Genomic DNA, 72,089 nt, shown 5'->3' with positions numbered 1-72,089 from the left:
AACTGCTCATCGGCGAAGAAGTTACGGACTCTGTACAATAATCCAAGTTTCTTTGAGGAGGTTTTAGCAAGTGATCTGACATGAGAGGTCCAGCAGAGGGCACTGTTAAGTGAGACACCAAGAATTTCAATACTTTTGGAGATGGAAATATTAGTTAATGTACGAATCTGGCAATATCTGTCTATTAGTAAACTGTATATATTTAGTTTTACTAGCATTAAAAGAGACAAGGTTGTTTTGTCCCCATTCATTGATTGTAGATAGATCTTGATTTATGGAGATGGCTGTACTGAGTTGAGAGGTAGAGATATTAGACTTTGTGAATGGATGTCTGAGTGTGAATGAACTATGTAATGTTGAGTCATCTGCATATGAGTGAATGGGATTGTGAGTGACAGATAAGAGATCATTAATATGAACCAGAAATAGGGTTGGGGCCAGAACTGATCCCTGCGGCACGCCAGCGTTGAGTGGAAATTCGAATATACATCATCTACTTTTACTCTTATTTTCCTGCCACTAAGATAAGAAGAAATCAAAGGAACAAAAGACGTTAGTCCATAGCAAGGGAGTTTGGACAGCAGGGAACGGTGCCATACTCTGTCGAAAGCTTTAGAGATATCAAGAGCTACTGCATGAGTTTCTCCAAAAAGATCAATTGATTGATGGATGGTATGAGTTAAGAGATTGAGTATGTCAATGGTGGATCTTTCGTGGCGAAAACCGTATTGTCTATCACTAATTAAGTTGTTGGATTCAAGATGTTTAACAATATGCTTATTAATTAAAGTTTCAAATACCTTACCAAGAGAAGATGTGACAGCTATTGGTCTGTAATTGGAGGGGTCAGACGAACTTCCTTTCTTCGGAACTGGGTGGATATTGGCTTCTTTCCATGAATTTGGGAATAAAGAAGTACGTATGCATAGTCTGAATAATTTAGCTAGGACAGAGGCAAGTTCAGGGGAACACTTTTTCAAAACAATTGGCGGAGTTCCATCAGGGCCTGGAGCTTTGTTGGTAGGTAAATTGTCTAGGATGGATTTTACGTATCTTGTCTGTATTTTAAGGGGGGCAATTTCGGGAGAATCAAGTTCCAGTACAGAGACATTCTGGCTAGTAACATCTATGGTAGAGTTTCTGGCAAAGGTACTAGCAAAGATATCTGGTTTCCCACATGGGTCATTTGTAATATTGCCATCTGAAGATTTTAGTGGGGGAATGGAAGACGACTTGTTAAAGTTATTATTGAAAGAATTAAGAGTTGACCAGAATATTCTATTGTCATTAGGGTTGTTAAGTAGTTTTGATGCTTGCTTTTGAAGAAAGTTTGATTAAGATAGATTTAATAAAGCTTTTGCATGATTTCTAGCAATTTTAAATTGGGAGAGTGATTCAGATGTTTTTTATTTTAAGTAAGAGTTATATGCTAATGACTTTTGGGCTGTTGCTCTGGCACAATTGCCATCAAACCATTTTGGAGAGTTTGATCTTTTAGTGAATTGTTGACTTGGTATGAATAAATCCATAAGTCGTACATATGGGACTGGGTAGAACTGGAATCACTAGAGAAGAAAGACTGCCATGGAACATCAGCAAGATAATTTCTAAATCCATCCCAGTCTGCCCTGTCAAAGTGCCATCGGGTCACCCTGACAGGTTCAGAGTGGGGAGGTGTGGGAGGGTTAATTAATGAGGCTTTGATGAGATTGTGGTCAGAGGATCCAAGTGGTGACAGTACCTCTATCCTGTATTGATCTGGATTATTTGTCAAGAATAAATCCAAGAGATGGGCATTATGGTCAGGATTATCAGGTATTCTGGTTGGTTGCTTTACCAACTAGGTGAGATTAAACGATTCCGCAAACAGCTCGCATTCTAGACCAGTGTCGTCAGTCCAGGCAGAATGCAATAACCATTCAACATTGTGTATGTTAAAATCACCCAAAATGGTAATTTCATTGCCAAGGGCAAGGTCAAGGTTACTCAACTGAGTGGATATGGAATCAAATACACTGGGTTCTGAAGAAGCACTGGGGGAACGATAAACTACACAGATATATTTGGTAATGTTTTGGCAATTTAATTTATATAATGAGTAATCAAAACTGGATGAAGTGAAGTTTAAAACAGTGTCAACTGCATATTGGGATTTGATATAACAACAGGTGCCGCCCTTGTTACGAAAGTTTGTAAGGAGATGATAACCGGGAAAACAAAATGGAGATATATCGGTGGAGGGTGAGATTTGTGGTTCTGTGAGGAAAAGGGCCAAAGGGGATATGGACTGAAGGAAAAAATGAACTGAGTTTGAATTTGTGGTAAGGCCGCGGATGTTGGTAAAGAATAAGGCCGCACCGTCACTTCTTCGCCGAAGAGCATTCCCGGAAATAGCAACAGTCGCTGCCGGCACAGTCACTTGATGGCGACCAGGAGGACCCTGTGCCTCCAGCCCTACCCTGCCGGTGGTGGCAATCCGAGGTACCACCTCATTTGACAGTAAGATTGCAACGGCCATTACTAAAGATGTGAATAGAAGGTGTGATATGTTATGCGCATATAGTGTGGAGTAGACAGTTGAAGGTAGAGGTATTATGAGAGCATGCTGGCCTACTCTCTGTGTAAATGAGTGCACTGAAAATGTTCAGAAAAGGGAGATGGTCAGGATCAAGTCCTGAGGGCTGGTGAAACGGTCATAGGTTGGCGATCTTTTTGTTTTTTTTTCAACATTTCGCAAAGCTGGGCTTCAACCTCCTATATGGCGCTACAACCATACAAAATATGAGAAAATCCAACAAATGGTTTCTGAGATACAGCGTGCAACGGAAGAACGAACGTACGAACTAATGGACGTACGGACGGACAAACATGAGCTTACCTAAGATTCCACTTCGTGAGAAACGATGTTGAATAAAAAGGGAGGAAAAAGGAGGGAGGGAAGAAGGGAGGACAGAAAATGAAGGAAAGAGGGGCAATTAAACACGATAGTGAGGAGAGAAAGGGTAGATGAGAGAGGAAAAAAAAAAGGATGAGGAAGAAGGAACTTATGATAATCAGAGGAAAAGAGGGGACAACAGAAAGAGAGAGAGAGAGAGAGAGAGAGAGAGAGAGAGAGAGAGAGAGAGAGAGAGAGAGAGAGAGAGAAGTGGGGAAAATATAATACAGGCACAACACAAAGCCCCACATCCCAACCATTGCCACAAAAACACAGATCAGCCTTAATACCCAAGGCCTGCAAATTAAAGTACGTAAATTTAAAAGCAGAGCCCATGATTACCCAACCCACCGCTGCCGTGACGAATACGAACACTGGAAAATTGAACCGATATATGAAGTTAAATACGAGGTCATGAGTGCATATTTTTCTCTAGTTTGTATCCATTTACCTCCTTCAGTCAGAGAACGTATTATAATTCGTATTCGTACCATTTCCAGGCGGATTTATTCAGCTTTGGATAGGGATGTGGAGTTGCCGGCTTTATTGTACACGTTATTCACCCTTTTCATTTCAGGGGATTTTCCGAAGGTGAAAAAAAAATCGTCTGGAGGGAACAAATATTAAGCATCAAGACACGTCAAACCGACTGAAGGAGTTAAAACTGTTCACCTTCTTCACATACATTCAGTTACCTTTAGACTACGAGAAGACGATTTTGTTTGGCTGAGTGATATTATAGTGGAGATTTGAAAAGTATCTCAAGCATTTTTCTTTTTGGACTTTCTAGAAATTTCTCCACCTCAGTTAAATATCCTGTATTAAGCCTGAATTCAATGCTCAACCGCGGCCCCTGGCAGAGGAAGGGTTAATTTTGTAGGCAAATGCTGTTTCTTTACCTAAAATATTCAACAGTAATATGGGTTTCAGAGGATGGAGAGCGAATGACTGACGAGGAGAGTGTATGTGAATGAGGTGGAGGGGGGGGGAGGGGGAGGCCAAGGATGAGATGGAGTGGAGAGGTATATGAGAGAGGGGAGTGTGAGCTGGTAGAAGGGCAGTGAAATGGAGAGGGACAGAGCGACATGGAGACAATTTGTTTGTAGCCATCCCTTAAGGGATTAAGGCGTCTGGCAACAGATAGATAGAGAGCTAGAATTGGGGTTTAACAATGGAATATATTGCTAATTAGAAAGAATTTCTATGAAAAGGTTGTAGAGCCGTTGATCGTACTCTGTCACTGACGTACCGGAGGAAGCTGTGGAGAGAAAAAAGAAAAAAACGAAAATTTCAGGGATAAGGGTGATGAAATGCAGATAACATTATGGACAGAATTTTCTTACTAGATTATGGTACGAACGAATATTTCTCATCGGAATACTCGGGTGAATACTCCTCACACAGCAATATTAACAAATACTCCTCAGTCACTAATGATATGGGCATTAGAAAAGCAGTTTTATTTAACAGCTCTTCTAACCTTAAGTTTTGTATAATATTGCTTGTATTACTCTTGGTAGTGGTAGGTGGGGGACACTCATTATCCACGTACTCGATGTAGGCTGCTGTCGGGTGCCTGCCCTTTCCTCTCTTCCTTCTTTCCTTCCTTCCTTACTCTTCTGTTTTTCTTTCCCTCATTTTTTCCTCTTCCCTCTGTCTACGGGTGACTCTACACCGAGTGACAAGTCAAATGGCTTCCTGGACTCCAGGAAACCATTTACTATGCTGGGTGGTAACCATATAACGAAATTATGCCGCCTGGTGGTTTAGTGGGCTTTGAAGGCACCCCAATCGGATTGAGCCGGTGCAGGTTTACATCCAAGGGATGGTTGGGGGTTATTGCTCACGAAATGCCACTCAGGGATGAGTCTGGTCACTCTCATCTCAACTGTCAGGACCAACTTGCCTGGCCCTGGGCTCCTACGCTCCCCATGAAGCAACACTGGATTAGATGATGAATGAATGAATGATACGCTTGTCCTCACTCATACAGCTAATAAATACTGCATGTTTTTATTACAGGGAATATTAAATACCTAGGTTGTACCACTGCATTAATATGTGAATGACAGTAATTTCACTTTATATCTGATATTCTCTGCTCATTTATGTTTGTCCCTCAGTATTACAATTCCCCAGAGTTGGGGTTTGTATTGAATAGTAAAATAATAATAACAATAACAATAATAACTAGAGGAGCACTCACTGAAATGCATCTCTCCGACAAGGACATCATAGTTTCAAAACCACCCTTCACAGTGGGCTAGGCTATCTCATCACTGATTAGGATTTCATAAAATTTTTTTTCCTGATTCAGAATCTGTAATACGATCCGGACCGGTCCCAAAGACTATTCGATTGTTCCCTGAGATATGGGCAATCTACCCACCAAATTTGGTCCAAATCTCTCTTTTAGTTATTGAGTAATCTTGCAAACAGACAAATAAACTAGCGAACAGGCAAAGAAACAGGGGTTGAAACATATTCTTCTTGCCGGAGAGAATAATAATAGCCATAATAATAATAATAATAATAATAATTATAGAGGCACCGTTCGCGAGCAAATCTTTGACGCTTCCCGAAGGTTGTTTCTTGAAGGTAAATACTGTATATGTTACACATCGAATCACAAAATAAATAAGCTAGAGGGCACGTTCAAATCGACTGCACCCCTCACTGTAGCGGAGTGTGAAGCCGAAGAGAGCATGTGAATTCACTGGAATGATTGCTCTGGTGTCTGGTAGTTCTGTGGCCTTTTTTATTTATTTAATTATTGTGTGTGTGTGTGTGTGTGTGTGTGTGTGTGTGTGTGTGTGTGTGTGTGTGTGTGTGTGTGTGTGTGTGTGTGTGTGTGTGTGTGTGTGTGTGTGTGTGTGCACTTTTTTGTTTGCTTTGCAATTGGGCTATAAAATCAGTTAAAAGGACTTACACGAAAATATGCTAACAGGAGTATGGAGATACCAGGACCAAGTATGTTTACACAAATCATTATTGTTCCACTTCAAATCTGAGCAAATCTGGAGCATGAGTTTAACATTCTGAAAAGTGTGCTTGGCTCCAGGGATCCCACCACTGGGTTATGAAAGTCACTGTTCACTCTCCTTATGTATCATTGTGATGTAGGTCAACAATAATCCTCTGTCACTGTACATGTATAATGTTTCAGGCTAGTCGACCCAGAAATAAACTCAAGAGGCCGTGGTAAGGAGGGAATACCAAAGAGAAACAGAAATAGAAAAAATCCGCCTGGGAAACGTAAAAATGAGAGGAATGCAACACTGGCAAGGGGAGCGAGAGTGGAGAGAATCATATAGATGAGTGAAACTGATGAGATGAAAGACTTTAGACATCACTGTAGATAGAAATGCAGTATGATGAGTTCCCCTCCTGTCTGTCTGTCTGTCTGTCTGTCTGTCTGTCTGTCTCTCTCTCTCTCTCTCTCTCTCTCTCTCTCTCTCTCTCTCTCTCACACACACACACACACACACACACACACACACATGAAAGTCGTACTCCACACAGACGGAAACAGTGGAGGGGATTGGATGAAAGTGATTACACACACAGGAGAGAGGGGGAAAATAATCAGAATAAAGGAGAGTAATAAAACGAAGATTGGACTAAAATGAGCACACAAAATGGAAGGAGATGAAAATGAGCACACAAAATGGAAGGAGATGAAGAAACAGAATGGATGAATACACGGAGAGTAGATGATGATGAATACACAGTGAATGGATGGTAATGAATACACAAAGAATGGATAAAGATGATTACACAGAATGGATGAAGATGAAGACACAATGAATGGATGATAAATACACAGAGAATGGATGATGATGAATGCACTGAGAATGGATGATGATGAATATACAATGAATGGATATTGATGAATTCACCGAACTAATGAAGAAGACGACACAATGAATGGATGATAAGTACACACAATGGATGATGATGAATACACAAAGAATGGATGATGAATATACGCAGAATGGACGACGATAAAATTACACAACTGATGGATGATGAATACACAAAGAATGGATGAAGATTAGTATATTTCAAATGGATTCAGAGAAATGGATGTGAATGACATGGATGTGATGGATGAAGACGAACACATAGCAAGATGGATGAAGGTGACTGTAATTAGAAAATGATAATGGATATATACATAATGAATAAAGACGAAAAGCAGAATGGATGACGAATACAAACTGAATGAATGATAATAAACAGAAGCAGTGGATGAGGGTGAATAGAAGTAGGATGGATGAGGGTAAATACATGAAGGGTGGATGATAATGAAAAAAAAATCAGTGAAAGAAAAATTATACATGGAGATAAAAAATAAATATGACCCGCATGTGCTTTAAGTGTTGCTGTATAGGAGTGAAATATGGGCAGTAAAATGAGAAAGAAGCCGACAGAATACATTTTTCCTTTACTGAAATGAGGAATGGAGAGATAAATTATTAACACAGACAATCCAGTAATGTGCTTCTGTTTTCTTCTTGCTACCTGCGGACCAATACATTTTGTCTGGAGATTATTCAGGCAGGAGGGGTTAGATATAAGTCGGTATTCCCGTCGGTTAAGGAGATTCCCTAACACCATTTCCTATGCGATTTATTTTGTTGTTACACCTTACTGCCCTCTTCCGTGTTCTACAAATACTTCTATCACCATACCCTGCATGAATAACGGACAAAAGGATATTTACCAGCCACATGCAAAGCTAAACCAATAAGGAATTTTAGAGGTGTTACGGAGCTTCCTTATCTGATGAGAATATGACCCACTGCCTAAATAAACTATTTCAATACGTCACACTTCTCCAGAAATGAAATAAATAAAATAGTTTAAGTGCATCAGGAACCAATGACAAATACAGCTACTCGTACTGAAGGGGCTAAAGTCACACTGAGGGATCGGAAAAGGTTAAGCGTCATCGTGCTGAATGGTTAAAGGAGAGCAAGCAGCATGGAAAACAGCCATCAGGGGAACAAGGCTGCCCCATGCAAATCTAAAACACTGACTCTGAAATGCATGTACACGGAGCAGATGAAGATGAAGGCAAACAGTATAGGGCAATGTAAAAAAAATATATATATATATATATATGCAGCCTTTACTTAAGACGGTGATGGTGATGGTGATGATAATGATGATGATGATGATGATGATACAGTGATGGTAATGATGTTGATGATGATGAAAATGAAGTTGATGGTGGTAATGATAATGATGATGAAATAAATAAATGGATGGGAAAGAACCAAAATGAACTAGAACTCTGTATTTGTCCTGTGGACAGTCACTAGTCTCCACCACCTGTTTCTTACAATGACCTTGACCCCATTGGGGAGATTTGGATTTTTTTCTATTAGCAATGGCCCATACCAGGACACATAACCTAGGCCATTCAGATTCCTTGTGAAAGTCGTACTGAAATCTCCAGTAGATACGAGCAGCTTATCTCGTTCACATCATACTGATATGACTCTTTTTGACATGCCCATTCCATTGTTTTGTTTTTTTCTATCAGCAATGACCCATGCCAGGACACATATAATAGGCCCTTCAGATTCCTCACAGTCTCTGGTTCTCCTGGAATCGTTGCAAGACTCTGAGGCGGGAATGATAATAACACCAGATAAAGCAATAGTCTTCATCCATGTAATAGGTGAAAACTAACAAGAAAAGCTCAGAGTGCAAGAACCACGTACGACAATCAGTTTAAGGCCGAATATTTAACCTTTCCTTGTATCCTTGACCTTTGACTAATTGCTATAGAAACTAACTTTCGGCATCCTTACCCGACTCTCAACCTATCCACCAAGTTTAGTTCAAATCGGATCAAAAGAGCGTAATTTGGCCTAACCTTCTGACCTTGACCTTTTATCTTATCCTGTAAATAGAATAATTGTAATTTTATCATTTAGTAACCTTATACCCTTTCATCATTTATTACCTAAAGCAAATGAAGACTATTTGACTTAAAGGGCCACCTCTTTGACTTTGTCCCGTGACCTTTACTCCTGAGCGACTGATCTGAAAACTGAATTACTTATCGTTTTCTGTTAGGTCGAAATGGGGTCAAGCCTGTTGTGAGTTGTCCTCGCCCTTGACCTATGACCTTCTTCGTCAAAAAAATAAGTTACATGTTCCTCTGACGCTCCTAGGTTTTTTTTAGCCAAATCTGGTGCAGTTTCATCCAATACATCCCCCATAATCCTGATAGCAGATTGACGAACAGACAGAGGCCCGTATTTTCGTCCGGCAAGGTCTCCTAACACCTTTTCCTTAACGATTTTTTTCCATCCTCGCCATTTGATTCATGTACCTTTTCAATGTCGAGATACATTGCATGAATAACACAAGAATATAGTAAGGGAGCAGAATTAAAACTAAACCAGGACGGAAGAGGTGTTAGTAGGCTTCCTAACCGCACGAGACCTCCCAGAATGACAAACAGGTAAACAGAACGAGCCAAACACACAACCCCCACGAGCTTTCGCAAGTGGGTATAATAAAGGAGAGTCCAAAGGGAACGAAGAAAGTACAAGTGAATGTAAACAGAATGGGTAAAGGTGGCTGCAAACAAAATGTGCGACTCTAGCCGGCTCTAGGTCAAAGTCAATGCCACTCATTTGTAACATCCCTCCTCCTCCTCCCACACCTACCTACACCTCCTTTCATAACCCCTCCTCGGATCGTCCCCTCACCCATCTTCCATCCCCACCCCTACCCCACCATACCCAACCCCTCGCCTTTCCCCCCCATCACTCCTCCCCTTTCCTTCCACATTTAACCCCCTTCACCCCTCTCCCTCAATCTCCCAATCTTTACTTTCACAGGGCTGATCCCGTGTGTGCTGAATATAAGATCAAGCGAATGTAAAATGTAAACTACAATTTACTTATAGGCACGGGAGAGTTAACTGGGTGCTGGGGGTAGAAGCTGAGAGAGGGGGAAGGAGTGAAGAATGGGAGGAGAAGGGAAGAGAGGAAGCGGAGAAAAGAATAGGAGATGGGAGGAAGGGGAGAAGAAAATGAAAGAGGAAGAGGAGTGATCGGGAAGAAGGGAAACGAGTTTGAATGGAAAAGGAAAAGACGAATGTTAGGTGAGGGAAGGGGGAGAGAGGAAGGGGAAAGAAAATGAGAGAGGGGAGGAAGGGGAGGGAAGAATGAAGGAGAAGGGGGAGAAGGGGATGAAGGGCAGAAGAGGAGAGGAATATGAAAAGAGCGGAGAGGGAAAAAAAAGAATGGAGGGGGTGATATGGGTAGAACTAGAGGAATAAGGAAAGGGGAGTGGAGAGAAAGGGAATGGGAAGGAAGGGAGGGAGGGTAGTAAGGAGGGAAGGAAGGGAGGGAGGGTAGTAAGGAGGAAAGGAATGGGGAGGAGGAAAGGGAGGAGGCATGGTATAAGAGTGAGAAGGAAAAAGAGATAGGGAAGAGGAGGGTGAGAAGTAAGAAAAGCGGTGGGTATCCATGGAAGGGGGTGAGAAAGAAAGAGGCATTGAAAGGGAGGAGAGGAGGATGGAGGATGAGTTGGGGGGGGAAAGTAGGGAAAAGGAAAGGTAAGAAGAGAGAGGAAGGAGGAGGAAGGGTGGAGAAAGGAGGGAAGAGGAAGGGTAGGGAGAGAAAGGAGGAAGGAGGAAAGGTCAGGGGAGCTAGGAAGGAGAAGAAAGGAAAGATAGCCAAGTCTGTGTGTTGGTATTAATGTGAGGGGGAAGGAGGTGCAAATGGAAGGGGGAGGGTGGACGAGAGGGGAGGGGAGACGAGAGTATGGGGAGGGTAGGTAAGAATAAAGGGGAGGGGAGACAAGAGTAAGAGGGAGTGGAGACAAGCTTAAAAGGGAGGGGAGACCAGAGTAAGGGGGAGGAAAGACGAAAGTAAGGGAGAGAGGAAGAAAGAAGTGAGAAAGAGAAAAGAGTAGGGAGAAAAAAAGGAGGGATAACGGAGGAAGAGGAGGAGGGGGATGGGAGAGAGAAGAAGTGAAAGGAGGGAGGGAGAAGGCAGGAGGAGGGTGAGTGGAAGGGGAAGGAAGACAAAAAGGACAGAGAAGGAAAGGGATAGAGAACGTAAGGGGTTAACTGAAGGAGAAGTGTGCATTAGGAAGGACGAACAGTAAGTAAACACCGTCACACTAACTTGCTTAACATTTTGAAAAACAGGAGGGGGAACTCCGAAATAATGTGTGGCAAGCCCTGTGTCAAAAATCTTAGTTCGATCTGACGGTGGAGCAGAAAATGGCTTGAACATTGGAGTTTCCTTTTAAATAATTATAATTTATTGAATTATGTTAAAACATACTTCACCTATTTCCCACACGACTCACCGACATATAAAAAACACCTCGGCTAATACCATCACACCTGTTCTGAATGAGACACCCCTGGCATGGACATGTCAAGGTGTGTGGCACGTTGTAGGATTTCTAGGCCTCAAGGAACGGACTGTCAAATATATACCTAGAGATGGATAGTCAAAAAAAAAAAAAAAGTCCAGTTCCAGCTAATATATGGGTAATGGTAATTGCTGGTGAATAAAATTTTCTCTACTGGAAGGATGAGAGTAAAGTATTTTATGTTTAACCACTCCGATCACGTAGTTCATCTTTTAATTCTAACAGCTTCCAAAAGACTGCACTCAGCTTACGAAAGACTGCAATCTGGAAAGGGTAAAGTCTTTATTGCGCCTCCGCCCGCCTATGGTGGAGGAGGCATTAAGTGATTGCTCTGTCTCTCCGTCCGTGCGTCCTTAACACTCTTGCGGGACCGATATCTCCCGAACCCATCGACGGATTTCCACCAGACTTTTGTCAGTGGTGCAGTATGAGGAGGTAACGGACTAATTAAGTCAGCTAGGTCAAGGGGTTAAGGGTCAAGTTCATACGTGATGCACTTAGTTTATCCTTGTGTCCACGATATCTCCTGAACCCCTTAACGATTTTCAACAAAACTTTCAAGTATACGGTATGGAGAGACGAGGAACTAAGTTGGTCAGCAAGGTCAAGGGGTGAAAAGTCAAGGTCATTCTACTTAGTTTGTTCATGTGGGCGCGATATCTTCTGAACCTCTAGACGGATTTCGACCAAACTTCAGTCAGTGATACAGTATGAAGTGATGAACTGATTAAAGTCAGCAAGGTCAAGGGGTCAGGGGTCAAGAGGCCAAAAGTCAAGGTAATATGGGGTCAACTTCATTTATCTTTAGTCTCATTTCAACCCACAATGAACCCTGTCATGAAAATTGTATGGCAAGTCCGTGCACAAGGTTTGGCAGAGGCATATCGAGCGACGTTTTGCGTTGACAGCTCGAGGCCCGAGTTCTTGGCGTTTCATTAACTTATTCTTTTGCCTGGTAGGGTAGTGTCTGAAGCTGAAAAATTATCGTCTAGATCTTTTGTCTGGTAGAGTCTCGGTTGAAGATGATCAATTAACCTCTAAATATAGTAAGAATAATATATATATAATAAATCGTCTGACTGAAGGTGCTTGTACTGGGGAGAGGAAGGGGTGAAGAAAGGTGAAAAAGTCGATGTTTAAGGTGAAATTAAACGTGTGTTGCAAGGAATGAGTCGTGTTTAATTCATTTATTTATTTATTCATTCATTTATTCATTTACTCATTTATTTACTCATTCTTTTTTTTTTTTTTTTTTGCAAAGTCTATTAGGTTTAGTATTATTGTGTTAAGAATTAGCATACATATTAATCGAAGTTCCCTGGCAGCAATGATATCAGCATATAAAAAAACTGTTATTGACTTCTTTGGGTTCTGTACAGAGCTTAAATTAAATATCCATCCAAGCATCTCTCCATTCATCAATCCATCTATCCTTCCATTCATCCATCTATCCATCCATCCATCCATACAACCACCTGTTCATCTATTCATCCATCGATCCATCCACTATCCATTCATCCAACCACCTATCTACCCATTCATCCATCCAACTGCCTATCCAATATCCATCATCCAACCCTGTGTTGCCCCAGGAGTGTAAGAACACATGGATAGGCTACTCACACCAGGTATGTAGGGCAAGAGGATCATTCACTGGCCTTTGAGTGCTATTAGCCTATGTGAGCAATAAACTGCAACTACCGCTTAACCCAATGCACCATCAGGCCTCCAGCCGTTGCATATACGGTTGCAACATGCGTTGTAAATACTTTCCTGATGTAGGAAATCATTTGGATTCTCACAAAGAACAGAGTCACTTGAGGGTATCAATAACGTCGAATGGTGGTGGTAGAAGGGGGTGCTCATTATCCATTAACTCAATGTAGTGCTGCCTTTATGTGATTCTACACTGAGTGACTGGCCTAATGATTTTCTGTAACCCAGGAAACCATTTACAACGGTGGGTGGTAGCCTCACAACCAGAAAAAAAGTGTGATGTGGAGCCTACTATAATGCCCCAGTTAACTGGGTAGACATGCAAATGCGGTGTCCAACCAGGAACCAAACTTTCACACTTTTCCCCGCGTCTGTTCTTTGATGCACAACATGGGATGGCCCTGTAGGAGCGGTAGCTTGGCCTTGGATGTTGGGTCTGCACAGCCAAACAGACCGGGCCTGATGCACAACAGCAACGGACATCCCGTATACTTAGCCGTCATCTGCATCTCACCTCAGTAACCTTTTAAGGAACTGGCTATTCTGTGAAATCAAACTGACCTAAATCTCTAAGGTTTCCAAGTTAGGTCAGGTTTTCCAGCGCTGTAACACGGTGTGACGGCGCTCTCTCTCCTCCCCTCTTTCCTTCTTCCCTTCCCTTTCCCTTCCCTCCTTTTTCATTCCCTCCTGCCTTCTCTCCCACCCCTTTCCTCCACTCCTTGGCCCCTCCTCCTACACCATCACCACCCCCTCACCCTCAAAAAAAAAAAAAAAAAAAAGAGAGAGAGAGAGAGAGAGAGAGAGAGAGTGAGGGACTACAAATAGAAGTGTCGACTGCAAGCTGTTTAGAGAATCTTTTGCAAATTTAACCTGTGTGTGTGTGTGTGTGTGTGTGTGTGTGTGTGTGTGTGTGTGTGTGTGTGTGAGAGAGAGAGAGAGAGAGAGAGGTGCGGGGCAGAGACTGTAAGGGAAGAAGTGTTCTTTTTAAGGAGGGATGAGCAGTGTAGGTGTATTTAATGTAGAGGGGAGCTAGGGGGCTGCGTGTGAGGTGTCGAGGGTGTGTAGAAGGGGGGAGGGGAGGTCAGAGGCTAAGGCAGTGGTATTCATTGTGTACCCTGTGAGCTGCAGGCGGTTCTGGAAGGTGTAATTTGCCGTTCTCAGGTGCAAGAAATATACAGATGTCTTTTTTATGCAAGAATACCAGAAGCAGTGGTATAATGGTTTTCATGTTTCTCGTTACACCGCTAGGCATAACTTCATATATATTATGATTTACACGCTCTTTCCATGCTAAGGGGATATACAAGCAGACAGACAAATATCTCCCTAATGGGTGATGAACATATAGCGGAAAAGTAGAACCTTCTGAAACAAGCAGTAAGGAATAAAGGGTTTTCACCAAATATTGCCAGTTGTAAATTTCCTTCAGACAGAACTGGGAAAATATTCGTGTCTGTCTTTTCAACTGTTTCGTCGCAAAAATGGCCAAAAATCTCTTCGGAGGACACAGTCCTGATCTCTCTCTCTCTCTCTCTCTCACACACACACACACACACACACACACACACACACACACACACACACACAAAACGCCTAGTAAATCTAAATGAAGCTGCCACTGGAACGCGAAAGTGGTCTGCACATTCCTTCAGAGGCCATCGATCAGGACAAAATCGAAACATCAACCATTAGATCCCAAAGACAGACTTAAAAGTTAGGTTAAGAAGCTTTGCCCGAGTTCGAAATTTTGTTGTAAATATACACAGATGAAGATTCGGCGTCAGGACCATAATTGATCTACATTAAGTTTCATTTATTTCACTCCTCTTCACTGGATACACTTAGCTATCAAACTGGGCTTTTTAATGAAGGTGAAAAAAAATAATGTAGTTAAGGTTCATTAGATTCTGTATCTCGATCAATGTATTCTGTTGAAGTGGTTTCCTTGAAATTATTACGATAGTTATGTACCCGGGTTAAGGGTGGGTGTACGAGTATAAATGGGGAGGGTGGGGGTGAAAGAAGCAGAGTCAAGAGATGAGAGCGTAGTGTGGGGTTGGATGTATCAAATGTGGAGGCAAAAACTGAGAGGCGAGTGCTATATAAGGAGATTAGAGGCTAAGGGTGTGTAGGCCTGTAATTAATGACGGCTAGGCTAAGGTTGGGTGTATTATACAGTATACAGAGGGCAGACGGTGAGTGATGAATTATATAAAGGGGCAAAGACAAAGGGACGTATGTTTTACCAAGGGTGCTGAGGCTAAGTAAATAAAGGGAGGAGTGAGGCTGGGGGTGAAAAATGTAATGTAGGGTGGGCAGAAGCAAAGAGGTAAGTGTCTTGAGGCTAAACAGGAAACGGTATCTCTCAAACTAAGAAAAATCGTTGGGCATCAGCCTGAATAAACAAACTGGTATACCCTTCTAACAAGAGAAAATAATGGGTACTTGGAATAAGTTTTTGATGCCTTACACAGATAAAACACCTCCCAGTTAAACAAAATCTCCTACTAAGAGCCTAAATAAAATCCACAAAAGCACCATCCACTGCGAAATTATTTAAGGAAGGGATGAGGGAGAAGGTTTAAATAGGACAGGGGAAGGTACGAGGAAGGGTGATGTGATGAGAGGTATATTAAAAAGGGGAGAGGGGAGGAGAGAGAATAAGGGGTGAGGGGGAGAGGTGCATAAACTAAGGGGCGAGGGGGAGAGGTGCAGACAATAAGGGGTGCGTGTGTGGGGTGTGGGGTTGGTGGGGAGGCTATAATAAATGAGAGGACATAAAGGTGGGCGGAGCACTCTGTTGTTAATGGATATAGTTGAGCTGGCCGGCACATTATTCTCCATTTTTATTAGTACTGCGAGTCTGATTTGTCGAGTGAACTGCTATTGACAGGGAGAGCGGGTCGAGGCTAACTCACACGAGCTTATGGCAGGGAGAGAGAGAAAGTGGAGGAGGGAGTGGGAGAGAGTGTGGGGGAGGGGTGGTGGATGCAAAGGGAGAAGGAAAATATGGAGGGAGAGCACTAGGAGAGGGAGAAGAGAGGAGAGGTGGAAGGGATATTTGGAGCAGAGAAGTGGAAGAAGGAGGAAAGCTGGGAGAAAGAGGAGTTGTAGAATTGAGGAGAGATAAAGGAGAGGGAGTGATTCGAGGGAAGGAGAGGAAAAGGGAGAAGAAGGAGAGAAAAGAGGAAGAGACGAAAAATGAAAGGTAGACACGGAGATAGTGTGGAGGAGAGGGGAAGACAAGAGGAGCGGGGGAGGCAAGGAAGAGGTGTAAGAGACTAATGAGAGATAACAGGAGAAACGGCAGAATGTAGGGAGAAACGCATTAGAGGTGAGAGAAAAGTGGGGATGGAGGAAACAGTGTAAGACGTGGGAACAAGAAGAGAGAGAGAGAGAGAGAGAGAGAGATGATACAGTACGTACGCTCGTGCTAGTGAGCTTTTGTGTGTGTGTGTGTGTGTGTGTGTGTGTGTGTGTGTGTGTGTGTGTGTGTGTGTGTGTGTGTGTGTGTGTGTGTGTGTGTGTGTGTGTGTGTGTGTGTGTGAGAGAGAGAGAGAGAGCTTACGTGTGTGCGTGTTCGTGCTATTGAATTCGTGTGTGTGTGTGTTATATCTAGATGAGGGCTGGGGTCCCGAATTCCTACCCCTGTTTATTGGCGGTTAGCTGGCCAGGTATCGTCTACACCTTTCCTTTCTCAGTTTCACGAATAGTACCTTTTCCTCACAGGGTTTACCTATACCTGCGCGTCTCACTGAGGTTTAACTGTTGGGCCTTAGTCGCCTGGGGTTTAGTTACACTTATTTAACTTCCATGTGTTTAACTTAAGAGCTTAGCTAACTGGGATCTACTTTACGCTGATTCTATGCTTTTACTTTTCCCTGGCTTTCTGTAATCCTTGGTTAATCCCCGTGAGGATTTCTTTAAGCTAGGTTAATCTCAGGCTGTCTTACTGAAATCCTTATCGTTCTGGAGGGTAAAAATAGTAAAGGTTTAACTTACCGAAGCACTTAATCAAAAACACTTTTACTCATTACATCTTTTAATCCAGCTTGGCCACAAAATTCAGTACTCAACTCTCCAAAGTGAATAAGGAATTTTGTTCTTCACGCCATGAAAAGTTAAATCAGTTAGATTAAATATATAAGGCTTTATCTACTACACATTTCTCAGTAAAATGAGATTCGTCGAGAATATTAAACTGACCCAAATCTTTTAACGATACTTAGCATAATATTACTAAGGAACTTAACTCCTTCTGTTGGCGTGGTTACCCCTATAAAGTTTTCACAGATACGATTAACATGGAATATAATTTAAATCAACTTATTATAATATAATAATAACTCCTTCTGAAGACTTATAAACTCACTCCTTCGCTGGTGGTTTTGCACATAATGGATAACATAATCTAGAGGCAGCCAGTGGAAAATACCGTAGAAGATCTCACAGAAAAGGGTTAATAAGAGAGCGTTTCCGATCATTTTAATATGAATGGAGTTCCTAAAATTAAAAACATCCACAGACTGTATCAAGGAGAAGTAACTAAGATGTTCTCACAGGGAAGGTCCAACTTGAAAGAAAAAGAAAAGAAAAAATAGGAGAGGAATGAGAACCGAAAGCTGGAAGCCTGGAAAATGTGTCCTTTCCAGGAAAATCAGTAGAAGTGTCGAAAACAGGATCCGTTCATTTGGAGAGTTTTGAGTTACCTTGTTTATACACACACACACACACACACACACACACACACACACACACACACACACACACACACTTACTTAGTTTACGCACACACACACACACACACACACACACACACACACACACACACACACAGCCTGGAGTAAAGCCAGAGGAGCTGTACACTGAATTAACCTGCTGGTTTTCATTTTGATATTCCTTCATGTAAGAGGACGACAAATTGAATTAAAAACAACACTTGTCTGAGTAAGTGTTAGAGTACGTTTAAGTGTATGTCTAAAAACAGCTGTCAGTGAAGGAAGTGAGGATATGAGTAGAGGTGTATGTGGATGTGAAGTGTAGCCGAAGTGTTAGGGGGGATGGAGGTGTAAATGTAGGCGTAAGTGGAGGTGTAAGAGGAAGTGTAGATGCAAGTGTGGGTGTATTTGAAGGTGGAAATGCAACTAAGTCCGGAAGTAATTACAAGTGTATGTGAAGGCAGAAGTGTTGGTTTAAGTGTGGGTGTAAGTTAGGGTGTGGGGGAGGATTTAGTTGTAGTTGTGAGTGTAAATGCAGGTGAAAGTGTGAGTGTAAGTGTGGGTGTAAGTGTAGAGTTAAGTGTGGGTGTAAATATAGGAGAGAGTGTGGGTGTAAGTGTGGGTGTAAGTGTAAGAGTAAGTGTGGGTGTAAGCGTAAGAGTAAGTGTGGGTGTAACTGTAAGAGTAAGTATGGGTGTAAGAGTAGGTTTAAGTGTGGGTGTAAATGTAGGAATAAGTGTAGGTATAAGACTGTAGGCGTAAGTGTCGGTGTAAATGTAGGTTTAAGTGTGGGTGTAAGTGCAGGTTTGCAAGTGTAGGTGTAATTGGAGGTGTAAATGCAAGTGTAAATGTAGGGATGTCTTGATGTACGTGTAGGTATGGTGGCAGCGGTGGGAGTAGATGTGAAGGTGAGTGTGGTAGAAGGTGATGGAGCAGGTGTAGGTCAGTTGTGTTGCAGAGTACGTAGAGGTGTGCTGAATGAAGTGAAAGTTTTGGATGGCATGGACAAAACGAGTGTAATTTCAGTTGTGATGGATTTTGCGGGAATGAATTATACTTTATTTCTTGCCCCCCCCCCCACACACACACAGGTATTACAACACACAAGCACAAGGACACGCATATACTCTCTCTCTCTCTCTCTCTCTCTCTCTCTCTCTCTCTCTCTCTCTCTCTCTCTCTCTCTCTCTCGTAAGATCTGATAGATAGGCTGGTTTCTGGGTGGTCATAATAATCATATGAACCGTGAAATGCAACGAAGAGAGCAGACCTGATTAAATAACTAGTAATTCAACTACCTGTCAATGTAACTAACAATCGCACCAAAACAGATGAGCTATGCATCAGATGATAAATAAGAGCGACTGAAATAATCGGTCAATGAATTACACCACAATGACAGTCAGTAAGGAAGTAAGTCAGTAAGTCAGGTGAGACAGTCAGGTGACGGGGCACAGTCATTGAAAAGAAAATGGAGATGACCACCCTTCATTACCCACATCCCCCCATATTATATATATATATATATATATATATATATATATATATATATATATATATATATATATATATATATATATATATATATATATATATATATATATATATATATATATATATATATATATATATATATATTAAGAAACGTTGGGAACGACGTAATCTTTCCTCACTAATGCTCCGAGGACATTAAGATCACTAGCTTGCTGGCTTACTAATGTAACACACCCCTACCTCTGTGTTGATGTTCGAGAGGGACGCCTTCACGTAGTGGCAGATATAGCCGAGAGGTTCCACTGCCTGGTTATAAAAATGTCCCTTCTTCCCATTCGCATCCCCCAAAGGATGGTGGTTGACTGCAGGATGAGGGCAACTTCAGCATACAATCCATCCGGTTCACGTCCATATAAGCCTGGGGCCACAACAACAGCAACCTTTGTGTTATTTAGTGTTTGCATATGTCTGTATTAGTGCACATATATTTACAGGTCTAAAGTAACGCACACATCGTGCACTGTGTTAACACGTATATGTAATACTGCACTTTAGGGAGTCGTTGGCTTTGAAGAGAAAGAGGAAAGTCATGATGGAAGGAAGGAACGAGGGAGAGAAGACGGGATGGAGGGACTCGTATGAATGGAGAATATGAGGCAATAAAGAGGTGAAGGAGGTGGATAAGGGGAGGGTAAGTATATGGAAAACAGGTGATGAAAGGTGGAGAGCTGGAGGGAGAGGATTTGTGTGAGAATTCCCAGAAGGTCAGGGGAGGAAGAGGATAAGGAGGAGTGAAGAAAGAGGGAGGAGAATGGAAGAGAGTAGTGGGGGAAAAGGAGAAGGAGAAGGGAGAAAGAGGTGTGAGGAGGAAGAGAGAGAAAGGAAGCGGGTCACAGGAAGACGAAGAGGTTGAGAGGGAAGACGGAAAAGGACGAGGTGGGGAAGGGAGGACGAGAAGAGAAAAATAAGGTGAAGAAAACTGCGATAAAAAGAAAGTAGGACAGGAAAATGCAAAAGAAAAAGGCATGGGCATAACAAATGGAAAGAATGATGGTGGATACGGACAAAATAATGGAAAAAAGGCAGTAAAAATAAACATTACCTTCTCCTGGCCGAGAAAACTCTAGTAAGATACTCCAGCTAATGACAAATTGTTTTATGCATCTAAGGGTGCTTTTTAGGAGGCAGTGGAGGTAGTATTATCACCATTAAACTGCTCATGGTATGTACAACTCCAGTGTTCTTTTACTGTAAAAGCAAGACGATTTTATTCAGAGTGAGTTACAGATGCCTGAGACTGCTGACAAGAAAATCTGTACGATATCCCTGTCTACCCTTTTACCCATTCCCCTTTCCTACCGTTTCCCTTTGATCTGGAAAACCACAAGAATTATATGAATAAGAAACAGTGGATGGTGGGTGGGGAGTGGGGGGCAGAGAATGGAAGGTTGCGAGGAATGCTACTAAAACGAATACGGTGTGCAAAACAATGTACAGGAAGAGAAGGGAAGTAATGCACAGGAAGAGGAAAGTAAAGGGGGGCTAGAAATAGTAATAAAAAAAAAGGCGTTCGTCGACCGCTTGACTTGGGAATCACCATGAAACTGTCAATTGGTAAGTTAAGTGGGAAAACAGTAGTGAGGAAAGCAATGGGTGTGATAGCCCAAAAAAATTTTATTCGGTGGTACTGGGGCAGGAAATTTTTCATATACGCAGTGAAAATGGGTGTTGCAAGATTAATGTTTTCAATGCAATGAGGGTTTTCAATATTATCCAAGAATGAGTGTCTGAAGAGAAAGAAATGTGCATGGGGACAAAGAAAAGGAATGCGATGGGATGCAACTGTGGTCGAGAACAGCCATGAAAACATTGCTTGTGTAAATGAATCCTGTTGGATTTTTTTTTTTTTCGAGTGCAGTGAATACTACATTTCAAAACTTTTTCCTACAAGAAGAAAACAAGATAAGGTCGCGTTTCTCTCATATACCTTTTATTTTGCTACCCAGGTAAAAATATAATTCATCCTGTCCCACAATGCATTGAGACAGAAAGCACCTTATACATCGGAAAAAGAGAGAAGGGATGAAATGGAGAAACGAAGGAGGAGGAGGAGGAGAAATATCCCCCTTATTAAAGGGATGGAGGTAGGGAATGAGGGTGGGACAGAAGAAGGGAAAGTGAGCAGGGCAAAATGAGAGGTGTGTACCGTATATATACCGGTATCTCTCTCTCTCTCTCTCTCTCTCTCTCTCTACCATACAATGCTTTACGCATACATACACACAGTCTGAGGTTTAGGGCTTGTATCAAGGCTGTGTTATATTTACGACTGTTCAGTCTGTTCATGGGCGAGGAGGTGAAAGGTATTGTAATATCACTGGAAGGGGGGCAGTTTAAGGGCTGATGGAAGAGTAAAAGATTGAGAAATAAACCAGATTTATTTTTCAAGTGATGCAGTAATGGCTGCACTCAGTAGTCAAACTTCAGCAGTTATAATGAGACTGGAAGAATTCATGATAAGGAAACTGAGAATGGATGAGAAAAAAAATGATGAGATGTAGGCTATTATAGCGACAGAACAGAAACATATCAGTGTTTAGCTCATTGAGAAGTTGTATAAAGCAAGATCAGCGTCGCTTTAGGTGAACTTGGGTGAGTATGAAGGCGTGGTGATGGTGACAATTGTATTGTACAGGTGAAGGCGTGGTGATGGTGGCAACTGTGTTATATAGGTGCAAGGTGCTGGTCTTGAATGCTAGGGACCGAGAAAGGGCGGAAGTGTTGGAAAAGAAGTGTCAAAAGTTAATGAGTGGGGTGAGATGGTTTGACAGGGTGAGTAATGACACTATATGAGAGAAGTGGTGGAATGACGGAGAGTGCAGACAAAAACGTAAAAATGGTATGATCATATGAAGAAAATAAACAATGAGAGGCGGATATATTATACACATATATATAAATAAATGAATAAAGTAACAAAACTTCTCTTTCTCTCTCTCTCTCTCTCTCTCTCTCTCTCTCTCTCGCTTGCTCGATCTCCCTCCATAGATAGATAGAAAGATAGATAGATAGATAGATAAATAGATAGATGATGAGTACCGCTTGCGAGTACCGGACAAGAGCTTGGTAGGCTGGTGAAGAGTTTTGCTGATGTCTGTGAGCGTCGTGCCTTGAGAGTAAATGTAGAAAAAAAGTAAAGTGATGGTTATGTAGACAGAAGGTGACTACCAGTGCGATGTAACGGTGAATGGAGAGAGACTGGAATTGGTGAGAGAGTTCAAATGCCTGGGTACAGTGATAGAAAAGAGAGGAAAATGTGCAAAAGAAGTTGAAAGCAGAGTGACACAAGGAAAAAAAGTAGTTGGTGCAATGAAGTCCTTGATCAGAAACAGAGGCTTGAGTGTTGCAGCTGCACGAGGCTTACATGAAGGACTGTTAGTGCCAACTTTAACATATGGATGTGAGACTATGGTGTGGCATGAAAATTAAAACTTAAGAGTAAGAGCAGTGGAGATGGGACTGAAGAAGAATGTATGTGGAATACAGAGGGTGGATAGGATACGAAAGAATCTGATTCGTGAAAGATGTGGAGTGAGAAAGTCTGTGGACACCAGAATCGAAGAGAGTGTATTGAGATGGTATGGTCACGTGGAGAGAATGGATAACAATAGAGTGGTGAAAAATGTATATCTGAGCGAATTTAAAGGAGGGAGGAGGCGAGGTAGGCCAAGGAGAAGGTGGAGGGATAGGGTGGATGAATGTGAGGAAGAGAGGTTTGGAAGTCGGTGGGGCTAGGGAACTGACAGGAGATCGAGCTGGCTGGATGAATGTTGTGAGGAGAAGTGCGTGATCAAAGATTCTGGCACCCCCTTTTTAAAGTGGCAGCGTCTGGATTGACTCTATCGCATACGATTTTGTGAAGCTACAGACTGTGGTGAATGTTTTTGGCGTATCCGATAGAGCTAGGGTTCCGGAGGCTTGATTGATGAGTGAATGGAGGCGTGGCCCATTGGACTGGGCAAATTTGGACTGTCTGGACATTGCTACTCCTCACCCTGCCCTAGGGTGGGAAACGAGTTCGGGATGATGATGATGATATATATATATATATTTATATATATATTGTTACATAGCCTATGATTTCATCATCCTTTGTGTAATTTTAATGCACAGTATGCTGCATGTTTGATCACGAGCGTGTTCTGCCTCAGTCCCCCCTTTCTACCGTTATAGTAGAGTAAGTCGTTCTTTCTGTTGTTCAGAGCAGGATTGTCAACCCTTTGTCCCCATGGCTTCATTTGCGCGTCCTTCTTACAAGTTGTATCAAGCTCTGCTGGCCCCTATATAATGAGCTCAGTCTCTGCATTATTGCCACTTAGATCTACTCCTCATTTTGTTCACATCTCTGTCCTCCCCTGTATAGTTATTATTGTGAGTGCTCAGGAAGTCTCCAACCATCTAGCAGCTGTGTAATTTCAGTATAAGTGTTATTGCATTTTGTTCTTGTACTGTATAGCATAAGTTGTTAATTTGTAGGCCTAGTGAAGTTTTTTTGTGATTCATATAGGGTTCTCCTTGTTAGCCATTGCTCATAATAGTTTGTATCTGTAATAATTTATCTTGCATTAACTGAGCATTACCCAGTGTATTTCATTTTATCAGGGCTGACTTAGATAAATTTACTCTTGCTAATTTCGTGTTAATAGAGGCTATTGCAGTTAACCATATATTTAACCTGTTTTTTGCCATTACATTATCCTTATGAGTCCTGAATGTTTAGTTGTTAGTTTGAGCATTAAACTTGAACTTGTAATTTTACCTAACTTTTGTTTTGAACCTGGAACTTTACGGGACAGTAGTGATTTTAAGTATTCTCACTTAAAGTGTACATTATCTTTCTCTGTTCCGTAACATAAATTTGGCGACCTCTTATCACGATATTCAGTATATTATCATAAGGATATTGCTCGATATTTTGTGACTGTGATTTATTCATGATGTCTACTATTACTACATTTGATGAAGCCAAAGATTTTTTGTCAAATGTGCAAACAGTGTGTGATGTAGAAAACAGAACAAAGAATGAACTTAAGCTTGTTGATCAACAATTGGGAATTGCTGTTCGCTCTCATCATTCTAAAGATCAAATTGTTGGCATGAGTAATAAAAGCTTGTTTAATGTAACTTCTCCAAATGTGCAAACGCAGATTGAATTAGCTAAGTTACAGCTAGCCCTGCAGGAGGCTTGTGTGAAGGAAGCTGAATTTCAAGCACGTGCTAAGAAGGCTGAGTCTCAGGCTAAGGAGGCTTGTGTTAAGGAGGCTGAATTTCAAGCAAATGCTAAGGAGGCTGAATCTCAGGCTCGGATTCATGAGGCACAGATACAGGCTCAGGCACAAATTGAACTAGCTAGGATTCAGGCAGACCATGAGTATTGCATGAAACAAGGTGGAACTTGATCATCTAGCTCTGATGATTTTGATGTGGCTAAAAATGTTAAACTTGTCCCTCCTTTTAATGAATCTGATTTAACCAAGTATTTTCCGTTGTTTGAGAGGGTAGCTACAGGTTTTAATTGGCCCAAACAGTATTGGCCAGTACTCCTTCAAACTGTTCTCACCGGTAAAGCTCAAGTAACTTATGCATCTTTGCCTCAGGATCAATCTGATAATTATGATGTAGTTAAGAGCTTGATTCGTAAGGCCTATGAGCTTGTTCCTGAAGCCTATAGAGTAAAATTTAGGACAACTTATAAGCAAGATAAGCAATCCCATGTTGAGTATGCAAAAATCAAAGGAGATCTGTTAGAGCAGTGGTTAAATTCTAAGAATGTGGATTCTGATTTTGGTAAATCTAAACAGATGATTTTGCTGGAAGACTTCAAAAGGTGTATTTATAAAGATGTAAGCCTATATCTTGATGAGAAAAGAATAGATAATTTGTCTGATGCTGCAGTTTTAGCTGATGAATATGTTCTCACTCACAAGAGATATTCTAAAGGAAAAGGGAAAGCTGAGAGTAAGTACGTTGCCTCTACTCAGAGTACAGGTAACAGGAAAGAGAATAAAGATGATGTTTCTCAGGAAGTAAATACCAGTTCCACCTCTAGATTTCAGAAAAGTAAATGTACTTATTGTAGTAAGCTTGGTCATACTACGGAGAGATGTTTCAGGAGACAGCGTAATGTGAACAAAAAGGAGTCTTTAAATATTCAGTCAATTGGTCTAGTGTCCACCCTTGAGAGTTCCCATAATTCTTTAACTGAGTTAACTGAACCTGCTTTGAGGGGTAACTTCTCATGATGGAGCTCCTCTTTTAAGCAGTAACGTGGGTGGCACTCTCAAGAGTTCATGTGCTAATTTCCTGTCTGATGGTTTTGTCAGTCCTCTGGACAGTAATGACAGGAAATCAGTTCAAATATATCGTGATACAGGTGCTTGCCAATCCCTTATGCTGACCAGTGTTCTAGGCTCTAATGTTAATTCCTCTGATGAAACTGTAATCTTACAAGGTGTAGGGAATAATTACTTCTCTGTCCCTCGGTGCAGAGTGAATTTAGAGTCTGGTTTTGTTAATGGTTCCGTTATGGTTGGGTTGGTTGAGACACTCCCAATGTCAGGTGTAACTTTCTTACTTGGAAATGATATTGGTGGAAGTCAAGTGTGTCCAGCTCCTCAGTTGTCTAGTGAGCCAGTGGCTGAGGCCCAGGATTGTGATGTCCCTGATGTGTTCCCTGCATGTGCTGTCACTAGGGCTAAGTCTAAAGTTACTGGTGATTTAGAGGATAATGATGATTATGTTAGCCTAGCTGACACTTTTCTTGCTAATTTGGACCACTCACCAGATGAGGCAGTACCCCGTAGTGTTGATAATTTGTCTCGTCAAGAGTTGGTTGAGTTGCAGGTTGCTGACCCTGAGTTGAAAGGTCTAGCTAACTCTGCTTGCAGTGAGGAAGAGTCATCTGGTGCTTCTACTTGTTATTATATAAAGTCAGGAGTACTTATGAGGAAGTGGAGACCCCCCAACAGCATCAGCCGACTGTGAATGAGAGGTTGTACATCAATTTGTCATCCCTCGTGTTTGTGGGCAGGATATCATTAGAGTGGCTCATGATTCCAGTTTGGCAGGACACCTTGGAGTGAGGAAGACTGTGGCACGCATTTTGCAACACTTCCACTGGCCAGGTATCTTCAGGGATGTTTCCTGGTATTGTAAGTCTTGTCACACCTGTCAAGTTGTGGGGAAGTGTAATCAGACCGAAAAGGTTGCACCTCTAGTTCCCATTCCTCCTTTTGAGGCGCCTTTCACCCGTGTGTTGGTGGATATTGTGGGCCCTCTTCCTAAGACTTCTTCAGGATTTTCTTATGTGTTGACCCTGATTGATATGGCTACTCGTTATCCTGAAGCCATTCCACTTAGAAATATCTCAGCAAAGAAGGTGGTTAAGGAAATGCTAGGGTTCTTCACAAAGTTTGGTCTGCCCAAGGAGGTACAGCCAGACCGGGGAAGTAATTTCACGTCAAACGTTTTCAAGCAGTCTCTGAAAGAGTTGGGCATCACCCAGATCACGTCTTCAGCTTACCATCCCCAGACCCAAGGAGCGTTGGAGAGATATCATCAAACACTCAAATCGATGCTCAAGAAATACTGTTTGGAACATCAGAAAGACTGGGATAAAGGTCTTCCATTCGTTGTGTTTGCCGCAAGAGAATCTCCAAATGAATCACTGGGCTTCTCACCTTTTGAACTACTGTTTGGCCATGAAGTAAGAGGACCCCTTAAGCTACTCAAGGAATGCTGGCTGTCGGAGGAAGATGACGTCAACCTGCTGGAGTATGTGATGAAGTTCAAAGAACGGCTGTCCACTGCTTTACAGCTGGCGAGAGAGAATTTAGGAGCTGCTCAGGAGAAGATGAAGACTTGGTATGATAAGAAGTCCAGGTTACGCCACTTTCAGCCAGGAGATCAGGTTTGGATTCTGCTACCGGTGCATGGGCAACTCTTCAAGCCAAGTTTAGTGGTCCTTATTTCGTGGAGAAGAAACTCAGTGATGTCAACTATGTCATCGCCACACCTGATCGTAGAAAGAACAAGCAACTATGTCACATCAACATGCTAAAGTTATATCACAGGCTGTTCCACCCGAGTCTGCAAGTGAAGCTCTTCCATGCAGCATGAGCCTGAGTGATAGTTTGGGGAAGAATCCTGATATCATGAATGATCTCCAGACTAAGCTTTCTCATCTACCTCCCCAGGAAAGGCAGGAGTTTTCAGCATTACTGCAAGAGTACCCGCAAGTGTTCCGTGCCACTCCAGAAAGAACCACTGTGTTGATGCATGATGTCGATGTTGGAGACGCAAAGCCAATTAAACTGCCTCCTTACCGTGTGAACCCAGTGAAAGTTCCTCTCATCGAGAAGGAGCTTGGCTACCTGTTGGACCACAAGATGATTGAGCCCTGTCAGAGCGAGTGGAGTTCTCCTGTCACTCTAGTCCCTAAGCCAGGTGGGTCACAGCGGCTTTGCATCGACTACAGACGTGTTAATCAGATAACCAAAACAGACACTTACCCTCTCCCTCGCATGGAAGATTGCATAGACAAGATCGGAAAGGCTAGGTACATAAGTAAGTTTGATTTGTTAAAGGGATACTGGCAAGTACCTATGACTGAACGTGCTAGGGAGATCTCATGTTTTGTAACACTAGGAAAGACTTTTGCATGTTCCGTAATGCCATATGGTATGAAGAATGCACCAGCCACATTTCAGAAGCTCATGAATGTTGTAACAGAGGGTTTGGCAGGGTGTGTTGTTTATATTGATGATGTATTAATCTTCAGTGACAACTAGAAAGATCACCTATGCCATGTCAGTAAATTTCTTGAGCGTTTAGTTCAGGCTAATCTTGTAGCTAATTTATCAAAGTGTGAGTTTGGTCAAACTAAAGTTCAGTACCTTGGGTACGTAATTGGTGATGGACATGTTGCACCACCAGCAGCTAAGGTTCAGGTTATAAGTGATCTTCCCAGACCTAAAAGTAGGAAAGAGCTACAAAGATTTTTGGGAATGGTAGGTTATTACAGGAGATTTGTTCTTAACTTTTCAATTCTTGTATCACCACTTACAGACCTACTGAAAAAGGGAGTTAAATTTGTCTGGACCGATAACTGTGAATCCTCTTTCAACAAGCTTAAAGCTATCCTATTAAGTCAGCCAGTGCTCGCTACTCCAAATTTTGCTAAGCCTTTTAAGATGGCCGTTGATGCAAGTGATACAGGAGCTGGGGCTGTTTTGCTGCAAGAGGATGATCAGGGTATTGAACACCCTGTATCTTATTACAGTAAGAAGTTCACTCCACCTCAAAAGAACTACTCAGCTATTGAGAAAGAGCCTTTGGCCTTGATTTTGGGTTTACAGCATTTTTCATTTTATTTGTATTCTGGTTTTGACCCCATAGTCATTTATACCGATCATAACCCACTGAAATTCCTTAGTAAGTTTAAAGATAAAAATCAGAGATTGACAAGATGGAGTCTACTTCTTCAGGAGTATTCATTAGACATACAACATGTCAAGGGGAAAGAAAATGTTATTGCAGATTGCTTATCTAGATTTTAGACAGATTGTTTTAGAGTAATAAGAAATTTCCTTTGTAAATTTCTTTTTCTTTGTGGGGAGGTGTTACATAGCCTATGATTTCATCATCCTTTGTGTAATTTTAACGCACAGTATGCTGCATGTTTGATCACGAGCGTGTTCTGCCTCAGTCCCCCCTTTCTACCGTTATAGTAGAGTAAGTCGTTCTTTCTGTTGTTCAGAGCAGGATTGTTAACTCTTTGTCCCCATGGCTTCATTTGCGCGTCCTTCTTACAAGTTGTATCAAGCTCTGCTGGCCCCTATATAATGAGCTCAGTCTCTGCATTATTGCCACTTAGATCTACTCCTCATTTTGTTCACATCTCCGTCCTCCCCTGTACAGTTATTATTGTGAGTGCTCAGGAAGTCTCCAACCATCTAGCAGCTGTGTAATTTGAGTATAAGTGTTATTGCATTTTGTTCTTGTACTGTGTAGCTTAAGTTGTTAATTTGTAGGCCTAGTGAGTTTTTTTTGTGATTCATGTAGGGTTCTTATTGTTAGCCATTGTTCATAATAGTTTGTATCTGTAATAATTTATCTTGCATTAACTGAGCATTACCCAGTGTATTTCATTTTATCAGGGCTGACTTAGATAAATTTACTCTTGCTAATTTCGTGTTAATAGAGGCTATTGCAGTTAACCATATATTTAACCTGTTTTTTGCCATTACATTATCCTTATGAGTCCTGAATGTTTTGTTGTTAGTTTGAGCATTAAACTTGAACTTGTAATTTTACCTAACTCTTTTGTTTTGAACCTGGAACTTTACGGGACAGTAGTGATTTTTAGTATTCTCACTTTAAGTGTACATTATCTTTCTCTGTTCCGTAACAATATATATATATATATATATATATATATATATATATATATATATATATATATATATATATATATATATATATATATATATATATATATATATATATATATGTCATCCTCTCCTACGTTGCCGAATGAGAAGCGCAGGAGCCCGGGGCTAGGCAAGTTGGTCCTGACATTTAAGATGAGAGTGACCAACCTCACTCATCCCTGAGTGGCATAACATGAGCAATAAACCCCGACCATTCCTTGAATGTAAACCTTCACCGGCTCAATCCTACTGGAGCGCCGTAATTACCCACTAAACCACCAGGCGACAAAGATTGGTTATATGGTTACCACCCAGCTTAGTAGAGTAAATGGTTTCCTGGAGTACGGGAGACCATTTGGCTTGTCACTCAGTGTAGAGGGAGAAGGAAGAGGAAAGAAGGAAGAAAAGAAAGACAGAAGAGGGAGTGTAAGGTCACCCGTAGGCAGAAGGACGAGGAAAGAATGAAGGAAAGAAAGACAGAGGAGGATGGAAGGAAAGAAGGATAGAGGAGAGGAAAGAGCAGACACACGAGAGCAGCACTACATCGAGTGAGAGGATGGTGATCTCTCTCTCTCTCTCTCTAATCCAACCAACTCTCGTGGCCAGTAGCGTTAGGGTTGTGATGGGTGATGATATACCAACAACACGAACAACAACAAAGACCTGTGGAACATAATGTACCAAAGAATTAAGAAGCAACCCACCATCAGATATTATATCGTAACGACAACCATCACCAAGATCCAGAATAAGAACAAAGCCACCACGTATGAAAAGTACACCAACACTAACACCAGCAATATTAATAAAAAATATGACATCAAAATAGCCACGACCACCACAGCAATAACAACCTGGTTCTTACCACCAGTACCATCACCACCACAACCATCAACATCACAACCACAACCACCATCACCACCACCATCACTAATACTTATGATCACCACACTTTTCTCATCACACAATAATGAACACATTTTCTCACGTCCATTGCCAACTCCCACACCCGCCCACACAAGAAAACAACAAACATGGGTATACAGGCTAGACTAAATACCGACACAAAATACCATAAAAACCCAATTAACTAACAAAAACCACAGGGAATTCGATGCTATAACTCAAAGGCTCATTTTTGGGTCCAGACATAAAAGACTGAACATACATAAACCTATGTTTTAATTAGACTCACCTGTTCCTTCTACCTGGCCGCTAATTAATGGTGTGACACGGCAGGTAAATTGGATGAGGGGGAAAAAGGGAAGGAAGGATGGTAGGCTAGGTGGAGGTGGGTTACGTTATATATGATTGGAGGTGGATGGGTAGGGTAAATATGATATGAAGGATTGGAGATGGGTGGGCAGGTGTATTAGGGAGAGGGCAAGGAGGTAAGATAAGGTGAAGTAGAGTGTGGATAGGTGCGGAGGATAGTTAAGGAAGGGGGGTTGGTGAATGGTGAGTAGGAGAGGAAGGAAGGAAGGGAGCAAGGAAGGAAGGAAGGAAGGAGGGGAGCAAGGAAGGAAGGAAGGAAGCAAGGGAGCAAGGAAGGAAGGAAGGGAGAAGGGAAGGAAGGATGAAAGGAAGGAAGGAAGGATGGAAGGAAGGAAGGAAGGAAGGAAAGAAGAACGAAAGAAAGAAATAAGAAAGAAAGAGAAAGAAAGAGAGGGAGTTAGGGAGGGAGGAGGGGAGAAATAAAGGATGAATGGTAAGACAAGGAAGGAGAGAAGGAGGAAAGGGGAGAGGAGGAAGGAAGAGGGGGGCAGTAAGAATGAACGGGGAAGGAAAATTGGAAGGAAAAAGTGAAAGAAGGAATGGAGTAATGAAGAAACGATTGACGGATGGAACTAATGAAACGCAGGAAGGAAAAAGAAAGAGGTAATGAACAAGAGGAGAAGGGAAGGAGGAAAGAAGGAAAGAAACAAGGAAGATGAGAACAGGTTCGATATGATTACAGACAGAAAGCAACATAGGAAAGAAGGAAGAAAAGAAGAAAAAAAGGCTGGAAGGATCAAAGGAAGAAATGGAGGAAGGGAAGAAGGAGGGAGGAAGGAAGGAAGAGAAGAAGGAGAGGGAGGAAGGAAGGAAGAGCGGAACGAGAGAGAGGAAGCGAAGAAGAGAGGGAGGGAAGTGGGGAAGATGTGCGTTAGTCAGGTAGAAAGACGAGAATGAAGAAGTGACCGTAAAATAGTCTTGTTTGAATAAAAGACGCCAAGTAGCTTACCTGGCACACAGGAAGGTAAAATATGTATGTAGGCACTCAGTCAAGGAGAGAGGCTGTGTTGACAGGGGGTAGACGTGTAAGCTGGTAGGAAGGAAATGGGAGTGACATGCAAAAACAAATGTGTGTGTGTGTGTGTGTGTGTGTGTGTGTGTGTGTGTGTGTGTGTGTGTGTGTGTGTGTGTGTGTGTGTGTGTGTGTGTGTGTGTGTGTGTGTGTTGGGTAGACGTGTAAGCTGGTAGGAAAAAAATGGCAGTGACATGTAGAGCCAGATGTATGTATGCATGTATGTACTTTATGTATGTGTGTGTTTGTTTATTTGTTTGTTTGTTTATGTGTGTGTGTGTGTGTGTGTGTGTGTGTGTGTGTGTGTGTGTGTGTGTGTGTGTGTGTGTGTGTGTGTGTGTGTGTGTGTGTGTGTGTGTGTGTTTAAGAAAGTAATTACGAACATATATAAGCCGGGGGAGAGGGAGGGGGACTGGAAGATGAAAGGGGGGAGTGAAGAAAGATTGGGGGGTTAAGGAAACCGTGAGTAAGGAAGAGTGGAAGAAGCAGAGGCAGAGGGGTGACAGTGGGCGCAGCGAAAAAAAAGAGAGGGGAAAGAGGAGGTGACAAAGAATGGGGGTAAGTAGATTGATGGGTGGGTAGGTGGGTCGGTAAGTTGCTAACCAGATAATTGGTCGGTAGGTAAGTAGGTAGGAAGAAAGGTAAGGCTGCGACAAATGTTTCCTTTACACAACTTCTAAACAGCATTGCAACCCAACGATGTATTGGTAATCTATAGCGCATTTGTTCTAGCCTGTTGAAGATCCCTAACCCCTTTCAGATCAGGTGATGGCCTGGGGTGGTTAAACTTAAGGTCACTATGCTCTTTTTAGTCTAACTTGGCTTATAACTGCCAGCTGTCCGTGTTCAACATTAAGTTGAAGCAATCGATTAACACCAGGATATTAGGCTAGTCACGAAGAAGTGTTGTGGAAGTGATGTAGAGCTACATTATTACCTTTTGCTGCCACTGAGCTATGTAAACTAATTTTCAAAAGGACGAAAGTCTGGCTCAAGTTAAAGTAAAAGCAGCATAGTCGACATGGAGACTTATTTCGACCAAAAAATAAATAATTAATAACAACCTCAATGTATTTCATAAAACCTGGATTTTGGGTTCAAGTTTGGGATAGAAGGGTTTGATTTCGAATCATTAATTCGGAGTTCCAGATGTGTACTCTTATTGACTGCAGGTATACAAGTAAGGAAAGACAGAGATACACAAATTTACAGCCAATGGACATAAAAAGAAACATCAGTATGTAGGTACAGTACTTAGGCAACTAAGTAGGCAGGTATGAAACGTGGGTAATAAGTAGCCTGGTAAGTAACTAGGTTTTTAAACGGATAGGTAAGAAGGTAAGTAGATATATATTTTAAGTAGGTGGGCAGGTAAGGCAACAGCTTAAAAGTGAAGTTACCTGAAGCTATGGACATAAATGTTTAGGCACTCATATGGAAGGGGTAAACGGCAAACGGGTAGTGAAGGAATGGCAGTGATTGGAAATGGTTGTGTATTGGGCAGGCAATGGTAGTTTGGCAGACAGGGAATTGTGGTGGGACAGAGAGGTAATGGTTGCGTGGTGGACAGATATAGTCGTAGTCAGCAGCCCTTTTACACAACGAAACTATGTCAGAGTCTAAGGAGATCTTGCTACCCGAAACAAAACAATCTTCAAACTAGTGTCTAAGGAGATCTTGCTAGCCTAATTAACATACATTCAAGCTAGTCGGAGGAGTTAGACTCTCTCATCGAAAATTCAGAACCTAAAACGAGTACCCAGAATACTGGCCACGACTGTACAGAGAGAAACACAAGTATCTTCCCAAAGTCTGACGAATACACAGCGGAAAAATCTAACCATCTGAAACAAGAATTAATTGAGAAGAGGTTTTTACTGTATTTTGTCAGCTATACATTTTCTTCAATCGTAATTGCGAAGATAGTTGCTTCCTTGACTGTACGTACCAGAAGGTCAAGCATAAGTGGAAAGCTCATTTACTTATCATCAATAATAACTGTCTGTCGTGGTCTAATCCTGGAAAAATGACAGTCCATAATATATTTTTGATAAATAAGAGGTTTCTAATTTATGCACCACATTACAAGGTGATTCACCTTACTGTCATCGCGTGTATTCCGGTACTGATTCCCATAAAGGCTGGGTTCTCTTGTTTAACCTCGTGCCAGTGTCGTCTCCTGTGCTTTATTCCAGCGAACTCCAGGTTAATTTACTCAGCTGAGTGTCCGCTATGGGAAGCTGAGTGTGTTAATACCGTCGCCATTAACATTCGCATGTTCGAGATCAAGGCTACACGGACAAAGAATTCAGGAAATAACTGCAGAAACGCACGCGCACACACACACACACACACACACACACACACACACACACACACACACACACACACACACACACACACACACACAGTCTTAGTCTGGTCACACAGGCACTGGGCCTCCATTCGCAGAGTTACACTGGTGGTTTGGGTCGTGAGGAATGCTGCGGGGGAGGATGGTGGGGGGAGGGGGAAAGAGGGAAGTCAGTAGGTGGGGGTTGGGGGAAGTCGTAGCCGGGGAGAGTAAGGGGGTAATGGTAAGAGGCGAGGATGGTAGGGAGAGGGTGATGGTGTGATAGGTTGCAGTGGAGAGATAAGAGGGTTAGAAGGGGATGGAAAGAGGTGTGGGTGGTGCTACAAGAGGGAAGTTGAGGAGGGGAGGTAGAGGAGGAGAGGGGTTGAGGAGGGAGAAAAAGGGGGAGCGTAAGAGTAACGAGAAGTAAGGCCGGAGGAGGGAATGGAATGTAGTGGGCAGAGATCATAAATGATAACTTCTACTAGGAACTGATTATGTTAGTCTAACAATGATTTGTATTGCTTCTGTGTATTGTTGTTAAAAGGCAAAGGCTCATTTAGCCATGAAACATTAATATATACGTCTTGATTATCAGGTTCCTGCCTATGATCTCCAGTCTTTCAAACGTAGTGTGTCCAGGCATCTCAAAATGATCGGATCTTGAATTTGGCTCTCTATTGTATTTTGTTTTTCTCTTGGAGGGAACTGTTACTGCGGGCTCAAGGCCTTTGGTTCCTTCTTCCTCGCATAAAAAAAAAAAAAAAAAAAAAAGTTCACTCTTTCTCCTCAACAGTGGCTGTTGTTTAAGGTCTGATTTACAAAATCAGTTTTGAAACATGGTGGCAGAAGATAGCAAACTTAAATAATAGTCCTTTTCCAAGAGGATGTTCGCCGAGTTTAATAAGCTGACGAGGTCATCTGTCGCAAGCAAGCGCTTCGCACACCGCATCAAAACTAATCGTCTGAACCAAACGATAGGAATATCAGTGATACGCTGGTAGACATGGTGAGGTTTGGTCTCTATTCTTCGTTTTACCTGGCTGACTTGCTGGTCTATGTCATGGGGTTCCATGTAAGTTATAAAAAAAAAAAATCCATTCTGCACCGTTTCTCAGTCTGAGAACGGGGAATGCTATTCGAACGAGTTTAATATCTCTCACTCCATGAGCAAAAGTAGCGGTCGGAGTTGGGTGGGGGTTGAGAGACTGAGGGGAGACGAGAGACAGGCGGGAGTGGGAGGACTGAGGGGTTGAGGACACGGGAGTTGCATAGTAATGGATAGAAAATTGATTTCAGCATGAAAAAAATCCAGGTTTTGGAATGACGTATTGCCGAATTTTTCTTTTCCAATAATTTACATTTCCCTCTTCATCCCATCAGTACAATGAAGACTTGGAATATATTCTTCCTACCGCCAAACAATTTTATCCAGCCTAAACGAGATCCCTGGTAGTGATGGATGCTAAGGGAATACTGCAAACAATCTGTCACAGGTGATTCGTTCCGCTCATTTTACTCTGCCATGGCCAAAAATTTACATCCCTCCATCCTCAGTGATGAATTGTACCATGATTATAAAACAACATAACATTAGAACAGAAAAAAGTGTTATGGAAAGATTGTAGGAGAGTAACATTGACACCCTCGGCCAGTGAGACGGGACATTAACTGCAAAGGGACGAGAACCTCTGCCAAATTAAGGCGAAAAAATCTTTGCCTTTGTTTTTTCTAACTCCTCTTCCCCTGTATAGTGTGTGAAATGGATAATCAGGCCATTTACCGTGGCAATCACAGGACTTTTTTGCATTTTATTCCAGCTGTTACTAGACTCTTTTATTCAGCTTAAGTTAGCAGGCACGATAAGAAATAGTAGAGATAAAAACAAAACTTAGATTGTTAATATTCAGCCACTTCTAAAATATATTTACTCCTGTGACTCTTCCTATTTTTGCATCTCCACATTAATCCATACAAAGAAATGACCATTGCGGGCTCTCTGCTGGTTTCACAAGAAACCATGTTTACTCAAATTAATCCCTCCCGGGCTTCTTTGCCCTTTTAAGGTTAAAATTTTTCTTAGAAATATATATTAATATTTCATGTTAATATGTAATTTTTGAAATGTTAGTGTCAAAATAAATGTAATAAAACCTTATTATTAATATTTCTTACAAACTAGAGGTAATTTGAATAGAAGAACTGATATAACTCTTATTTATAATTATAGAAAGTTGCAAAATCACATGTACTACATCTTATCTTAGAAGGTATACAGTATATATATTTCCTCACCCTGTGAAGCTTCATGGACGGCCAGGCAGCAATTTTGGGCTTTCAACAGACAGGGAGAGACCTTACACGCTGTACGCATTCACCGTAACGGATGAATGCTCCCTTTCTTTGGGCTGTGCTTGCAGGTTTGACGGCTGTTGACATATGTGGGCAGGTTGGGCTTGCAATCGTCCAAGCATTCCTCCACTCCTGGAAGCACGGCCCTCTGATCTCTTTTTGGTACAGGCATGGGCCGGGCATTGAGGTTTATTTGGTACACAATCTGATGCAGGAGGTCCATTGTGAATATCTCCTCAAAGTGTTCAAACATGGAAAAGATTATTATCTGGTACTGCGTAACTGTAGTCTCACAGAGGTGGATGGCTGCTGTATCCCTTCCTCCAGGAGCACTGAGGAACAGTCTTGGACCTCTTCTTTGGTAGCCTGTGTTGCTCTTCCTCTTCTTCTTGCTCTTCTTCCTCAGATACGTCCTGGAGCTGCACTGGAGTCACATTGCCTGAAAAGTAAACATAAGGGAAGTAAATGTAACGTAAGTGAAGGTCAGGGAAGATTAAGTATGATAGGTAAATATAAGATAAAATCAAATATGGTGAGTAGTACTACAGACAAGATAAGTAAAAGTTGTTTAAGTAAGGTCAAGTATGGTTAGTAAGTGTAAGGTCAAATCAAATAAGGTAAGTACAGACAAGGTAATTGGTGGCTGGGTAAGATCAAGTAAGGTAAGTAAAGGTAGGGTAAAATCAAATATGTAAATAAAGATAAGAGAAGATTTGGTAGGTAAATCTAGAGCCAAATCTTAGTTGATAATAAAAGATAAGTTAAATGTCTAAGAAAATCAATGACCTTTCCCTTTAATTTTTAAATGTCCACCACTGTTTACATTGTTGCCATTTAACTGGACTGTTTATGGTGTGCACAAAGCCACAAAGAGGATGTATGTGGTTTCCCTGATAGTGGGCGACAAAGCCCACTCAAGCATGGTTTCCCGTACATAGGACACTAGTCCTACAGGGACCTCACCTTACATGACAACATTGCTTTCGGATATTTCTTATAACACCACATTAATTTCACTCATATCACCATAAAGTACATTAATTGAACTATAGACTGCAGTGTTATAAATAGCTTACTTCCACTGGTAATTGTGCGCGGGCACCGTAAGTCGAGAAAATTTAACATACATTTGGCCACACCGGTTGCTTGACGAAGACTGCTGCTCGCCTTCCTCTCCGTCTCAACGTTTTGTGGAGGGAATTGCTTGTGATTGCCTGTGAGAGTTGTCAACATGCCCTGCTATTGGCTGAAGGCAACCCACGCCACCTACATCATCTCTCCCGTACTCTGTACACCGACAAACTTATACCATGGAGACTCCAGCATAGGCAACTTGTCCACTAAAAGATAGTAGGCACCCTGGCACTGATGCAGTTAAAGAAGGTCGTATCCAAATCCTTCAGTACAAAAATGTCTCCTAAAGTGAGTAAAAAATTATAGAGTCCGCAAAAAAGGAAAATAGCTTTGAGTTGAGGAAATTAATGTCTATGTCGAAAAATCATTCACATAAAACACACACACACACACACACACACACACACACACACACACACACACACACACACGCACTCACGCACGCACACGCACGCACGCACGCGCACACACACACACACACACACACACACACACACACACACACACACACACACACACACACACACACACACACACACACACCAATTCCGTTCATAAGTTTATGGGGATGCATTCTGCCGAAAATGTGGTTTTTCTCCAGACAAACACACATTTCACGACTACAAATGTTCAGAGTTCAGCCTTATCTGGATTGATACAGGTTAAACCCTTAGTACGATGGGTATCTTAATTTCCTCCTGTTACCGCAAGACCATTAACCCTTCCCCTACAAAGACTGAATTTTTTGCCTTTCCCTTGCTATCTCCAGATTTTACTCACCTATGGAGGGTCTTAAGTAGCTAAAGGGTTAACGAAGGCTCTATCAAACTATAGTTCTAAACGTGAAATAAACAATCAGAAAGGATCTTAACCAGTTTTAACGCTAAAGGGATCTCCATTGGTCTTGATTTTTTTTTCTTTTGGCCCGAAATAGAGTATTTTTTCTGGATAATGTAGATAGATAGATGGATAGACAGACAGATAGAAAGATGGACGGTCAGACAGACAGAAACAGATATAGATATTCACAAATTAAGCTCAACCAGGTTTATAGATATGGCGCCATGATTAGAAGGTCGCTCTATTAATTTACTTTAAAAGCATAAAAGATATAGTCAGATTCATATCAGATCAATACACTCCCTCATTTCAAGAGTGATTCAGGCAGAAGTGATCATATAAATTAATTCCCACTATAATCCCCTCTGCGTATTATGCACCAAAAGGAAAATCAAACAGCGATCAAGTAAACCAATTTCAGCGTTTCAGGGAGGGGGGCTGTGGCAGAAGGGACCTTAACCCCGACTGCATATTAATCATTAGTGCCATTTTTTAAAAACGGGAAACTAATTAAATGCTGAGGCGAGAGACAGCAGACGAGAGGAGACGTCATAAGGTAAAATGAAGAGCGAGGTGACTGCTTTCTTGTCCCCCGGCTGGTTGAATCGTGTGTGTTCGCGATCTTACCACGTACTTGCTCTTATTATCAGGTCAAACAGGAATTAATAGCCTATGTTCATTTTATTCTAATTTGGCCTAAAACTGTTGTCTCAACATAATGAACTCTGCAGTGTAGTAAGAGATTAACACCAGTACTAGTATACGATGCTAGTCACGAGTATGTGCTATGAAAGGAGTGCATAGTTACACCATTGCCTATTTCCGTCACTGGTTTACGTGATGTAAGGTGTAAATGGGCGATAATCACGCACCAGCTCTTGCCATTCAGTAAGACATAAATGACTGTACTAATTTTACTCTAACTAGGTCTAAGACTCCCATCTCTCCAAACTAAATCCTCTAGTGTAACAACAGATTAACACTAGTATGCAATGTTAGTCACGAAGAAGCGCTGTGTAAAGGATGTACAATCACGTCACGAAGAATTGCTGTGGAAATGATGTAGAGTCGCAAGATTATGGAGATGGGGTGAAGAGATATATGAGAGAGGGTTGTGTGAGCTGGAGGGAGGGCAGGCAAATGGCAGAGGACAGAGACGATGAGGCGATTTCTTTGTGGCCATCCTGTACTGGGTTAAGGCGTCTGGCAATGGATACATACATATATACATACACACATAGACAGATACACAGATGTTTAAACAGCCAGACAGATAGAGATAGATAGATAGATAGACAGACAGATAGACAGACTGATAGATTTTAGAAGAGACAATGAACATGAAAGGTTAAATAGAGCCACCCTTAAACCTTTCATATCTGGACATCCTTATGAAGTTTAACCCATTCAGTTCATTGGCGAGATTTTTATTTTATTCTTGCTCTCTCTAGGCGATTTTGTTGGGGTAAGAAGAGTCTCTGGCTGCGAAAGTAACAATGTAGGCTCCAGTCTAATCCCCCACCCCACGTTAAATATTCTCCGGTAATTTGAACAGCCATCAGTTATCTGTGAACACTAAAAAAACAATTATAAGCAGGCCATTGTCGTGAAGGGGCTAAGAAAATCGTCTGGAGGCAGCGAGAATAAGGCTTTAATAAAATAGGTCACTGGGTTGAAAGAGGTGACTCATATAAAAGCGCTGACTGCCTTCCTGTTCCGGTCTGGTTGCATCATATATGTTGGCAAACTTCTTATACGACCGGCTCTTATCATTAGCCTGAGGCTGCGTTGATTAGTTGACACTGGAGTTATATGTTTAGAGGGAAATTAATACTAAGTTCACACTGGAATAATTAGGTGACTCAGAGTAAAATTATTCGATGACTTGTTTAACTCACGGTTGATATAATTTCTGATTCATATCGGAATGACAGGAATTTTTATGCGACTAATAATGATACTGGAATCATTTATGTTGACAAAAATTTTCACTCATTTCAGAGAGATAATCGGTATCAACTAGCAAGCACGCGAAGCGCACACACACACACACACAGAGGGAGTCATCCAAGGCAGACGTCCGACATCGGCGCTCCATACCGAACCAACACGGCCAGTGGCATTACCTAAATTAGTATCTTTGTATGAGTCAAGCTCTGTATCAGGTTAGACTAAATGATTTTTCATTATTAAAAGGAAAAAAATAATAAGTTTAAACAAGACTTGTTCAAACAAAAGAAAGAAGAACCAAGAGTTAAAAATGCGCTGAGTCAGCTGGGTTTGTTTAGACTACAGCAACACGGGGAAAGTGTACATACTCTGTAAGTACATACTCTGTTCTTTTAGTATTGCAAAATGGATACATACTTTAGTAAAACAAATTTGGAAAAGAAAAGGGATAAAAGTAAAAAGCAAAATGATGATTTCTACCAAGAACTGGTTGAAGTGGAGACTCACAATAGACTGGTTGACGTGTACACAAACTAGAAATGGCTTTCAAAAATGAAATTGATGAAATAAAGAAGCAAATGCACTTGCAAAAGGAAGAGATAGAAAAACTAGGAAGGGAGGCCAATAAGAAAGACACAACCATCAGTGAACTAACAGTGGAATTGAGTACGCTTACGAAGAAAGTGAGTGAAGTGGCAAGTACAGTAGTCAATCACGAGAGTGTTATGGAAGAATTCAAAAATGACACAGAAACAATTAGGCAAGCAAGCAGTCTTATGGACCAGAGCAGTGATATTGAGGAGAAGATAACACAGGTGAATGAAGCTGTGCAAAGCTACAAAAATGATGTAGAAACCACGTATGCTGAAATGGTGAAAGTAAAGAAAGACTTAGAAACAAGGGTGGAGGAAAAAAGCATTAAAAAGGAAGTGAAAAGAATAATCCAAAACAATCCAAAATTAGTCACAGATTTAGTAGAGATAAACAAATCTATAATAATCACTGGTATAGAAGAGGAAGAAATAAAAAACAAGATCACAAGAGACAAAAGGGAGATGGCAAATGTAATGAGCTTACTGAAAGAAGTATCTGTAGTAAAGACGTAGAGGAACACAAAAGGTTAGGGAAATACGAGAAAAGCAAGAGAAGACCTCTAAAGGTGACTTCCCAGAGTGTAAACACTGTGGAAGAGATACTAAAAAATGCAAAGAATCTTATGGAGAGAGGAGTTCAAAAATGTATGGATAAAAAGATGCCTAACACAAGAGGAACTGGAATTAATGAAAGAGAAAAGGGAGGAAGCAAAAACAAAAAATGAGGGAAGATCAGAAGAGGAGAAGAAGAAATTTTTTTACAAAGTAATAGGATTGCAGGTACGAAAGTGGTACACAAACAGGATGGATGAAAAAGGAGGAAGGTAGTAGAACCATGTCATGACAAGTATATAAACAAGATGATAAAGTTGATGTACTCAAATGTGGATGGAATGGTATCTAAATTACTAGAGATGAATGATTATGTCAGAGAAAATGAACCACAAATAATATGCCTAACTGAAACAAAATTAACACCAAGGATATCTAATGACATACTAAACTTAGAGGAATACAATATATGGAGAAGAGACAGAAATTTAAAAAAGGGAGGAGGAATTGTAATATTGACTAAGAAAAATCTAAAAGTCAAGGAAATAAAACTAGATATACCATCACAAGTAGAACTGATTGCACTAGAGATCAACACATCTGAAGGTAAAGTAATTGTAGCCAATTTGTACATGCCACCCAGATCAAACACATGGGAAAGAGACGAATATGAGGACCTGGCAGAGAGTACAATTCAGAGTATAAGATCATTACTACATAAAATGGAAGAGAAATTGGAAAGAATTATACTAACTGGGGATTTCAATACAAATATAAATTGGAATACTCTAGATATAATTAGCCAAGAAAGCTGTTGGGACCAAAAGCTCCTGGATCTCGTAGAAGAGTTTTTCCTAACGCAACACGTGAGGGAAACCACCAGAAAAAGAGGACTTGATGTACCTTCAGTGCTAGATCTAATATTTACTAGGCAAGAAAATGATATTGACAGTTTAATATATCACCCTCCACTCGGCAAAAGCGATCATGCAGTACTAAATTATAACTTCAGGATAGCATATGACATAGTAAACAGGAATGACAGTTACAAAAAGAGCCTAAACTATAAAAAGGGAAATTATCAAGACCGAAAAAGTATTTCTTAGAAGTTGATTGGGAAAATGAGCTTAGAGGACAAGATTTAAATGATGTATATAAAAAATTCTGTGAATTTTATGAAATAGGAGTCCAGAAGTATATCCCACAGCACAAAGAAGCAGATAAGAAAATACAGAAATGGTTCAATAGAGAATGTAAAAAATCAAAAGAAAGAAGAGATTTGTTGTGGAATAGATACAGAAGACACAATAGTGAAGGGGCGTATAATAATTACAAACAGGCAAGAAACGACTAGAGAAGAATAAGGAGGGAAGCCCAAAAACAGTTTGAGGAGGATATAATAAATAAAAGTAGTGATCAACCAAAGCTGTTTTACAGCTATATCAGAAGCAAAACCAAAGTAAAAGATATAATACAATCCATTACGGACGAGGGAATCACTTATACACAAGAGAAAGATATCTGTGAAGCACTAAATAAGAATTTCCAATTAGTTTTTACAGAAGAAAAAAATTTTGAGAGGGACTATGTGGAACACGCATATCCACACATACTACCAGATATACAAATAGCAGAAAAAGTAATACAGGATGAGTTAAGTAGATTAGACAGAGGAAAAGCAAGTGGTCCTGATGAAATTTCATGTTGGGTATTAAGAGAATGTGCAAAGGAGTTAAGTAAACCATTATTTTTAATTTTCAAGAAATCCTTGAGTCAAGGCAAACTACCTGATATTTGGAAAAAAGCAATTATTGTCCCCTTATTCAAGAAAGGAAATAGACAAAATCCACTCAACTACCGACCAGTATCACTGACCAGTGTTGTAAGCAAGGTAATAGAAAAGCTTATAAGAAAAGCTTGGGTAAATCATCTAGAAGAACACAGTATGATAACAGAAAGGCAGTTTGGTTTCAGAAAAGGAAAATCATGTGTTACTAATCTGTTGAGCTACTATGACAGAGTAACAAACACAATACAGGAAAGGGAAGGATGGGTGGACAGTATCTATTTAGATTTCAAGAAAGCTTTTGACACAGTACCACACCAAAGACTTTTATGGAAACTGTACCATCAAGGAGGAATTCGAAGCAAACTGTTTTGTTGGATGCAAGACTTTCTCATATAAAGAGAAATGAGGACAGTACTAAGAGGAAACTACTCATCATGGGAAGAAGTCTGAAGAGTCACACTATCGTGACAATGAAATAGGATACAAAAACCCACACTGGCAGACGAAAAAAGATGTATTCCAAACAGTTTCGGCGACAGCTGTCGCCCTCTTATGTGGATCTACAGACCAAGAGTGGTCTGTAGATCCACTGAAGAGGGCGACAGCTGTCGCCGAAACTGTTTGGAATACATCTTTTTTCGTCTGCCAGTGTGGGTTTTTGTATCCTATGGAAAGAAGTGACTAGTGGAGTACCACAGGGTTCGGTGCTGGCACCAATCATGTTTTTAGTGTATATAAATGATATAAACAGTAACACTGGAAATGAGAGCTATCTGAATATGTTTGCAGATGATGCAAAAATACAAAGGAGAATTACTAACACAGACTCTTGTAAAGAGCTACAAGAAGAATTAAATAAACTTCATGAATGGAGTAGTACATGGCAAATGGAATTCAATGTGGACAAGTGTCATGTAATCAAGTTTGGTAAAAGTGGAAAAAGACCTGATTGGGATTATAAGTTAGGAAATAAAACCCTATACACATCAGAAAGAGAGAAAGACCTAGGTGTGATTATCAATAACAGACTATCTCCAGCTGACCACATCAGCGAGAAGGTACGGAACATGTATACACTGCTTGCAAATATGAGAGTAGCATTCACATACATAAATGAAGACATCTTAAGAAGGATAATAACATCATTCATTAGACCAACCCTGGAATATGCATCAGTAGTCTTGAGTCCTCATCTCAAAAAGCACATAGACAAGATTGAAAAAGTTCAAAGGGCCGCTACAAGATGGATACCAAGCTTAAGGGACCTAAGCTACGAAGAAAGACTAAATAAACCGAATCTACCAACACTACAGGAGAGAAGGAAAAGAGGTGACATGATAATGCTATATAAGTGCATATCAGGGAAGGAGAAAATAGACATAAATGATTACTTAACATATGGAGAAGCATCAGCAAGAGGACACTGCAAAAAATTGCATAAGAAGAGAGGTGATAAAGACGTAAGGAAATTCAGTTTCCCAAACAGAGCAATTGATCAATGGAATGCACTACCGAATTAAATAGTGTGTGCCAAAACAATTCACAAATTTAAGGATATGTACGATAAATATGGTTTAAGACACGGGACAGTACGAGCTTGACTCATTCCTGTAAAGATACAATTAGGTAAGAACAATTAGGTAAGGTAAGAACACACACACACACAAAGACCTAGCGAACAGGTGCCCTCAAGCAGGAAACGGCACCCTGCCAGGCTGACCGAGGTTCTCCTAGGACACATGGCAAAGTAGGATAGTTCACTTCCTGGATCGAAGTCGCAGTTGCTCCTCCTCGCCTGAGGTGCACAGCGCCACCACGAGTAGTCCCCCATTTAGAGCCATTCCAGCAACAAACATTTCACTTTACACATGACAGTACCCCATCGAATAACGTCCACTTTCGTCAAACAGTTTGCCTCACTGTTTCCGATCACTAATCACATTAACTGAGGATCACCAATAAAACACACTCCACTTTAAACTTTTAGTTTGCTGAGACATAATCTACGCATTAAATTTCAATAATCTGTTCCTTACTTTAAAATTTCAGTAACCAAAGACAATCAATTAACATAAATTTATAGTTACCAATCTGACCCTTTACTGTGTATGCTGTATATTATTCACCAGCCTAGATACTCTCCACATTTGTATTCTATATGAGAAACACAAACTTCCAGTCAATAATCGCAAAACACACTCAACTTCAGCTGTTCCAATCACCCATCTGACACAATGAACATAATCCAAACGACGCTATACGTGCAGTCTACTTTAAACACACGAATCACCACTCGGACACTTCACTTTCAGCATACCAACCAAGTCAACAATACTTTAAACTTAATAATCACTAATCTACACACACTCCATATTATTAAGCCAATCATGAAGTACTGACGCCTCATTAATTTCAAATCACCAATCGGAAACACAAATCACTTTAAAAAATTCAGTCAACAATCACAAGCATGTTAAAACTCAGATCTTCAATGACCCCATCTAAATGTTTGGCAGATGAGAAAAGCCTCATACTTTAAACATACCAAATACCAATCTAGAAACGATGCACACTGAATCCTAGCCACCAATATATCATACTCCACTTTAAACACATTAATCACCAGTCTAGATCCACTCAGGATTAAAATTTAAGTTCTCCGTCACAAAAACTTATTCAACTTTAACCATACCAATCGCGACTCTGGCACATATACATATATCCAGGAATCTGCTACAGCACTTAAAAAGGCTGAAAACAACGGTGAGGGTAATTTGTTGTAGAAGTATCCTACGGCCGAATCCTCAAAAAAAAAAAAAAAAAAAAAAAAAAAAAATCCTTTCCTAAATTTTCCTTCCTCTCAAAGGATTTTTCGTTCCCTTCGGTATGCTTAAAGATTTCCTTGAAGGCAAGGAAAAATGCTCAGGTTGGTAGTCCTGTTTAGCTATAAAAAAAAAAAAAAACAGCATACTGATATTTTATATGGTGGAGCGTTAGATTTATAAACTTATGCTTTAATGCATGTATCTCTCGTGCTGGATAAATGAAACCACGACAAAATTATTGTGAGATGTGGGAGGTCGCCACTACGTCCATACTGTTGGTTCGTATTCAACCATAAATGTCATTCTAGCCAACACCACAGTCGTGTTCACTCCTCAAGGCATAATATTTTGATAATAAATAATACCAGAGGAATATCAATAACTTCAGTCTTGTTATCTTGATTATAAGGATCACTTCTTTATCATCCGTCTCATATACACGCGTGGCGGCGTTCACTAGTTTTTTCCAGCTGGATGACACAAGCCAAACCACTCGTGTGACCATGATGGCAGATTTTCCCTTTCCGGAAACATCTCGGCCAACTTGGGTAGCACTTTTAAAGGGATTCAGACAGCGTACAATATTATAGCGTTATAAATTTTATTACTAAAATTATAGTGGTTTCCTTCAATTTTCGAAATATATCTAATATAATGAACAGTACCAGAACACAGAAAAATTGCAAGAGGATTTTTTGAAGCGACGGGTCAAATAATTTCTTCAAGTTCCATTAATTTTTGCTGCCCGAAGGAAAATTCAGTCCTATCCAGCGCCTCACGAAGAGAGGGAATCTTTTAAGACGGCCAGTTCAACTAAGGATTTCCTTCCCCTTCTTTTACAAGGAAATGTTTAAGAATACGGTTGCTAGTTCCTTCAGGTTAGAACGAATGGACTATTGATAATCATAATATGACTTGGGCGTGCGCCCTTAGTGGCTTTTCCAGACCACACTGACCTCAAGCTGTACTACTGAACCTGCTCTGTGTGTGTGTGTGTGTGTGTGTGTGTGTGTGTGTGTGTGTGTGTGTGTGTGTGTGTGTGTGTGTGTGTGTGTGTGTGTGTGTGTGTGTGTGTGTGTGTGTGTGTGTGTGTGTGTGTGTGTGTGTGTGTGTGTGTGTGTGTGTGTGTACACAAACCTGATGAGTCATCCTGCTGATGGAGCTCTAGGAAGTGAGGTGGTGCTTCCCACTGGCTGGTTATAGAATGGGAGGAGCCTGAGGATGTGACATTACGAGTGCACTCCTTTTCTATGAGTCCTGCTACGCCACTCTTGAATGGACTATGCAAGTTTTATATTAACTCAGCACTCACTGGCGTGAAAACTGTAAATCCAACTACATATAAAATAACTGGATACTCAATTCTGGAGTACAGTCAATCAGTCATACACTGCAACCGAAACCCATTTTATTTTGTGTCATTATATATTTTTTACTTGAAAGAAGATTAAAATGGTTGTCAATTAATTTGCATTTAAGTTTTGAATATTAAAATCTAATCCGATACCGTTTTTACTTATTTTTGAAAATTCGATATCAGTTAATAAATCATTTTATAATATGGAATCACCACTCATACTCAAAGCTGCATATACACCTTTCCAGCCAATCCGCAGGTAATTTTTTAAGACAAAAGTATAGGAAATGAAACAAAAACAGGCAGCTAGTCACCTGCGGAATAGGGACGTCTTGCCTACATTACCCTTGGCTACTCACGACGATCATAGTTTTTTACCCGAGTAGCGGAACATTGAGTGGAAAAAATCACTAATGTCTCCAGTGACAACGAGTCATTTTTTTGTTTTCTTTTTTATTTATTTATTGACTTTTAAAGACACTGCCATAAAATTAAACTGAAATTAGTAGAGACATTTGATAGTAAAAATGAGTCAAAGTAAGGATAATACAAATAAAACTAATAAACTACATATATATATTCCTCCTTCCATCAAAGAGTTTTCATCAGATGAATGAGGACTTCCGGGACCGAAGGAGTTAATTAGCCATAGAGAAAAAGGTAAAAGGAGATTTGGCTTGATTAATTATTACGGTCTGTGTTGAGTTTTACTGTGGGAGAGAGAGAGAGAGAGAGAGAGAGAGAGAGAGAGAGAGACAGACAGACAGACAGACAGACAGACAGAGACAGAGACAGACACACACACACACACACACACACACACACACACACACACACACACACACACACAGAGTGAGAGAGAGAGAGCGGGGGGATATTAAAACAGTTCTTTCACAAAAACTTGAAACAAAAACGGGAAGAGCTGCATTGGAAACTTTTTTTTTTTTATATATATAATTCTTTTCTGAATTTCAAAGAGGAGAGTTGCATTTTGATGTTATTTTTGGAAAGTTGGTAAAATATCTTCTGTTGGGGAGGAGGAAGAGCATTTGCATCAGAAACGGTGGTGTGTGTGTGTGTGTGTGTGTGTGTGTGTGTGTGTGTGTGTGTGTGTGTGTGTGTGTGTGTGTGTGTGTGCAAGGTTTATAGTAACATGCCTGTCTGTGCTTTTCTGTCTGTCTATCTGCGTCTTTCTTTTTCTCTGTCTGTCTATCTGCGTCTTTCTTTTTCTCTGTCTCTCTCTCTCTCTCTCTCTCTCTCTCTCTCTCTCTCTCTCTCTAACAGGCCTTCAGTGTCCAATGTGTTCAGAATACTCAATGTAGTTCTCCTATGAAGTTTGCTCATTCCTACAGCACTTGAGCTTGTGTTGCAAGTTGAGTAACACGCCTTAGGGACTTAATACCAGCTTCTGTTCCCTGTCTCATGGCTCTCTCACTCTCGAATAGCGTCATTTGTGTTTCTAAATAGGCATTGATCTTTTGGGGGAGAATCTGTTACATGTATTTCTTCTCGTTTATCTGGCTGTGTTAAGATTTCTGACTTGTACTCAGTCTGTCAATATGTATGTGTTTAGTTACCTGTATCTATTTATTGATCTAGATACGGCCAGTCTTGCATTCTCTTCTCTAGATCATTTATTGCTCTCTGTCTATCTTTTTTTTTTTTTTTTTTTTTTATGTGTCCGACTCTGGGCATAGGTTTCACAGCCTGCTATCAAGGCCCAGCGGTCCTCCTACATACCATACACCCCTACATGTCACCACTTCGGCGCTAACACCCACCGTCCATATTGAATACATGCTAGGGCTGTCTCATACAGGACTGGTGTATTGGTATTAGCGGGGGTATTTTTACGACATGTCGGCGGGTCTTCTGGCAGATCGGTAAAGCCTGATTTAATGAAATTCAAATCCTTAAACTGTTCCCTGCCCCAGCCGGGATTCGAACCTGGGTCCGTAAGGACTGCAGGCCACCTCTCTACCGATTGAGCCACCGCCTCTACCCATTTATCTATATCTATCAATCTATCTATCCGTCTCTATGTCTGTCACTCTATCTACTCGTCCACCCATATTCTGTAGTGAAAGTGATGTATGGGAAAGTTAGAGTTGCAGTGGCTATATTTGTTCTTGGTAAGATTATATTTATGCCATCCGTATGAACCATCTTAGAGGAAAAATATGAAAATACACGAAAGGGCGTACTACTACCTTCCTACTTAACCTCTTCCGTCTGGTTGTGTCTCTTGTAGTTTGTCTTTTTGGCTACCAAATATTCAGACTAGGAGAACATTGTATTAGTAAGGGGACTGAGAAAGGATGTAGCACCTTCACAATTCGGCAGATCTCTCCCTCTTCTTAATTCTGGCTGGGTGTAGCAGCAATAAAAGAAAAGTAATCAAATTAGAGGGACTGAATATTCAAGACGCTTCAAGCTCTGAACGCTAGACTCGTACCACACGCTGATGAGAACACGAATACACTATCACCGAGTCACCGTGGCTCCCAAATCTATCAACCACCCCAAATTCATTTATAAACATCCGCTAACCTCTGATCATCTGTCCATTAGTACGCCTGTGTAACTATTCTTCAGTTTTTTGTATCTCAGTCGATATCTGTAAATAGAAAGAAGGCATATCAAGTGAAAGATGGCACAACATCTGAAACATGTATCTTTTCTTTTACATATATACGGCATCAAAAATTCCTCAAGCTTAGGTCACTCTTCCCTAGTTTGCTTCAGTTTCACAACATTTTTTTTAACTTCACAATGGTAATAAATTACATACACGCAACAGATAAAAGCATAACAATAAAAGAAAATAACAAAAAGGCAAAAGATGCAGCGTCAGTTTCATTTTCTAAAGAACAATGACTCTGAAAGATCGTTTAGAGGGAAAGGACAGCCTTCTGCTTTGCTGGCTATGCAAAAATCTCTTTAATTAGATAGAATGTTATTTAATATTAAGGGCTCACCATCTTCAAGAAATCAGACGCTCTGTATGGTCTGTGTATCTTTATAACTCCATCTATGCCTTTAGCTTTCAAATCAATTAAGCTCTTTATCTATATCAACTTATCTGTCTTTCTGTCTATCGACCTATATCTATCATTCTAGTTATCAACTATCACTGGAGCAACATATCTTTCTATCTTTCTATCTATCCATCTATCCACCCATCTATCTACCACAGTACCCAAGCTGCATCAACTGTATCTGTCCGCCTGTCCACCACGGCAATCTCCCTGTCTATTTAATCTCCATATGTCTGTCTGTCTAACTGTGCTTATAATTGGTCATTAATCTGCTGGCCGGGTTAACAGTCTATTGCTCTCATCTATTACCTCGCGTGTCTATTTGCCTAATTGCTTTGGTCTAACTTTATCTCTGACCAATCAAATGTTTCACTGATCTTTTTAAACCCTGTGTGTGTTTGTGCATCTATCTAGCTCGGTTCTATCTGGCGTAATCTCCCCAATCCTTTCCATCTGTCAGGGTGATTATCTATCACTCCAATGCTCTGTATGTGTGTATATGCATGTATATATCTGTGTAAAGATAGATAGATTAGACAGATATATAGATAGATGGATGTGTGTATATATGTATGTGTGCTCTCAGCTTGAATATTGCTCACCCTTGTGGAATGGACGTGGAGGGGTTGCACTAAAACAACTAGACAGAATTCAGGAAAAAGCTGTTGGAAGTATTAATAAACATGTTATTATAAATAAACTACCTTCCCTACAAGTAAGAAGAAATATTGCCTCCCTTGCATTATTTTACAGATTCTTTTATGGCAAATGCTCAAAGCTGGGTCCATTGTGCCACCTCTTCATCCCTTCCCTTGTGCTACACGGGCATCTGGTAGCGCTCATGACTGGAATGTTACACAGCCACATTGCAGAACTTCTGCCTATCAGAATTCTTTTATTCCCCGAACTGCATCTCTCTGGAACTCGCTTCCCCAGAGTTGTTTCCCCCCAAACATCATCCTACAGCTGTTTAAGTCCAAATGTTACAGATATTTTTTGAATGGCGGATTCCAGTAACCTGGTGATTCTTTTTTTAATCAATTGTTTTTCCTTCCTCTGTTCTGTTATTTACCAAAAATGTATGTATGTATATCGACCTACTATATCAGCTAAAATTACTCATCTCTATCTGCCTATCTATCTATTCCTCTATCTATATATTCAAATCTAATTCCCTGTGTATCTGCTCGTCTATTTTTCACATATACAAAGACAGAGCCCCACCATACATAACTACATTACACACATACGTACACACATGCATATATTAAACACAAATGGACATACCCAGAAAAAAACATAAATTTCTCCTACGTACATACCGCAAATAAAGAAAAATAAATGCATACACATACAGCAGGAGTAGACTGCAGCACCAGTCGAGCAGGGCAATACTCCCAACGTGGATGGAATGCTGATGACAGGGAGAGCTCGAGCTCCCATTTCATCAGCCCTCGGGACTAGTTCCTGGCCATCCCCCTTTGCTGAACTTTTTCAGTGTCTCAGTAACACAGAGAGTAGGCCAGCATGCTCTCCAGTACAAGTATCTCTAACTCTCAACACCAAATTACATCCACGGTACACACTCTACTTCCTTTTAAAAATTTCTAACAAATTATGGCGTCACAATTCATAGCCTCGGAGTCCCGGGGGGGGAGGGGGCTGTCAGTTGCCTGAGGCAACTGACAGCAAACCCTATTCTGTATCCTTCTACTTTCTCTATTCTCATTTCAAAGCCAAAGGTGGCTGTTATGTATATATACGCAATGACTTATCTTGCTCTCGTGTTCTTGAACTCGATTCTTCTGAATTCTCTACACTCTGGCTTCGGCTTTCCTGTCATTCTCTGGCTAAATATATTTGTGCTGTTTACTTATCCCCTAATTCTACTGACTATCAAATAATCTTCGACTATCTTACTTCTATGATAGAACATATTCTATCCATTTCTCCTCTCTCTGAAATCTCCATTCTAGGAGATTTAAATGTTCACCACCACCTTTGGCTCTCCTCTCCTTTCAATGATCCACCTGGTGAACAAGCCTACATCTTTTCTAACCTTAATGAGCTAGAGCAGCTTGTACAGCATCCTACCCGTATCCCTGACCGCCTTGGAGAGAGCTCCAACATACTTAACCTTTTCCTTACAACTAATCCTTCTGCTTACACTGTCAACCTTTTCTCTCCGTTGGGCTTCTCTGATCACAACCTTATTACCTTAACCTGTTCTATCGCTCCGGTGCGGCCTATGGACCCTCCAAAGAAACATCGACTGTGGCACTTTGGAGCTGCAGATTGGGAGGCCCTCAGGCAGTACTTCTTTGATTTTCCATACAATGATTATTGCTTCCGTGGCCGAGAGCTATCTGATTGTGCCTTGCGCATTATGGAGGTTATTCTCTCGGGCATATCCTTTGACTAATGCAAGAAAGCCTTGGGTTAACCCCTACACCGCGGGCATGTTTACCAATGTTTTGCGTGTCCCGCGGGGTTATTCGGGCTCTGACAGACTCTCAAAAAATATTTGCCAAAAATCAGTTATTAGTCCTAGAATATTAAAATTAAATATGCTTATGGCACATACCTTCAGCTTTCTCCTGGATGGTTTGTTGAGCCTTCGTCGGTTACCGTAGGACTTGTGGAGACCTCTGAATTTGGGTAACGAAGTCTCCACTTTACACTTCCCAACAACCTGTAATATGATTACCACAGCCAGATACTAACACTATAAACACTACTCTATGATTTTCAAGTAATTTGGGATCCATAAAAAAAAAACACACACTGTGAAAGCAATGGAAATTACAAGCGCGTCTGACCGTCGCACTTGCGCTAGTTCGCTCTTGGTACTCTGTCATTTATTATTCATAAAACCCTTCACACTTTATATTTCTATTACTATATCACACTTATATATATCTGGAGTCTTTCTCCATAAGTTTCCTTCAGTAGTATTAGTTTATTGTCACTGAAGTCATTCAATTTTTCATTCAGTAAAATACGTAGAGAGCCACGGATTCACTTTCACTGTTATAACATAAAGTATTTGTACTCATATTCTTATATTACTAATTACTTACATTACTATTTACATTTTCTATTCTATTTTCAATATTTACCCTTCTATTTTACTTACACTATGTTATTCACTGTCACTTTCAGTAAGATAAAACTATAATACACTGTTCAATCATATGTACTGAACATCCATTGCTTTCACTTGCTATTTACACATTATTTACACATTATTTCCACATTATTCTCCTTTCCCACTTGCACTGTTAGAACTGCTTCTGGCTGTGGTAATCAAAGAAGCAGGTAACACAGAGGGGAACCTGGCACTCAGTGCACTGCCAAGAGGTGCGTTTGTGCTCAGGTGTGCGGCAGGTGGTATGTGCACACACCTGACACCTGCGGATCGCAGCCTTCCTTTTCCCTGTGGCAGGCATTAGCTCCAGTCTGTGCCGATCCATATACGCCCTCTGCTCAAGTCGGTCGGGAAGTGTTACTGGATGGCGCCTTGGAGTTGCTGCTGTCACCCTACCATATCTTTCCAGCAGCTGCTGGACACAAGTCCTGGCGAACAACCTCAGGGAGAAGGACTTGGGTGGCTTGACCTTCATCTTGTACAGGATGAAGGCGTTCAGCATCATCATATCTATGAGATGCAGAGAAACTTTCCTATACCACCTAGTATTCTTCCTGAGGCAGTCGATCTCACCAATCATCATGTCGGACTTGTCCACCAGCCGCATGTTGATATTGTAGTCCAACACAGCATCAGGTTTCATCACAGGTTCGCCTGTCCTACGGTCGACCTTCCCACTGTCTGTCATCTCCCCCTTATGTACGGTGGTGAGCATGTGCACGACCCTCTTGTCATGCCACCGTATTGCCAGCATCTTCTCAGACTTGCATAGGTGCACGTCTCCTCGCTGTGAGGTTCCTGCCTCTGTGAATTTAGGGAAGTGGGCACGATTACTTTTGACAGTGCCGCAGGAGCCAATGCCGTGCTCAGAAAGGTATTTGGCAAGTTTTGGTGCTGTATAGTAGTTGTCTGTATACAGCACATGATTCCCACCAAAATACTTTTCAAGGAGCACTTTCAATACACAGCCTGAGAAGCCAAGGGGGTGTGTTTTATCCAGATCGACAGTGCTGGCTGAATAAATGACGAAGTCAAGGATGTACCCCGTCTTACAGTCGCACAGTACAAAGAACTTAATTCCAAAGCGATGTCATTTGCTTGGAATGTACTGAACAAACCGAAGACGTCCTCTGAACAAAACCAAGGATTCGTCAATGACAACCTTCTGAAAGGGGTGGAAGAATGACATAAACTTATCCTTCATTCTGCTCAGAATCTCCCGGATCTTCCAGAGTGGGTCGGTTTGGGAAGGTACAGCGTTGTCGGCAAAGTGCAGGTTTCCCATGATGTTCCGGAAGCAATCTCTGGCCATGTACTTATTGAAGGTGGGTGAGGGTAGTAAGGGGTCCATGGACCAGTATTCTTCCAACTCATGCTTCTTGGAGTGTGGCATGAGAAGCACGAGGGCAAAGAACACATACAGCTCCTGCACTCCCAGCATGGACCACTGTTGCATCTTGGCTGCACCTGTACCACTTGCAGCACGTTGTGATTCATACCTGTTGGTCTCATCACATATGTGCTGCATGACTTCATCATCTAGGAAGGCCAAAAGGTAGTCCACACACTCAGCATTATCGTCAATAGTGAAGGCAGGCTGAACTCCTGAGGAGCTCTCATCAAACACTAAATGTTCAGGCACAAAATCTGACCCTTCCGTCCACACGAAGGCGTCCAGGATTCCCTGTCGTGGCGGTGTAGGGTGGGTGGTGGTGGTGAGTGGCTGTGAGGAAGATTTACCCCGTTCAAGGTCACTCGCACTGACCCTGGGTTGCCGTACAGCATTAGCAGCCCTTACCCTACTACCAACTCTACTTTTACAAGTCCGGGATTTACCTCTTCCTCTACGGACTGCCTTCACTGTTGATGCTGGTGGTGACTCCGACGACGAAGACTCCAGAGATAACTCAGCCGATGATGAGGAAGAAATGAGTGAAGTGGGGCTTGGGGAACAGGGAGGTGAATCAACTCAGGACTCATGGCGGGCTGGGTCACGCGGGGGCATTGTTCTGGGGCTAACACGCCGCCTTTTCACTCCCTTCCCAAATTCCTCACCTTGCTGCACTAACGGCTCCTTTCTCTTGGAGCTAGGGATAACCTCCGACACTGAAGCACTTGTACTAGCACTTTCTGGCACGATTACCTCGCCTGGCTCATCACACGATTCACCCGAATCATCAAAATCACTATCCGTCATCACCATGGACAATTCTGCTAGTTCACGTGCCACTGCAGAGTCACTAAGTCCTTTCCTGCTTCCCTCACGACTTTTTATGGGGGTAGAGGTCACGGGGCCTTTTGCAATGGGAGCAGAAGCGGCAGAAATGGCAGGGCGGAAGTGCGACATGGTTTGACCACAGCGGAGGACAAGGAACTAAATGCAGCAGCTTATCTGAGAAGGCAAGGGTTGACAATGACACTGAGGCTGACTGCTGCTGTGTTAGGACTCCATATTATAATTACAAATCATAATAGATAGATAGATAAATAGATAGATAGAGAGACAGATAGAAGCAGGGAGTCAGATGATGAAAGGGTATTGTGTCTGCGAGAATCGAGCAATGCTAAACATGCTTACACACTCTTAATTCAAGGAATGCTTTATAGGCACACGACAGTGCCTAGTGACCATACACACACATACACACATACTCACACACAAGCTTCTAGAACTTTCCACTCACAAGGAACACACGTGACACACCCCTGCCACACCAGAATTTAGGAAAGAGAGCTCAGAAGGAGGTTAGCCACAGAACAGGCAGGAGGAGAAGGAGACAAGCCTTAGAACAGGCCGGTCAGAAAAAGAAAGGGCTTAGCAACTTGAGAGAGAGAGAGAGGGAGCCAGAGCGGGAGAGAGAGAGATAGCTAGCGGGACTCTATACTTCGCTCTGTGTGAGAGACTTGTTAATATTTCCAAGACAAATAAAAATAGTCCCATACTATTCTTTACCTCTCCTGTCACTACATGACAAATGGGAAGCTACTCCAAGATATAAAAACCGCTCGTCCACAAGTCAAATATATAGAAAACCCCACTACAAGTAACTACAAAGTCATTTATGACATTTGGTAGCAGCGAATCTACGGACATCGTCTCCGAATCAAAAGCAAATTTCTACAAAAGCAGGCGAGACTCTACAAGATTAGCTTCAGTTCTACAGTGAATCCCTACAAAATACAGCCTACAATGCAAATAGCCTACAAGTCTACAAAACAACTCTATAATCTTCACGTAACTTCAAGCAGCAACAAGAAGAATATAAAACAAAGCAAGTAAAGAAGAAGAAAGACCAAAGCAGCAAGCACACAATCCCCCACCACTCTCTCCCGCCTACGCCTGACGCAGAGGTCAAGACACGCAGCAAAACACCAGAGCCACATTTATAACACGACTTACTTACCTTTCTTCACCCAGCTTAAGCATCGCTACTCAGTATTCACCACAGCTACCAGTGTGGGAAGCCGACGTCACCATGTGCTGAGACGACAACACGTTAATCAACCCGCGAAGGACAACGCTATCACCACGTGCAACACCACTCACACCATTTCCTCCACGGTAAAAATTAGTGAGTTACATAGTTACTTCATTTATACAATACACAGTGATAGACAATAAGCTTCTGCACAAACATATAAAACGTGCTGTATAGTTACAGCTTAAATACACATACTTACTTCAGTTATCTACATAACTCAAACACTAAATAATCACCAACAATAAATATTCTACACTGTATATATTCATTCATTTATTATAACATTTATTTACTACCAACGAGTGTTACCATTTATACCTACATAAAATACGTGTTTCATACATACAGCTATACATTATTACATCTACAAGTGATAAAGAAAATATACCATCACAGTTACTCAGTGAGCGATTAAAAGAACTGTATTAAACATTTATTAATTAAAGCTACCTAGTGGAAACATATAAATTAAGTTACAAGGTAAACTAGAAAATGGCCAACACAAATGACGTTAGCAAGAGTGAACATCTTCAACACAATCGTGAAGACAATGATTTCCACACAGTGCTGACACACATATTACCCACGATAGGTACAAGTGAACAACAAGTCAGTGTACAGTATATAGTTAATATTGTATATAGTGTATATATATTTTTTTATATAAAATAACAAAATATGGGACTATATAATATCATTTTCAGTAATACCTGTGCAATATAAACTAAACTTTAAAAAAGTATCCCAAGGAAATTAGCCAGTAATTATGCAACCATGAACAACATAGAAAAAGCATACACAAGCGAAGTAAAACAAACTATGAAAAATCAATACATACAAAAAAAAAAAAAAAAAAGAAAGAAAGAAAGAAAAGTAAGAAAGAAAAATGAGAAACAGAGTAAGATCACATAACAAACAAATGAAAATAAGTGTAAGTGTTACTACATATGCCAAAATACCACATAAACTACAAACAAAAAAGAAAATTGTTGTCTCCACAAGCAAGTGGCATGACACATCATCACTATCATCGACCGCAGCATATGTTAGGACTGCAATTAATACAATTATGTAACTCCATATTATAATTATGTAACGACAAACGATTGCATTATGTTACACTTATTACAATTATGTAACTACAAACAATACTACAAACAATATGTACCATTTCTGTGACAGTTGCATTAACAAGATGTAACTTTTATGTAACTTTAACTACAATTATGTAACTACAAACGATATGTAACAATTATGTAACTACAAACGATATGTAACAATTATGTAACGACAAACGATTGCATTATGTTACACTTTGCCAATTAACAGTTGCATTAACAAGATGTAACTTTTATGTAACTTTAACTACAATTATAAGGCAAAGACACTTATGTAATAGTTGCATTAACAAAATGTAACTACAGTTATAAGGCCAACACAATTATGCATTTCACTATAATAACCCAAGTACATACTGTATTTCAGTTAAATAATTTACTTTTAATGCATTTATTCAAATATGTATACAACTTGTTTAAAATGTAATATTACTAAATAATCACTATTTACTATAAATATATACAATATTCATACAATTATGTTACTTTTACAATATTATGTATTTCACTTAATTAGCTTATAAGTTCATTATAATGTGTATATAATATGTATTAATATGTTATGACTATTAACTGTCGATGGTACGCCATTTTCGCGCGGCCGAGCAATGTGTTAGGACTCCATATTATAATTACAAATCATAATAGATAGATAGATAAACAGATAGATAGAGAGACAGATAGAAGCAGGGAGTCAGATGATGAGAAGGTATTGTGTCTGCAAGAATCGAGCAATGCTAAACATGCTTACACACTCTTAATTCAAGGAATGCTTTATAGGCACATGACAGCGCCTAGTGACCATACACACACATACTCACACACAGGCTTCTAGAACTTTCCACTCACAAGGAACACACGTGACACACCCCTGCTACACCAAAATTTAGGAAAGAGAGCTCAGAAGGAGGTTAGCCACAGAACAGGCAGGAGGAGAAGGAGACAAGCCTTAGAACAGGCAGGTCAGAAAAAGGAAGGGCTTAGCAACTTGAGAGAGAGAGAGAGGGAGCCAGTGCGAGACAGAGAGATAGCTAGCGGGACTCTATACTTCGCTCTGTGTGAGAGACTTGTTAATATTTCCAAGACAAATAAAAATAGTCCCATACTATTCTTTACCTCTCCTGTCACTGCATGACAAATGGGAAGCTACTCCAAGATATAAAAACCGCTCGTCCATAAGTCTAATATATATATAACTCAACCACAAAGGAACCACAAAGTCTTTTATGACATTTAGTCATTTTATGACACTGCTAACTTACATGCTAATTTTTTATAGGTAGAAAATCTCGGCAATACATAAAGAAATAGGTAGTTCCAGGTGAATGTAAATGTCACTTAGGCTTCTCGCTTCCTTTCTGATATATATTTTTATTACAGACATCGATTACAAGGCATAGTTCAAAGGGGAAATTACCATGGTAATGTAGCGAATGAATGCACGTGAGGTGTTGTCAGGTGATAATTAGCCAATTCCTGGTGTATAACACTATCACTTACCTTATTTTTTTTTTGGTATATATTATTTTGTATAAGTATAGGGCATCAGGCTTATTTCAATGGATGAAATCTGTGGAAAAATCCGGGGGAAATTTGCTTTACGCAGCGCGGCGTGGGAGGTGAGAGGGAAGGGTAATGGAGGGCAGGTAGGGAGGGGAGTCAGGAAGGGGGTAAAATCGCTAAAATGTCAACAAAGGATGGGAGTACAGATGATATTTGGAGTGCTGACTAGTGTTGGACATTGGCAGTACTGATAGATGATACAAGCCACCACTTGAGAGCCCGGGATAATTCAAAATAACACAGAATCACAAAAGTGACGCACCGCGGTATGATCCATTGTGGCCGAGCGTCACGAAAGTGATGCCCCGCAGTTAAGGGGTTAATCACGCTTGTTCTAATGCTGTCTGCAACAAGGAGAGGCCCTATAAAAGGTACAGGTGCCAACCCACCCCTGAATTATATCTTTTTTACGTTTCTGCCCAGAATTGTGGTAAGTCTGTTCTTCGCTCTGCTAAAAATAATTTCATCCGTACTAAATACTCTCAACTCTCCAACTCGAATTCTTCCCGCTCCTTCTGGCACCTTGCCAAAAACCTCTCACAACTTTACCTTACCATCTTTCCTTCCTCTTTTCTACTCTGATGGTTCTGTAGCTATTTCTCCTACTGATAATGCAGATCGTTTCACTCAGACTTTCTCCTCCAATTCCACTTTAGACAGTTCCGGTGCTGTTCCTTCCTCACTTCCCCCCTCTGCCTTCCTCATGGCTGACATTAAAATTTCTTCAGCAGATGTATTTTCTGCCATCACAGGCCTCAATACTAACAAGGTATGGGCCTGATGGAGTCCCTCCTGTTGTTCTCATGAAATGTGCTTCTGTGCTTACACCCTGCCTAGGTAAACTCTTTCGTCTTTGTCTATCAACTTGTACCTTTCTTCTTCCTGGAAGTTTGCTCTCATTCAGCCAGTCCCAAAGAAGGGTGACCATTCCCAACCCTCCAACTATCGTCCAATTGCTTTAACATCCTGTATCTCAAAAGTTTTTGAGTCAATTCTTATTAGAAAAACTTTAAGGCATCTTTCCTATAACAACCTTCTTTCTGATCGTCAATATGGGTTCCGTCAGGGATGCTCCACTGGCGATCTTCTCACCTACCTTTCAGACTCCTGATCATCCTCCTTTCGGGACTTTGGCGAAAGCTTTGCCATTGCACTTGACATCTCAAAGGCTTTCGATCGAGTCTTGCATAATTCTTTAATTTCCAAACTGCCCTATTACAGTTTCTATCCTTCTATCTGTGCCTTCATCTATAGCTTCCTTGCTGGTCGTTCTATAGCCGCTGTTGTAGACGACCATCGTTCTTCTCCTAGATCAATGAACAGTGGTGTTCCTCAGGGCTCTGTCCTATCACCAACTCTCTTCCTTTACTTTATCAATGACCTTCTTAGCTGTACATCTAACCCTATCCACTCGTACGCTGATGACTCCACCTTTCACCTTTCCATCCGGTTCCAACAACATCCATCTCAGCAGTTACTTCAATAAACAAGGGATGAGATTATGTCACACCTAATCTCTGACTTGGCTCGTATCTCTGACTGGGGTAAAAATAATCTTGTTTTTAATGCATCAAAGACTCAGTTCTTACACCTATCAACCCGAAGAAATCTCTACAGATGTACCCACTGATGTTTAATAATATTCAGCTGAACCCTGCATCATCCTTGAACATGTTTGGGGTTTCATTTACTCGGAACTTATCTTGGAAAGATCATATTACATCTCTGGAAAAATCTGCTTCCAAGAGATTAGGTGTGCTAAGCCGACTCTGGTCCTTCCTTACCCCTGCACAATTGTTGACTCTATACACGGGTTTTACCCTCCCCTGTGTAGAGTACAATTCCTATGAATGGGGAGGCTCCCTACATGCAGCTCTTCTCAATAGGATGGAGTCAAAGACTTTTCGTCTCATTAACTCTCCTCCTCTTACTGACTCCCTTTAACCTCTGTCTCTTCGCAGCACTTCTGCATCTTTATCTCTTTTCTATCGCTACTTCAATGGTCACTGCTCCTCTGAACTGTCTGCTTGCATCCCTCCACTTCTACGACGGGCGCGTGGCACCCGTCTAGCAACAAACTCTCATCCCTTTTCTGACCAACTCTCTAATGCAAGAGTTAACTGTTACTCCCAGTCCTTCATTTGCAGCAGGTCAACTTTGGAACTGTCCCCCTCTGTCTGTATTTCCTGCTAACTATGATCTCCAGTCCTTCAAACGCAATATGTCCAGGCATCTCGAATTGATCGAATCTTGATTTTTGGCTCTCTCATATATTTGTTTTTCTCTTGGATGGAACAGTTACTGCGGGCCAGTGGCCTTTGGGTCCTTGTTCCTAGCATTAAAAAAAAAATACATGAACACAAGTCTTAAACAAATACAACATGCCGGTATACATAAACACACTCATACATACACCGCGCTACACGCAACACCCAACACACAATGCACGCACATCCCCACCCCGCCTCACACAAAACACAGGATCAAATGTGGCAAAGGAATTCCCTTGTAATTATGCATGCAATCAGTTTTTAAGATAATCATAAGCAAATAAATAAGAAGCCAGTAAATAAGAATAAACTTTCACTGATTAAATTTCCATTACCGCAAACTTCATTCCTACATCCTCTTTCAGCCATTCCTTAAAAAGAAAAAAAAAAAAAAAAAATCCTTTCTTTTTTCAGCAATAACTATTTCTGTTTCATGCATGGAAATTCAGAATGGATTTGGATGGCAGGGAGAGTCTTCTTAAAATTTTTTTGTTTTCTGTTACATATGTGAAATTATTATAGGCTAATTATCAAGACCAGACTGTCTTTTCGGAGGCAAAGGCTCTATGCATTCTGATTATATATATAACTATTGGAATTTCGTCACCAGCCATCTTTCCATCATCTGGCTTCCCATATATGTGTGTGTGTGTGTGTGTGTGTGTGTGTGTGTGTGTGTATAAGAGAGAGAGAGAGAGAGAGAGAGAGAGAGTGTGTGTGTGTGTGTGTGTGTAACCTTGGGGAAGAGTGTCTCCTAATGAAGAATAACGACGGTGCCGGTAGAAGAACATCATGTTTAATTTCACGACAGTTTCAGGGACGACATAGTGCACCACAGGGCCGTCTGGCTACACATACACACCACCCACGGGAAAATGCCGGTGGTCGTTCATTTATGCAGTATAAAATAAGAACACTTTATATATATATAGATAGATAGATAGATAGACAGATATATATATATATATATATATATATATATATATATATATATATATATATATATATATATATACATATATATATATATATATATATATATATATATATATATATATATATATATATATATATATATATATATATACATATATATATATATATATATATATATATATATATATATATATAGATATATATATATATATATATATATATACCTCGGCTGCTTCCCCCAAGGAAAGGGAGGTAGCTGAGACAGGACGACACACTCTCCATTTACTCATCCATTCAAACACATTCATTCGCATCTTAGCCCCAAAGGGGAGAACGGACAGATCCTCACCGCACCACACCGCACAAGGGTCAACTGCGCAATGCAATCAGTGACATCCGCAGCAGGGCCCGACAGCAGAACTGGTTTACCCCTGCCACATCATAACAGACCCATCCCCTTACCCGCACCTGACCTGACTAGCTGATCAGACCAAATGCGGGAGAATATCCCCTCAGGGCTGCGTCATCACTTATTCACAATTTCTCTCCATTTATTTCTGTCACGCACAGCCACTCTTCCTTGCTCAACAGACATCCCTCTCGCATCCAGCGCTCTCTTCACACTGTCCATCCATCCTATTCGTGGTCTTCCTCTCAGCCTTACACCGCTCACATCAGATCTAGTTACCTTTTTCATCAATCGCTCATTATCCATTCTCTCCATATGCCCAAACCATCGCAACACCCTCTGCTCAACTCTACCATATATATATTTATATATTATACAGATTCAAGGTTGTACATTTTGTCGGCTCAAAGGGCTCCTTATCACCTCTTATTTAGCGAATTATTTTGCATGTTAAGCATTACTATTCGTGAATTAAAGGATAGGGTGGAGAGCCATATGAGAGAGGGTGGTACTGGAGAGGACAGCTTGTTGGCGGGGGACAGGGTGACATGGAGACGACTCGTCTGTAGCAGCTCGGTGTCCGGCGTTATAGATACATAGATAGATGGCAAGAGAGAGAGAGAAAGAGAGAGAGAGAGTAATGTCCCCTTTTCTTCAGTGACATACTTTATAATTTATTCCCCCTGCCTCCAAAATATCTTATTCAGTGTAGGAATTTTTAAACTGGAGAGGTTAGAATCAGCCTTCGTCAATCCCCTCACTAATCAAGCCCCTTTCTAAGTCTAATGAATAAATTCTCTGATCGTAGTGTAAGGGTATGTACGCCATGGTAGTGTAGACCTAATCTTTATTTCTCACTGGCTTCTCTCCTGTAATCTTCCTAATGTCAAACAATTTTACTTACTAATGGGAATCCACCAGGGTCCACGTTCTCGTCAAAGGCTTCCTAGCACCCTTTCCTCAGTTATTTGCTTTTTGGATCCTGCTGGTTTCTATCATTGTGCACCTCAATTGGAATGATTCACGCAACACAAAAGACAACAGCAATATATAATCAGGAAAATAGATCGCTTAGGGAAAGGTGTTACGGTGCTTCCTTATGTGACGTGAATGAGGGCTCCAGTGTCTGATGGTTAATGAATTACCTGGACTTAACCCCGTGAATTCCGTGACGAGTATTTTTGGTGTAATCTCTAGACAATTTTAGACACCTTGAGATAGACATTCTTACCTGAAGGGTCTAGATACAACCTTCACTGGAACTTTATTCTTCTCTTGGCCTAAAATTGCCATCTCTAGGTCCTAAATTTGACTTGTGACACTTGACTGACACGACAATATGATGCTAGTCACGAAGAAGTGGTATGGAAAGGATGTGGAGCCTTACCGCTGTCCTCTTCGCCCACTCAGATGCATGAAATAAAGCTGCAGCGGGATGAAAATCTTAGTCAAATTAAGATATTTGTCTAACTGCTATACTACAAGACGTCTCCCCTTGTGTGAATATAGGGTCTACCAGGAACAAGAATAAATTAATAAAAGTGTATAATGAGTAAATAAAGAGTAAATCATAAATATAAATCACGTGACAGGATTTAACCACGTCACCCTGTTGTTGTAATCTTCATTTTGCTTTTGCTACGTTTTACACGATTATATTCTGCATTAAAGACAGGTAGAGGTTATACAATAACTCTTTCACTTCTAGGGCGGCTCTTCTTTCATGAATACAATAGTCAGGAGGGTCAGGAATGAAGAAATAAGTCATCGCAGTGAGGGGGTACGGAGCTGATCCTTAACATTTACTGGGGGTAGAGGTGGGGTGGGGGTGAGGTTGGGGGAGGAGGAGAGGGAGGAGGAGTGGTGGTGGTGGTGAGGTAAGGGACTTCTTTTCTCTCTCTCTCTGCCCAACTCCTCACGACTTTCCTCTTCACAGTGAAACCTTATGAATTCCCAAAAGTTAATATCGACTGAATACAAGTGATCGCCTAGAAGAGAATGTCAATGTCCAATACGGCAACACAAACTGCTAAGGAAGGAAGATATTTTTCAAGTGAGTCATAGGAGCCAGAGTGTTAACCACTTCAAACCCCTGAAGCATTTTCGTAATATTTCTCGTACCTTCAGAAGATTTTCTTCATCTTAGGTTAGACTTTTGGAACTGGTGGGGTTGAATATTGGTTTTACTTCGACAAAATCTTCACTGGAATAAATCATCCTTTAGCTGAATAAAATCGTTATAGGGGGCCTGATATAGGTTTAAAAAAAAAAAAGGTCCTTGGATTAAAGGGGTTAAAGAGGAAGGAAGGAGTGATGGAAGAGGAGAAGGAAATGTTAAGAAGGAATAAATAGCAATATGAGTTAGAAGGAGGAAGGGGATGTAAAAAACGGGGAGAGAAATGAAATATAAAAAGACACATGGAAACGAAAAAAGGATGAGAAGTGAAAAGGTCAATACAAATTTAGAGAAATCAAAAGGGAATTGAAAAAAAATGACAAAGCATTGAATAACAACCAAAGACAAAAGAAAAAAGCAAATGTTAGCCACAGGACAAAGAAAAAAAAAATTACGAAGAAAAAGAAAAAAGAAAAAATAAATTAGGAAAGAGAGAAAATATGAACGGCGAGGAAAGAAAATAATCATGAAAACCAAGAAAAAACGGAAATAAAAATTACAGAATTTACAAATAAAAAATAAAAAAATAACGATAACCGGAAAACCACCATCGAAAAAAAGAAAGCGGCGAAAATAATGGTAAAGAAAAAAATGAGAGTAACGGAAAAATGAGAAATAAACTAAAATAATATAAAGTAAAATATAAACCACACCAAGACGAACAAGAAAACGGAAAATAAATGCGAGCAACAGTGAACGAAAGTATTGGAAACACAGAAACGAAAAAAAAAAAACAGTAAGAAGGTGAGAAATCAAGTATCAGACAGAAAGAGAGAGAGAGAGAGAGAGAGAGAGAGAGAGAGAGAGAGAGAACCATCATATCATTCAGACACTTTTTCGATCAAAATATTGGGTGAGTTTGATTCAGAAATAAAGATAATGAGCAAAGAGGGTGGACTATCAATAGCATGCACAGTGAAATGGGCCACACACTTACCTTAACAGCTTTTAGTCCCCTATAATCCTGGACCCATCTCACAGGCTAAACATATCCAAATATAAAATACTTTCTTTAGAGAACCACATTCACATTAACCTGTCAGCCAGTATCAACCCGTTGGCTATCACATTAAATAAGGGATCTCAGACTTTGCCATCTATTTTTCTGTACATTCCTACATACCTCATTTAGTGTGCTGATTGCCTTCTTTACTTCCATACCTGTCTCTCTTACATAGTCATACACCATATCCATTCACCTTCATTTTGGCCTACTACGGATCACTCCATCTTCAAATTCATTCACATATCCTTATTTTGCCACCCCTTCTTCGTCCACTCTCTTTACATGACCATGCCATTCTGGCAAACCGTTGTCCTTATTATCAACCGACTTATAAATTCTACGTCTTTTGCTAATCACATTGTTGCTTGCCCCGTCATACTGCCGCAGTCCACACGCATCCCTCGTCAGTCCTATTCGCACTGTTTTCACTCCAAACTTTTTACACACACCATACAAAATTGGAGCTACGGTGATTTGTTCACTACTATTACCGTATGCACTGAGTCAGGGGTCGAATCAAGTCTCTCTTGACAATCAAAATGGGTGCTGGTAGTTGGTTATGTCCTTTAATTATGCTGGCATACATCACACCTAGTCGCGTCTACCATATGACAGCCTATACTGACTAACACACACACACACACACACACACACACACACACACAGCCATCACAACACGTCATCTTTCACATACATCACTTTTCCTATAGACACCACTTCCCCACTTGAAATTCGTCAGCACAGCTAAAGGTTCTTTCTGAATATCAATCTCTTTCCAAGGACAAGATCCAGTTCAGGGATTTACACATCTTCATACAATCCTCTTGCAACCTTTATACACAGAAGACTTTGGTTTCGTTGATATCAGGACCTACATTGCACCTGCCGCTTTTCTTCCTAAAGCCACTCTCCTCTAAACTTCCTTTGTACGTATGCCTCTCTTTTCAGCTATTCGCAAAATTATTTACACTCATTCACTAGTTAAAAGGGTTTGTCCATTTAACATCATGTGACACTATGAGAGACCTCTTTTATCAACAGCGACATTACTCATTTCTAAATTTACTTTCAAACCACGACATTCACAGGCATTCACAAAACAGTACACTTATCTACAATATTGTCTGCATATATGAGAAGTGAAATACTCTATCATTTACCACTAATCACCATCCTCTTTCATTTTTTCCTCCAGCTCAAGTCCTAATCTCACTGCTAAGTCCACCGATATCTACTGCATATATAAAAAAATGCATTTAAAAAAAATGAACTGCTGGAATCAAAGATAACCCCTAAAAAAACGTGGAAAGTGAAAGCAAACTATGACTAGGTAACACTGAAAATAATAAAGACGAAAGAAAAATGAAATTCAAAAATAAGAGGCCCAGGAAGAAGTAAAGCCTCATAAATAAAGAGGAAAAGTAAAGAAAGAAGAAAAGACGGAGAAATAGCGAGACAATGAGGAAATACAGAAACCAGGGACATAGTAAATAAGATAAATGTCAAAACAGAGAGAGGGACGTGAAGACTGAGGGAGGAAAAACCGCAACTTAGGAGACAGGGAGAGGAGAAGATAGAGCAAGAGAAAAGAACTGAGGCAGAGAGGAGTGAGAGGAGTGGATAGGAGGAGAGAAAGAGAAAGGAGGGGAGAATATACGAAGAGAGTGGAGAAGACAGGAGAAATTAATTGAGAAAGGGATGGGAGGAGACACACGGCAAGGTAAAGAAAGAAGAGAGGAGGAGAGGAGAGAAGCTGAGGGAGATAAGGAAAACAGAACTAAGGAAAAGAGACGAGAAAAGCAAAGGAAAGGATGAGAGAGGAGAAAAGATAACGAGGAAGGAGACAAGGAGAGGGGGGGGGGCAAGGTAAAGATTGCTAAGGAAAAGATTGGAGAAAAGGGAAGAGGAAAAAAATGAGAGAAAGAATGGAGAAGAGAAAATGGAGGAGAAGGGGAGGGAAGGAGAAATTAATGGAAGAAGAGCGGGAGGAGAGTGAAGAGAAAGTAGGTCAAAAGAACTGTAGAGGAGAGTGGGGAAAAAGAAGAAAAAAAGGTAAATAAAGCAAAGGAGAAGGAAGGGTGGACAAAGGAGGGAAGGAAAATGAGAGGATGAGAAGGCGAGAAGGAGAGAAGAAGTTACATGAGAAGAGAGAGAAGGAACAGGGAAAGGGAAAATGAAAGAAGAGATGGAGCGTAAAGAGTAGGGGAGAGAGAGAGAGAGAGAGAGAGAGAGTGAGAGAGAGAGAGAGAGAGAGAGAGAGAGAGAGAGAGAGAGAGAGAGAAAGAGAGAGAGAGAAGAGAGGGGGTGAGAGGGAATGCGTGAAGATTTGAAGATGGAAGAGAGGAGAGGGACAAAAATAGCATGGCAAAAAAAAAAAAAAAGAGAGAAAAAGAAAAATAGTTGGTGGTGAGAAATGGAAGACACAGACATATAAATATTGTGTCGTAGCAAGGAAGTCAGGAGGGAGAGGCGAAAGAAAAACAAGGTCCATGTAAGAAATGAAAACGATAGACGAGGAGAGAGAAAAGAGAAGAGATGAAGAGAAGTGAAATGAAGAGAAGAAGAGAACAGAAGTGAGAAGAAGGGAAGAGAAGAGAAATAAAAACAAGAGAAGAGAGAAGAGTGAAAGTGAGAAGAGAAGGAGGGAGGAGAAGAGAAGATGAAAAAAGAAAATAAATGAGGTGACGAGAAGAAGGCGAGGAAGAAGGGAAGAAGAAAAAATGCAAAAAAAAAAAGGAAAAAAGGAATGAAGGAGGAGAGAGAGAAAGAAAAAGAGAGAGGAAAAGAGAAGAGGCGATGAAACGAAAACCACAGATGGAAATGAGAGAAAAAAGAGAAAGGATAGAAAAGAGAGGTGAGGAGAGGGGCGGCGAGGGAGAGTTGTTAAAAGAGAGAGAAATGAGAAGATCAGCTAGAGAGACAAGGAAGGGGAGGAGCCACGGAGAAGAGGGATGAGACGAGAAGAGAGGAGAGGAGAGAAAAAAGGCTGAGAAGAGGAGAGGAGAGAAAAAAGGCTGAGAAGAGGAGAGAGAGAGAGAGAGAGAGAGATGAGGGAGGATCGAGAAGATTGGAGGGAAGTGAGATAGAGGTGGGAGAGGGAGGGGGACAAAGGGGGAGAGAAGGAAAGAAACAGGAAGAGGATTAAGCAAGAAAGAAGGACAGAGAGACTAGGAAATAATGTGAAAGAATATATGAAGATATAAAGGAGACAATTACTGCAAAGACAGATAGAGAAAGGAGGAAGAAGAGGAGGAAATAAGAATGGAGAAAGAGAGGACACAGCAAAAGGGACATGACGGATGTAATGGAGATGAGGAGGAGGAGGAGGAGTGAGGGAGGAGGGGGAGTAAAGAGATATCGTAAGAAGAGTCAGTATGGTTACAGGGAGATTAAAAAATAAAAAATAAAAGAAAGTAACGACCGAAGGAAAGAGAGAGAAAGAGAAGAAAAAACTAAAAAAAGAAGAAGGGACAAGAGTAGGATTTAAAACGAGTAAGGAATGAGTATGGAAAAGGAAACCGAGAAATAAAAGAAAGAAAGGAGAAAGAATGGAAGGAAAGACGAAGTACAGAGGAAGGAGGAGAATAATGAGGAGAGCGAGAAAGGAAAGGGGAAAAGAATGAAGAAATGAAGGTAGGAAGAGGGGGAGGGGAGAAGAGAAGAGAAGAAGGAAGATGAAGGGGGAAAAGGAAGTAAAAGGAAAGTAAGGGAGACAGAAATATGAGTTGGAGAGAGATAAGGAACGAACAGAAAGACAGGAGGGAAGGAAGGAAGGAAAGAAGGAAAGGTTGGGCAGACGGGCGGACAGACGAACGAACAGACGGAAGGAGAGAGGAAAGGATGATAAGAAGGACGGGAAGAATGAAGGAGGGAACGAAAGAAAAGGAAAACTGAATAGAGGAAAAATGCAACAGAGGAAGGAAAGGAGGGATGCTTTAAAGAATAAATGAAGGAAGAAGAAGGAAAATGAATACTGGAAGAAATAACAGAGCAAATGAAGGAGGAAGAAAGAGAGAGAGGAAGAAGGAAACAAATGAAGACATGAAGGAAGAAACTAGGAAGAATGCGATAGAGGGAAGAATGGAATGAAAGAAAGATACGCAGGAAAGGATCAGTGGCCTCTAGACATGGTTATACTCATTGAAAGAACGAAGGAATGAAAGAATGATATGACTGACTGACTGACTGAATGAATGAATGAATGAATGAAGGAAGGAAGAAAGAAAGAAATCTTTGATGCTAAGGCAGGAGGGAATGAAGGAAAGAAGGAAGGTAGGAAGAAAGAAAATGAAGGAGAGAAGGAAAGAATGTAGGAAGGGCTGCAGGATGGAAGAAGAGCATGAGAAGGAAAGAAAGAGGGAATAAAGAAAAAAGAAAGAAAGAAAGAAGGGAAGGAAATAAGGAAGAAAAGAAGGGGTATGAAAGAAGGAAGAATAAAGACGAAAGGATGGAAAGATTACTTAAGGAAGAAAGCAGGAAGAAAATGAATGAGTTCATGATGGAAGGAAGGAAGGAGGGAAATAAGGAGAAACAATTGAGGGAAAGAAGGAGAGCCGTCGATAAAAAAAAGTAAAAATATGATTGAAAGAACGAAGGAAAATATAGGAAGGAAGAAAGAGAAAAAGAAAAAGGAGGAGGGAGGAAAGGAAGGAGGGGCAGTAGGCAGCTTGCAATCATAGAAGGAAAAAAGTAGAAAGATGAAAGGAAGGAAAGGGAGTGAATGAATGAATGAACAAAGCAGGAAATAAATGAAGAAAGGAAGGAAGGAAGGAAAGGAAGGAGCGGCTGTCGGCAGTTTGCAATCACTGGCCCCAAGATAAACAAAGCCAGACTGGGAATGGGGACTGTCGGGCCGAAATGGAGGTTGGATGGGGTGGCTCGGATGCGGGGCTGTTGGTTTACAGTCCTGGATGGATGATGGATGGTTGTGGGGTGGTTAGATGATGGATGGTTGCAGGAGAATAGCTGATGGATGGTTGATGGATGCCTAGATGAGAGAAGGATGAGTGAAGGAGGAGGATTGTTGATGGAAAATTGAAGGAGGGCTGAAGGAGAACTGACACTGAATAGGTGATGAATTGTAAATTGTAGAATGGTTGCATGGAGTGTCTAGCTCGGAAGCCTGGATGGTTAAAGTTGGTTGAAGGATGGTCAGATAGGTGGG

Source organism: Coenobita brevimanus, chromosome 96, assembly GCF_032717465.1.
Source record: "Coenobita brevimanus isolate Jiangsu-jjx chromosome 96, ASM3271746v2, whole genome shotgun sequence".
Classification (NCBI taxonomy): Eukaryota; Metazoa; Arthropoda; class Malacostraca; order Decapoda; family Coenobitidae; genus Coenobita; species Coenobita brevimanus.
Note: the sequence above shows the minus strand (reverse complement) of the source record.